At 39.7% G+C, this 72,089-nt stretch overlaps 1 protein-coding gene and 1 long non-coding RNA gene across 9 annotated transcripts in view; both read left to right on the top strand.

Moving 5' to 3' along the window:
• The window catches only part of rnpc3 (RNA-binding region (RNP1, RRM) containing 3), a 13,697-nt gene extending 6,454 nt beyond the window's left edge, over window positions 1-7,243 (top strand). For 4 of the 8 annotated variants that reach the window (XM_034212122.1, XM_034212121.1, XM_034212120.1 and 1 more), the window contains exons 11-16: window positions 1,766-1,951; window positions 3,383-3,477; window positions 3,688-3,746; window positions 4,459-4,591; window positions 6,692-6,769; window positions 6,913-7,243. In XM_034212122.1, coding sequence (XP_034068013.1) covers window positions 1,766-1,951; window positions 3,383-3,477; window positions 3,688-3,746; window positions 4,459-4,591; window positions 6,692-6,760 — 542 coding nt within the window. In that variant the 3' untranslated portion in view covers window positions 6,761-6,769; window positions 6,913-7,243. Of the gene's footprint in view, window positions 1-1,765; window positions 1,952-3,382; window positions 3,482-3,687; window positions 3,747-4,458; window positions 4,592-6,691 lie in introns of all 8 variants that reach the window. The other 4 variants (XR_004568585.1, XM_034212118.1, XR_004568584.1 and 1 more) reach the window with 4 other exon arrangements.
• A 23,239-nt stretch (window positions 7,244-30,482) lies between these two features.
• LOC117543590 lies at window positions 30,483-34,332 on the top strand. The gene is made up of 3 exons (XR_004568581.1): window positions 30,483-30,567; window positions 32,120-32,172; window positions 34,191-34,332. It is a non-coding gene; the product is annotated as an uncharacterized LOC117543590 (long non-coding RNA).
• The last annotated feature ends 37,757 nt before the right edge of the window (window positions 34,333-72,089 follow it).

The following is a 72,089-nucleotide window of genomic DNA, read 5'->3' as shown; positions in this document are numbered from 1 at the left end:
CCCTCTAGAAAGATCTCATGAACTTCCCCACTCAATCTATCAAGACCCGAGCAGTTCTATTAGATATAGATAAGAAACAGAGAGAGGGAGCAATGTTGAGTATACCAACGTTTTATGTTAGATATGTATAGTATGGGTCCTCCCCAGCACATAGAAACTGCCAGATGCTAACCTGCATATGATGGGCAACTTGCACAATTATCATACGTTGCCTTAATTGAAATGAATGGCATTATAGCCTATTTAAACAATACTTTAGGCGGTCATTGAGAATGCTGAATCCATTTCTAACGCATTTTCAGGATAAAAAAATGGTAGTTTTAACCAGAAAGTGGCCATATTTGTAATCCTGCCGGGCTGACTTCATGTCAACTGACTAATAACATAAAGTTTCAGTTTTCATTTTGAATGATATCCTCTGTTTCCTATCTTTTATTGATTATATGTGTCTTTGGGAAGACCTTAGCGAAGTGAATCTATAAACTCAATTCACTAATTATCAGTAAGTAACACAAAAAGGCCTATTTTACAACTGGCTAGTAAACATAAATCAGAGGAATACTATAGTCTGCACACACATTGGGGGAACAGTATAAAAAGAGCACTGCCTCTCGTCTTTTGAGCAGGAATGTGAGGATTTGATTATTGCTATACATCATGTTTATTATCACATTGTAGCACAGAAGGTGGTTTGATACTCCTATTGACATAAGCTAAAGCCCTTAACATGGATGAAGTCAGAGCCGAGTGTCACACAGCAGTATATCACAGCAGAGAAAGTCGCACAGAAAAGGTTTTACCTTTATCTGTATGAGGAAATGTCATTGGAGGCACAGCCTGTGTTACTTGTCAGCTGTGCAGTTCCTCGTCTGCCTTATCTCCCTTCTCTCTAGCTACAACTTCACTCCCTGGCAAGCCTCTGAGAAGTAAAATAGATCTCAAAGTCAAACACAAAAGATTTCCTAAAGGCAGGGAAAGATAAACTATGACAGGTGGCTTTTTGGATTAGTCTTGTTTTGGGGAAGGGGCTGTGTGTGATCCGATAAACAAGCTAATTAAATAGAAAGGGGAGGCGGGAGGTGGGGGACAGATAAGGAGGAGGATCATTTTGAAAGCACTGATCTAGTTCTCTGCCGAGAGTGTATCAGAAAAGCTCCCCAACGATTCTCGCTCCGGTGCACACACACATACATCTTCCTCGGATTTGTACAGCCTCACTGCTCTTAGTAATTCCATCTACTACGTGTGTGTGCTCCTCAAAAGTCTGCCAGCGTTATCCCTCCCACTGTCTTTCAAACTCATGTTTGCAAAACAGGAATGGATTTTGATTTGATTACAGTTCCTAATCTGACACACATTGAATGTGCTTATGCCTCTCTTCAAATATCATGCTAAAAGACGGCATTTCTCACATTAAAGCAGAAACTAAAATCTTTATTTTTGACTCGTTTAGTTTATAATGCCGGCACGGTTCAACATTATAAACATCAATATGGTGAATTAGGATTTGCTTCCACTCTCCCGTCCTGAGTTTGTTTGGTTTACTGGAGGATAAACACTGTGGAAGTGATTACTTCACCATCTGCTTTTGTCAGACACTTTGAAAACTTCCATGTGTAGTTGTGCTGGAGGGAGAGTGTCTGTTCTCTCTCATAAACACATACCGGTAAAATGAAATACGGCTCAGCTTCTGCCAACATTTCTTCCAAAAGTAATATAGTTACAACATGATCAAGTGTTTTGGAACTTGTGTGCCCCTTTTTAGAAGTGGATGAGTTGGAGCCCCCCCCCAGCAGTGGTCAGGAGGTGACAGAGTCGGAGGGTTTTGGGAAGCTTTACCCCAGCACTCAGGCGTCCCGACAGGAGGAGGAGCACAGTGACGACGAGGAGGATCTCCCCTCTGATGTCATCTCCAGGAAGGAGCTGGAGAAAGGACGGCTGTCAAGAGATGGTATGCCCCATATTTGCATGCTTTTTTGGGTTTATTCTGGGGGGTTTTATTTACTGCTACCCTAAAGACACGGATGTTGGAATCAGGAAAGGGATTTTATTGCCCTAAGGATAGGGATGCATATCGTTGACTTTTTTACGATACCAATACCGATACCACTGAACGATACCGATACTCCACCGATACATATCGTGATACTTTGAAAATGTATCATCCCACAATTACTCCCATGAAGCGCTTTACGATATAGTTAACATGTCAAATGAATATTAAATTCAATTGTGGGACTTCTTGGACCTTTTAGTTCTGAACAAACAATGAAAGATACATAACAAATATGAAGAAAACCGATTATGGAATATCTTTTATAACCCCCGCCATCAGGTGTGCCGCGTGAATAGCACATCTTGTCAATGCAAACAGACCGTTATAATTAATGTTAAACCTGAGATTCGACTAGAGAACAAATACATAATAGAATAAAGGTCATGAGATCTCGGCATTGCACAAACAAACAAATCTCATCTTTAAAATCAACATTTACCTTCATGGTGAGAGAAAACAAATCCCATCACAGTTCATTTGTGGGACTTTTACCTTTCTAGTATTGAACAAACAAAAATACATAAAATATGAAGAAAAACGATTATGCAATCGAATTTATAACACCCGCCATCACGGGCCACGGACTCACTTTTAAAAAAAAATTTTTTTAAAAGTATCGAAACCGGATCTGATTTCGGTACGGTATACCGTAGCCACCAGTAACCGGTATTTCGGTGATACCGGTATGCATCCCTACCTAAGGACCAACAAAACTAGTCTCAAAATGGGAAGTAGTGGCAGGAAAGTAGAAAAACGAGTTGATTGATAAAATGAAGGAATAAGTTATTCAGGTTATGGAATACTAACCCAAGAATGATTGTATTCATGCTGTTGATCCTGTACAACAGTGACCTTTTTAAACTTTTAAAATAAAAATCATTTTCCTTTAGAACCATTTTCTTGCCTCTCACAAATCCTGTTCTTTATAGAAATGATACAAGATGAATGTTTTGGTTCTTTAAAGTAATATCTAAAACTCAAGTCTTCACTACAATAAAACCACATTTGATGATTACTTTTTTTCTGTAATGTAAATATTGGAACAAGTACTGAGCTAGAAATGTATTTGTGGAAATGTAAAACATGTCTTAACGTCCATTAATACAGCAAACACCAGCTGAGTCTCATATCTGAAAATATCTGTAACCATGGCCAAATCACTTTGTATCTCGTTCTTCAGTTCAGTCTATCTTAAAACCCTTCAGGGATGTTATTGAGTTTAGACTATTTAGAATGTACCTTTGCTCAGGTGATGATCCCTTGTACCTGTTTTTGAGAGCCACCTTGCATCACGTTTCTTTTTCTTCTTCTCTCCTTTTGAAACAGAGATAAAAAGGATGTCTGTTTATAAGAATTACGACTCGGGTGAGCCAACCTGCAGACTGTACGTGAAGAATATCGCAAAGCAAGTGGAAGAGAAAGTAGGTACATTTATAGCGCTTGACCCACTTTGGGTTACTGGATATGAGGCTTATTCTGGAGTTTTCATTTATTGCTTAAGACTGTGCATGTCATCGTATGTCATTCGGTGTTAAAGTTACATTTTGCTGTGGGTTTTAAGATGACTTCTCCTTGAACAAAAGACATATATATTACATATTCTTTCCTGATATTCGTCATTTGTGTTACAGGACCTGAAGTATATCTATGGCAGATACGTCAACCCTTCATCAGAAGCCGAGAGAAACATGTATGTAAACAATGTCTTTATCTCTTATCAACGTCGCGTGCCCTGCCTTTCATGAGCTATTTTTATACGCTGGCAATTTGTCACTTTCCTCTGAGAGTTTTTAGTAATTCATGCTGACTGCGTGTTATGTTATTAATAAGTATCTAACCTGACATGGAGATCATGAGGGACATTTAATGTTTGTACATCAGCATTACTTGAAATGAATATTCCACCTGAGTCATCGAACCGAGCTTATGTTTCGTAGAGAGCCAAACTCTGAACGCAGATGTAAGTGATAAACGTGAAGATGCAACTCTGCCAGAAAAACAGTTTGCCCTTTGGTAACCCATCACTGTTTGAGGGTAACTTCAGTTTATAATGCAACTTTCTTATCATTAAACCCGTGTGCAAGCATGTCCTTTTGTCTGCTAAACTTAGACTTCTTATAGGTTGCATGAAATAAAGAATTGCGATTATTTTTAAATAACGCAATTAAGATATGATCTGTACCAAACAGATGTTTTTTGAAATAATGATGGGACCTTCTCTGCAGCACCAAAATAGTTGATTCACAATGAACAGGAACATTTGTATTAATTGTGCAGCCCTATTTTCTTATACAGAAGCAGATGGCCTTTGCACCTGTAACACTGGTTTTATCTACGGTATCATGTTGACTCGGCTTTAATCCTGGAGAGATAATGATGTGTCTGTGCTTTTTTCTCCTCAGGTTTGACATTGTGTTAATGAAGGAGGGGCGGATGAAAGGGCAGGCCTTCGTAGGACTCCCCAGCGAGCAGAGTGCCGAGAAAGCCCTGCGGGACACCAACGGCTACGTTCTCTATGACAAACCCCTCGTCGTCGTATCCTTTTACCTCTCACATGAACAAGAAACAAGGACAAGATTTTCTAAGGAGTCGAGGCCTGGGTAGGGTTTGGTTATTTGGGGCAGTTAGACACAGATTTGAAGTATATACAATTGTTATTTTTACTGCAACAATATTTGATCAATTATTTAGACACATTTGAGGAATGGTCTAGAATTGAGACGCCTGTTATTGAGGGAAAAAAGTCTGTGGTTCTACTAAGTTGCCCTAAAACACAAAACAAATATATTGGTGATGCACATAGCAAGTCGGGGCTCATTTGGTTGTGTAATATCAACTTCCTGTTCAATATCAGAAGGCCATTTTATTGAATTAATGAGGTATAAACTCTTTGCCTACACCGTTTTGTGCAGTATATTATATTACATGGAAAGTGTCTCACACAAGTGACCAATTAAGAGCTGGTATCTATACCAAGGAACAGGATCAGATGTCACTGAACATACACAAAGGAGCAGTTAGGAGGTGGTGTTTGGGTATAATAAGGTGGGCACCTCCATCACAGCAGCGGTGTTGGCTTTGGTCCTCCGTGCCTTCAGGAGGATGAGCGCTAATTTTCTGGCAGCCCCAACCCTCCACCTGCTGCTCCTCGCCTCCGCTCCCATAATTACACATCAACCTTTGAACTTGTCAAACGGAACACGGCTATTGATTTTGATGCCGTTTTAATTTGCATCCCATAACCAATTAGCTCGGCGACAGCATATTAGTCTTTGAGTTCAGAGAATGAACCGCCAAGTCTGCAGCGTGATTTATTAGTTTGAGATGTCCTGCATGTGGCTTTATTCAGTGGCAGGCTTCTTTGCTGGAGTAAGATGTTAGAGGAAACGGCCACCATAAATATTTTAGAAATGTTAACAGCTATCATACTTTACATTTTCATATTTTTTCATAATCAAAATAGAGCACAACATTGATTATAAGCATAGACTATATATACATTATTATTTATTATGTTGTTGGTTATAAGCTGCATTTGTAGTTTGTAGTTTCTTTCCATTTAGAGCAGTGCTTCTCAAAGTGTGGTCCGCGGACCACTGGTGGTCCGTGAGCGCCCCCTAGTGGTCCGTGAGTATATTGCTAACATTTCACATTTTAAATAAATAAATAAATGTAAGTTTTCCGCACTCTCGCGGAAATATCTCCGCAATGGAGCGAGCTGAAGTTTCAATTGCATTATATAGCCCAGCGCAACACCTTCATTACACATGTTTTCACTTGTTTGTACCATTTTCAGGCGATTTGTAATCTGTTCTAGAAAAACGATGTGTTTTTGGATATTTGTGGAGTTAGGTGGTCCGCGAGTGTTTTTTTATTGGTTACGTGGTCCTTGGTATGAAAAAGTTTGAGAAACACTGATTTAGAGCATCAAAAAGTCAGGTTCATGTTAGTACAGATGTCTTTTTAAGCAGTCAGACGACAGCCGGTCCCAGTTCAGATTCCCTGTAATTATTTTTTCAGTGCTAGCTAGAGACTGCAGTATGGCACTTGCCAGAGAATCCCCGAACAGCCTGCTACTGAAATGAGCGAGCCGGAAGAAAAACCTGCAAGGAACACTAGTTGTTTAAAGTGTAAGGTTTATTATGAGACAACACTCCAGTGGCTCCTCTCTCCCTTTATTGAACCTGCCACATCTGCAAAGCGTTTCAATCTATGTGAACAACATTAGCTGTCACTTAGTGAGTTCCAGAAAGCAGGACACCAAAACTCTCAAAAGGTCTGTTTTTGGTCAGTCGGCTTGTGGCATTTATGAACCAACAGCTTCAACCTTTCCTCAGATTGAATTCATGCTCCAAACCACATGAGAAAAAAACATGACCGTATATGAGCATGATACGAACTATGACTTTCCTTCTGTGAACCCTTGCCTACAGCTGAAAGTGTCTTTTCAGTGAGGTTGCCGTTTTGGTTTATACTTTCTGTGGTGCTATCGAGTTAGGGTTAACATTTGATCATTCTCAAAATAAAGAAGGAGATTATTTCTCCTTGAACTGTGAATTTAATCAATTCAGAATAAACCTTTGCCCATTTAATACAAATGCTTGCTTCCTACAGACCTTAACTTAAAATTCACAGCAATTTGCCAGATCTGCCAGACCAAAGGAAGACACCACAGTTACCAAGAGAGGACCAAAACAAAGGTGAACCCTACAGGTGAGTAATGTATTTGGTGACCTGCAAAAAACCACATTTCTCATTATGTCATAGTGTTTCTGTATATATACTGTAGAACAAGCCTTTTTATTTTTGTAATGGTGTTTCTTTTTACATCTGTGTTTACACTTTATATATTCAAGATGCCATGGCTTGATATTGTGGCCCAGCAGAACCATTTGTATCCTTATTGTGGCATATCCTTTGGAAGAAAAAGTAAAGGAAACGGGGGCAGTTTATGTGTAGTTATTGTGGCACAATTGGAACTTGAAAACAACTCCACCTGTTTTGTAGTCTAAATTTAAAAAAGACTGAGTGCCTTTCTTTGTTTCTGTAGCTACAGTATGTCACTTTGTTTAGTGGTATTTTGGAGCTCCTCTTTACACTTCCCCTGTTTGACTGAATTTCAGGTGATGGTCGTCGGATGTCATCTTCTTCTTTTATTACTGAATAAAACATATTTTATTAAGATAACTTTTGTCTTGTTTTCTTCCTGTCACAGCTTTGAACATATGTCAACGTTTGTGGGTACACTTCAGTCATACTACCATACATAATTATCTTTAGTCCCAAACTTGCAGCAGAGTAAACACAGACAGGAAGGTATAGCAGATCTAGATTGGCTCTGCGGCAGATGGTAGGCTGTCAACACGGTGGAAAAACCACAGTCCTGAGGAGACAGCAAACAAACCCAAACAGACTGCAGTCTGGGCAATTGCTAGGGCTTGGTTAGCTTACCTTTACGATCCCTGGCTGGCCCCATCTGTGTGATTATAGAGAGTAAACCTCGGAGGGTGAACTTCTCCCCTTGGTAGCTATCATAACTAAAGACTTCAAAATCAAATCTGGTTTTTTAACCTCCTTTGGTGTAAGCAATACTTGGAGTGTACTGGGTGCGTGTCAATCACAGCCAGATATAAAGTTTGTGCTGTCTGATATTTAGACATCACAAGAGTGAAAACATTACATTTCTTTAGTGAACGCCTGTTCAACTGCGTTCAGTATAACACTGCTTTGGTGGTTTGACCACGGACATAAAAGCAGCCGCATGTTTTTATTATGCATAAGGTACTTGGAGTTTGTACACTGTATCTTCCTTTATTTAAGCTTGGGCTGAAAAAAGATCTTGATTCTCGGTTTGCACAGAAATGTGAGCATAAGAGAGACTATGCTGGTGTGTATTTTCCTAAGAGGAGGATTTGAGCTTGCTAGTACACCTACAATAGTATCAGTTAATCACACTGTAACCAATGCAAGGACATTTCTACCTTTTGGACACTCAACATTTTTTAGAAAAACATGTTATAATAAATTATAAAAGTGTAGTTGTAACTAAATTGTTGCAAATTGTTTGCAAATGCTGTTATGATTTTGAAAGAAAATCACTTTTAACACTAGGATTTGAATGAATGTTTTGGTAATTTAGAATGGATTATTTGCAGTGATGGCTTAGTCTTTCTTGAACTGAGTAAGTCTTTGAGACAACAAACCCGCTCTTACTGAATGTGATGAATAATCATTTAATTTATCCCTCATAATGAATCAAACAGTCGTTACCTTCACAGGACCTCACATCCGTTTCTCCCACTTTGATCTAATTCCATTCAGTTATATTTATGTTGCAGCTCAGGAAGCTCAATAAACACAAGTCCATTTTGTATCCCTTTTTAGAATATGTGAAATATATTAAAGCCTAGGAATAATTCAGAAAGCAGCCATGATACCAGCAGCTATTTTAATTAACTGACTAACCAGAAGGCACGCAGCGCTTTGTGTTTAAGCAGGAACATCCTCACAGCTTTTGTCTTGGAGGCTTTGTTGTTACACATGTCCATGTTCAGATTTGACAGCAGGGGGGGGGGGGGGGGGGGGGGGGAGTATTTCAAAGAAAGTTGTCTCCTTTTGAAGAAGCACTTCTGAGTAACTCCATGTAATCCATTTAATATAATGTTTACTTATTTAAAATGGTCATAACATGCTTCCTCTCTCCTCTATAATGAAGATTATTTAGCATCACAGTGGCGAACCGTGGCTATCACAACTGGACCGTCTGTAGACACACCACCTCCTCCTCCTCCGCGGCATTATAATGTCCGTCTTTTCACTGAATTGTCGTCTTGAAAAGGGTACTCACAACAATTCCGCAACAACTTCATCTTCACCTGTTGCACTTGTCATTTCAACATTAAAAACAATAAAACTGCATGAATTGCTTCGTCGCATTCATGTAGATCCTCTGTCTCGAGCCAGTTAACTAGCGGGCCTTCTAGAATACTCTGGAACCGAGGGGAAACTCTGAAAGAATACGCCCATTGGCTACAAATCAATATCTGATTGGTTGATCAAACTGTCAGTCCAAACGTACGCTCTCATTCAGTCCAACGGCCAGGGCATCCTATCAAGGATGTAGAATACCTTGTTGAAGGATGTTCTACCCAGAGACCCAGAACAAGATCTGATTGGTTGCTTTCTTTTCTAACACAAAACCACTGAAATGCGTAGTGCATGGGTGGGGAACCTTTTTCCTCTCAAGTGCCATTTCAATGTTTTCAACATCCTCCGAGGGCCGTACAAATTATTGACCTAGCTTAAAAATACTAAAATCCCAGCCCACTCATTTCACCTTTCTTTCATGCTGTGCAAAGAAAAAGCAACCTCTTAATCCAGATATCTTGCCATGACTCACGCATGCACGTGCACGGTTGTGGCATGACCACCAAAACAGAAAGATATGGACACAAGATGCAGAGATGTTCACAAGTCTTTTTTTGCAAGTCCAAGTCAAGTCTCAAGTCTCTAAAAAATAAAAGTCTCATGTCTCTTCTGGTTGTAATAAGCCTTCTATTGCCTGCTGCTATCCAGTCTGTTAAGAATACTGCACAGCTATATCTAAGAAATTCAAAGCATGTACTGTATTATTATCACTCCTATATATATTAGCATACAGTATCAGTACTGATTAGTTGTTTGTTATATGATCACTTTAAACAGGCTATTGCAATATGAGGACAAACATCACAGTTTAGCTAAATGCAAACAACTTATAAGCAAAACACTTCAGAATCAGAATCACAAATACTTTATTAATCCCCCGCAGGGAAACTGTGCTAAAAGTACTTAAAAGTAAACATTTGTTCTGTGCCATTTGCAACTAAAAAACTATTGCTGCAATATTATCTGAAATATACTGAACTGGTGATATTAAAACATGACCTGTTCCAAAAGAGATATCTACCATTAACACCATTTACCAGCCAAATGCTGGTAAATCATGCAAGTGGCTGGTACTGTATGTTGCACGCACCAGCCAAAAATAACAATGGCAATCTATTGAGTGGCTGGTAACATTTCAACATTCACTAGGCTAGCCATTTGGCCAGTGGACAAAACTGTTAAAATTTGACCTCTGAAACCGTATTGTTTAATTACACTGGGTCTCTAATGACATCTTTTAAGTCTACTATAAATAAACATATTCCTCTATCCTCTCACTCAAACCCAGTGTAATGGTAACCTGATAAACCTGTAACATTAACGTTACGTGGTCAACAATAAACCTGTAACCTGCCTATAAACCGACAGATGTATTTATGTATGTAACTATGTATTTTTCTACGTTTAACGTTAGCCAGTAGATGGTGGCAGCGGAACGTAATGATTAACGTTACCGACCTTTTTTATGTCATGTCAAGAGTTGGATGTCAACGCCACTCAACGCAAACAAGTGTGACAAGCAAACATTCACTCATCTTTACAAATATTCAGTTACAAAGCTAGTAGCAAGCTAAGTTAACATTACATAGCTGATGCTGAGCTAAACATGTTTGCTTACCGTCCATATGCGTTAATGTGACTGACCTCTCCGGGTGAGTTTTCAAGTGCCTGATGAAATTTGACATTGTTGCACCAGCATCCTTGATTTTAATATTGCAGACTTTGCAGTGTGCGCTCCTTTTGTTGGTGCCGCCGGCGTTTTGTTCGAAGTTGTTATAGTTGAACCTAATTACAAGCGGTACAGCTGCAGGTGTGCCGCCGGTCGCCATGGTGTTACCATGATGTTAATGTTAAAGGTGGGGTAGGTAAGTTTGAGAAACCGGCTCGAGATACACTTTTTGTTATATTCCATGGAATGCTCTTAACATCCCGATAGCCGGCCCGGCTAAAGTAACTGGATGGCCTACCTGCCTGTCAGCCTTTCCATCGGGGCACAAACTTATCTCGTGCCCTCATTGGTCATGTGCGCGTTCGTGTGTGTTGGAGGAGGGGCTCTGTGAGGAAGTGGCAGATTTTCTCCGGTTGTGTATTTTCAAATTCTAGCGATCTCGAGCTGGTTTCAAACACTTACCTACCCCACCTTTAATACGCCAAAAATAGAAAACACAATGATTGTTCACGAGTCCCAAAACACGAGTCCAAGTCGAGTCTGAAGTCTTTTGAGCAGGAGTCCAAGTCAAGTCTGAAGTCTCTGTGTGTGCGACTTAAGTGCGACTCGAGTCCGAGTCACAGACTCGAGTCCCCATCTCTGACAAGATGAGTGCAAATGTATTTAGACTCCTATCCATGTGAACATGATTTAAGTGTGGGGGGGCCGGGGGGACCTAACCTCCTCTAGGGGGGTCCGGGGGGCATGCTCCCCCGGGAAGATTTGTTTTTTTAAATGTTGAAGTTAAAAGCATCAATCTGGTGCACTTTGAGAGCAACATTAGGAGCTCTATGGATACATCTCTCAACACCCAGATGAAACACAACTGTAAGCAGATTTTCTTTTTCTTTATGGGTATTTTACAAATCACTCTCCTTTCAAACTGTATTCTTGTTTATTAATAACAACTTTTTTTACTGTCATATAGTATTTTATACCTGTTTACTTTATTCTCTTATTTGTTTTATAACTATAATGATCATATAAAGATGTGCCTTTACCTCACTGGTTGTAGAAAAAGCTTCTTATATTCGTTAGCATAGCTAGCTAACCAGATGCTAATAACAACAAAGTTATTGACTGTATGCTCAGTATGACAGATGAACAGATCGCCACTGGGTTTACAACTAAGACACGCAAAAACTGCAGCATGTGTACGGCTCCTTATGGGTACTGCAATTTTTGGAAGTGCCGGAGCGGAGCGGCGTTCTGGTGCTCTCCGTCAGAACTGCACCCCTGTCGGACGAGACATATACCACGTGATGACACGTTAGGCTTGTGTTGTGTTCAAGGACCCTGACCTTGGCCAGGAAAAACTGGTACTCACTTGTTTAATTATTTTGCGGTCTAGATTTCTTTAATTTTTTTCTTTTTTGCGTGTGTTTATAAATTACCTCGAGGGCCACACCAAATGGTATTGCGGGCCGTATACTGCCCGGGGGCCGGAGGTTCCCCACCCCTGGCGTAGTGCATGGTCCGCGAAGGACAAACACATCAACGTCTCACTCACTGTCATATTACAGATCAACAACACAGATACGATTCTAATTTATTCATTTTATATACATTTTATTTATATAATTAAATCGATTGTTTTGTTTGTTTTATCTGAGTGTTCCAGGGTATTCTCTGAATAGCTTGAATGCCCTGACGGTTCGCCACTGGATTCACGTGAGAGCATAATTACAATGGCAGGTGTGTTTGTTATGTCTTCAGGAGGGATAATTGACATACATAAACAATTATATTTGCCTATACTTTAAATGCAATGTGAGATACAAAATTGTCTTGCAACAGACACAACTTTTGGAAAGCAACTTCCTCCATTGATCATGTGGAATTTTCAAATCCATTGCAGTCCCCTTGATTTTTTGAAGTTTTCTGTAAAATCTGCCGTAGTTCATTAAATTCCAGCACTGAGTTCAGCGTCTCGCCGTAGAGATCCAGGCGCGAGACGTGATCAATCACGCGTGCTGCTCTGGTTCGACCTGCAGCTCATACGTCAACGCCAGCGCGAGGGGAGGAGGTGGGGGTTCCCATCTGTGCCCTACTCCGCCCGAGATCTCAACGATGACAAATGTGCCACCCGCAGTGGAAATATTGAGAGTTACCAGGACATTTATCAGGTAACATTTGAGCAATATGAAAGATAACCTTTTGTAAGTGGACGCAGATAAAGATGTATGTTGTGCCTTTCCTCCACACAGGCTCCGTCTCTGTTTAATACTGCAGCTACCCACGAGTAATACCGCCATAATATGTTTCTTATTCAGAGAGCAACCAGGTGTGCAGTCTGTTGGCTGGTGTTGGACATTAAGCACGGGACCTGTTTTTCTGGAAATGTTAACTCACTTTTTCTTATTTAAAAAGAAAGAAAAGAAAATGCCAGGAAGACTGGAGGCAACACAAACACGCCGCAGGCAATAAGGTATCTCCACACATGCAATGATGACTTCAACTTCTGCAAGCTTCTGTTTCGACTGAATACTGATGCTCTCACAGGACAGTACATCATTCAATCCATCCCCACTGCAGACACATTTACTGTGAGCATGTTTACTGGGTAGCCCCAGGTTTAGCTGTGTTAGCAAAGTTTGTCACATCAGGGATGTAAGGCTCAATTGGAGATAACATCAGAAAACTGGTATTTTATAGCAATTGGTTTTATTGTTAGAATTGGCAAAAAAGTTCTGATTCTCTTTATTAGCTCTTCAAGTTAGTCCATCAATACAGAAGATGGACAGTATTACGTTTTTGTGACAAATATTGGAGCCAAAGCTGCTCATGTGAACATATTATTAGCATTTTATTCAATGTAGTACAACTACAATTGTGCCAACATATTAGAGTTTTGCTTTCTGAAATTAAAATGTTGATTTCATTTATTTATGAAGGTGATCACATTTTCCTGGAAATATGAATATTGCTTTTCAAATATGCTTTCTGTACAAATATGTGTTTGTAATGTTTCCCCACCGGATTTTAAGCAAAGTGATTTTCTGTTATTTGATATTGGAGCCAACAAACCAAACAAGCAACTAATGGATGTGATTTTATTTATATGTATTATTTATTTGAATTTAAAGAAGCCAATATCACAGGTTCTCTATCTTAATTATAAGGTGTAGTCAAGAGTGAGATTGAAACATTATGAGTCCAATAATGAAGAAGAAAACATAAAATAACAATAATTAAGGTAATAACCCAAGACAAAACCTAGTTTCATGAATTAAAGAAACTTTTGAGTTGAATATTTAAAAAAATAAAACAGTTGCGTTACATAATCTGCACTGACACTTTAATAGAAACCTGAAAGCATTTAGGACAAAAATAATACATACATTAATATATTCCCTGACTGTAAGCACATCGTTCCTGGAAACCTAATTGTTTTGATTACTAAAAAAACTGACAATGAACCTATGCATAACCGGGGGTTGCAGTCCTGAATGAATAAGTATTAGTGATTAATGCAGTGTGTGTGGAGGGACACAGCTTGACTTGTATTAATATGGTCGGCTGGCAGAGGAAGCGACGTCACACGGTGCAGCTACGTCACGCGGGGCAGGAAGTAAACAATGGAAACTGAGAAATCTCCAACGAGGCTTTTGGGGGAGGTATTTTCTGTGTTAGAGTTTACTCGCTACAGGGTGTACTTTGAGGGTTTTGACTTTGCAGACTGTTTACATGCATAAAAATCTTCATAACACACAAGGGGACGGGCAATAACCGGAAAAGCATGACATGGGACCTTTAATATCTTAACAAATAGATGAGCTTAAAGAGGCATGTCTCAGTTTTGTTTTATAGCAAACAATTGTTTTTTCTACCAATCAAATAATGAGAAGTGCAGTTATACTAAGTGTGGTTTACAAATTAATCTCACCCATACACCCTGTACTTTCCTTGTTCATTTAGGCCAGTGGTTCTCAAAGTGGGCATGCCAGGGGGGGGCGCGAGAGACCGGGAGGAAAAATGGTTGTAAAAAAAAAAAAAAAAAATCATAATTTGAAAAATTATTGATTTGAAAATAATATGATGCAGTACTATTACGTCTGGGTCTCTGTGTTTCATTAAAGCTTGGCTCTGTGTGTGTGCGGAACGAGCCATTTTGTGTGCGTGAGCGAGAGAGAGAAAGCGCACCGATACCGGAGATCGTTGTTGTTAGCTTCTGGTGCTAGCGAGCTACGCTAACGGATATAAGGAGTTTTTTCAACAACAAAGTGGAGGAGAGTCCTCTCCTGTCAGACTGAGAGACTCAGTGAGCTAAAGGACTCTCTCAGTGTTATCTCAGTGGGTCTCAAACATTTTGGTCACCATTAATGTAAACAATTATTTCCGAGGCACACGTTTATATGATCATTATAGTTATAAAAAAATAAGAGAATAAATGAAAAACGGCTATGAAATACTATATGACAGTAAAACAAGAATAAAGTTTAAAAGGTTGATTTGTAAAATATCCATAAAGAAAAAGTAAATCTGTTTACAGTTCTGTTTCAAATGGGTGTTGAGAGATGTATCCATAGATCTCTTCATTTTGCTCTCAAAGTGCACCAGATTGATGCATTGCCTCCGGACCCCCCTATGTGAGGTCCACACACCACCTGTAAAAATAGCACTTTACCCCTGCATATGCCGTAAGCTGATTATCGAGCCTTCATTGTAACAGTTGCTTGCGGGAACACTGTGTATATGCGTGGGGAGTGTTGCAGTAGAAAGTTCCACTGTAGCGCCCGGTACATTAATGGGAAACCCTAAATGTTTGAGTACCCTCTATGAAACGTCAAGCTACCCCACAGCAACCCCAAAAGAAATCTCTGGCGCCGCCACTGAGCCTTACTATTTGTGTTGGGGGGGGCCCGACTTTTTTTTTTCTCCAAAGGGTGGGCCTGACAGAAAAAGTTTGAGAACCACTGATTTAGGCTAATATTAAGCTCTTTTAAACTGAACAACTCACATTAAAACGCCTTACCATTTCTACTTCACACTATATTTACGGCTCCTCAAGATACCTCCTAAGTGTGTTTCCTTTTGCTTCAGCCTGGTGAAAATAGAATCTCCATACTACCTTGTTATAAAATCTGCTACAATTAAAAAAAAACACAAGGTAAAAGAACAGCAGGGATGCACATGATGAGCAGTTGGTGAATCTGTGCTGTAGCTGATGGTAAAGCACAGACTAAACTATCACCTACACTACAGCATGGAGTTACAAATTAAAGACGTACCATTTGCTATAGCTTTAAGCTTTCCGTCTCCTGGTTTGATGGGGCATGTGTCATCTTTTCTTTTATCACACGATGGGATAACTCCGCAAATCACCATCTGCTTCTTCCCCGACAGCTATCGCTGCTCTCTTCATGCACCCCCACTGCTGTGTACAGTGAATAAGTGAACAACTTCACAGTTTGGAAAATGTATCCCAGGTAATTTAGGTGATTTTTGCCACTTTTAGTTTGAACTAATTGTTAGGTAGTATCCAACATGATCATTGAGGTCCCATCATTTAATGACAGCATAGTTAAATGACGTGAGAATACAAATACAGCCTTAGGGAGTTAGATTATGCCACGCTCTGTACGCTGTGGGCTAAGAAGTAATCAAAGACCATTATATTGGAATGCTTTTAAACCCTCTTGACCCTGCGGCTCTTCCACCAACACGCTTCAATAAATAGAAATGTCTGTTCACCTTTAAATGAAGGAATGCTCATCCTGAAAGAGGAGGATTCTCTAATAGAGTTCACTCGAGGTCATACACACAGAATCGATAAAAGATCTAAACATTTACCAAAATATGATTAGAGCATAAATGCACCATGATGCTGCGTTCATGGCCTGTTAAGACATGTATTGGTGCTTTCTTTCGTCATTCATCTCATGTTTGTCTCAACGAGGTTAAATGAAATCAATGCAAGATGTCCGTAAAGACAAATTAGATCTTGGTACACACATGAGCTCTTTCTGAACAATCACTTTGTCCCTCTAGGTGACCTCCGCATGAACTGAAACCAGAATAAACAATGAATGCCCTTTATTGAATTCTCTTCTTTCCTGCACCAACTTAACTGTGAGCTTTTGCTGACTTTGAAGGAGCAAATAGTGGGAGAAAGACACGCAGTGCTTAGTCAACTCTATGTGTACGCCTGCTCGTCAGTCTTACAACTCTTTCCGAGAGCAAATGTGTCAATTCTAAGGTACGCTTATTCATTATGGACAGAGTGATGGCCTGTCCATGCATATTTTATGCTTTTAAACCCTGCAAGTTTCATGAAGTTGTCCGAATGAGTAGCATTTAAAGCTGAAGTGAAGTAATGTGCTTGCATAATTAATCCGTAATGTCTTCGATAAGAATTACCACCAAGGTCATCAGTTTTTTTGAAGACAGGATGTTTATTTATTCATTCTAATTACATGTTTAACTTGTTTAAGGTCGGCGCTTTATGGGTGGAATTGATTTGGTACATGTAGAGCGACAGAGAAATAGTTGTCCCAGGACTTGAGCTCTTAATGCAGTGGAAATTGAGAGAGATGTTTGTCATTGTTATGTAAAAGTAAACCCTGCTTTGCGATAAAGTGCTCTTCCCCAATGGAACTTTCTTTCTCCCTCTTTTGACATTACACCTCCTTCCTCATTGCTCTGCCCTGCGCTGTCGGCGTTGCCAACTAAATCTCCGCCGTAACCTTGTTTATTCCCAACAGTGGCATTAGCAAAGCTGTAAAAGTATTTATGGGGGTACAAATGCGGGACAGCCAATCTAAGGTAAATCTATAAATCCTGGCTGTTGATTTCTCAGGGCCAGGAGGTGCAGGCCGGTGATCAGTAGAGGTAGAAAGTATTCCCCAGGTGACTCTATGTGACTAACGTGCAGAGGCCCAACAGCATGGCAAGCAGCGCTATGGCGACACTGTTGTGCTTTGCAATATGGCCGAGCTGGCCTTCGCCTCTGAAGCCAAGCGCCGCCCGGCTATCCATCTACCGTGAGCTGGTATCATTAGCTAACCCACAGGGACCTGACTCAGCAATAGTGTGTGCATCGTATTTTGCAACCCCGTCCTTGGCTCGTTTGTAGTTAAAGAAAAAGCTAGAGGTTGGAATTATGAAAAACAGTGTAAAGGACACAAACATAATCCCATGTGTAAATGTTCAGTTGCTCTTCAGTAACTGGGATTTATTATTAGAGCTGCATTTATTAGCTTTTGACCACTAGAGGGCAGAAAAACACCCCAACAAGCTGACATAAACAGCCTCCACACTGAGAAGAATATTTTGGTCTTTAACTATATGCTCATAATCTTCGCCAGGTGTCTGTATTTCTTCAGGTAGTTACTGGAGACAGCTGCCTTGGGGTGTTGGAGTAGCTCAGGGTTTTATGTAAGCATGGTTGCCAAGTCTGTTGTTTTCCCATGAAATCGAGCTTCTGTTGAAGTGTTTTTCACCTTTTGTCTGCATGTTGGATATAACTATTTTACATGCTAGCTATCACCTAAGTAAAATCCACATTTTAAAATCATTCAGTGTCTTACTTTACTTTACATTCATAACTTTAGCACTAAATAAATACACAAATGCACCTTTGTTTATTCAGTTGCAAAGTATTTAGCCGGCCATTCAGCAAGCTAGCAGATCTATGTAGCTTAGCCTTAGGCCAACAGCCAAACAACAAACCAAGCACATTTTCTGTAGCTACATCGGCATTTGACTAAATGTTAGCTAAGATTTGTTGGTGCGTTGCTTCATGAGTACAAGTATTAAGTATTGAGGTGATAATGGTTTGCATTGATTCTAACTGCAAAAAAAGTATTTAAATCGCCAAAAGTTTTCTATAAATCTTTCTAAAGAGGATCCTTCGACTGGCAATTTGTCCACGGTGTTGACCCACCTTCCACAAAGTTACCCCCAAAAGTAAAGTAACAACTTAATGATGGGAAATAAATTGGTAAGGAAGTTAACATAGAACTGCTCGAAGTTATAAACATTACTCTGTCTGAGAGATATATCCATTTAACATCATCAATTTGTGGCTTAAGGCTACTGTTTAGAGTCAATAAAGGGTACCACTTTACAATAAGACTATACCTTATAAAGGGTTTACGAATAGTTTGTAATTCATTTATTAATTAGGTTGTGAATACTTTATAAATCCTTAATAAGCTTTTATAAGACATGAGATAAACAGGGCAACTGTGACCGGTTGCTTGCCAAATAGTGAGTTCACATGTATCTGTACTGCTAAGCCTTATTAGAAACGGTAGTAACTCATTAATACATGGGAATGTGTTTTACACTTTACAATAAGGCTCCCTTTTGGCAGTAATAAATGTTATTAACTCGTAAATAAATGGTCATAAAGAGATGCCAAGAAACATCAAGATGGAAGGGGGGGGGGGGAATCAACTCAGTGAACAACAGATACCAAGGATGCTGGCTGATGAAGAAGACGAAGTAAGCTAGGTAGCCAATATAAGACTTAGTCCTCTTGCCAAATAGTGAGCCTGTGTTGATGTATGAAAACTATATTAGAACTGGTTTATAAATGGTTCTTAAGGATTAATAAAGTGTTTACTACCTAATTATAAACCCTTTATGAATCCTATGAGTAATTGCTATTGTAAAGTGCTACCTAATAAAGTGATTAAAAACCATGCCAAATAGCACTTGATGGATAATGTACAAACGCCCGTTAACACTTTACAGTTAAGGTGATATTGTCACAATCTCTTTTATACCAGATAGTGAAAATTATCTGTTTAATCACTTAGAAATAAAACATTTCTTTAGTCTGTGTAACAGGCTCCCTCTTATGACAGGAGTAAGTTTAAGACTACACCTTTTCCACTTCAGTGGAACTCGTCTCTTCTTTTAACCTTGTGCTCTTCCTCAGTGCCGTGCGAGGAAGGAGCTTCCATCAGCTCCCATCTCTAATAAGATTTACAGAGCATAGCAAAGAGAGCAGGGTGATACGTCTTGGGAGCTCTCCCCTCAATATTGGCAAGGAAATCAATGTGGTGAGTAAACCTACCAGCACAGTTTGCAATCAGCTGCTACGCCAAAAGTAATCACTGAATTGAAATAATCCTGAAAGGTTTCCCCACTGTAGCAAAGTTAATAACAAAAGAGTCACTGTGGCCTGCGCCTTGAATTAGATATTAATCCTTGTATCAAGAATAATTACCAGGAAGGTTTCGGTAAAAGTGACCTTGCAGAGTGAGCCTCTGCGGGTGTCCGTCTTGACTCTCTTCAACATTCAACAGGCGCCTCACCTCCTGGATGTGTACTCAGGGACACAATTTGCAATGGAACGATATAGTGGGACGAACTGCTTAATTCTTTGCACTCCACTTTCAGGGAACGGTCCCACAGCAGCTGCAACCTAATCATCAACAATTTCTCACTTGTTTACATTCATCCAATCTAGATATCAGCTCATTCCCCATGGCAGCTCTTTGTAATTCTGCTCTTATGGTTTTGATCGACAGTCGGCCAACTCGCACTAATTAGCGGTGAATATTAGCAGCTCTCTTCTAATGCTCCTTAATGGGAGTCAGTTCATTTGTTAACACTACGAGGGCACATTGAAAGGCTTTACGTGTACACACTCCCATTGAGCTTTCACATAAATCCTGTTCTTTCTCTTGTTTTATTAATTAGGAGCTGTAGCCAGTAAAAAAAAATACACTATAGGGAGGACCAGTTGCATGTTACCTCTGGGATGCATTAAGACTGCTTTCTGTTGTTCTCGTGTCTCGTTTTCGGAATATAAACACTTGCTATTCCGCAAAGTGTGTCTGCCACTCGATTGTCAGACAGCTAGGTCAGGTCTTTGTCAAAGCCCCAATCACTTTGGCTTATGAGAGGTCAACGGGAGTTGTGTTAGGCTGAGTTGGAATCTCTCCGGTCTGCTTCCTCAAGTGAAGTCGCAATTTATTTTGATGTTCTGAAAACTTAAATGGCCATTTCTTTGAGGCAATATTTTATGAAAACCTTAAGGTTCTGTTTACCATGAACCACCAAGATACTAATATATTAGAATATATTTAAAAACAGATGCTTCCCGATGTATTTATCTGATGTATTTAAGTTAAAAAATGTAAATTATAATGTTGAGATTTTTCTTGCCCTTTGATCTCCATTGAAAATATTAATTAAGGGATAATTTACTTGTGAAGAAACAACAACCACATGGCACACATTTTTAATGCACACCTCCTAAGCTGATATCAATTTATCCATTGCTATATGATCATAAACATAATTATAAAAAGCAAGCAATAGTTGTCCACAGTTCACACATCAAATGTGCACCTTTTCCTCCTTAATCCAGTTTGCCATGGCCATTGCAGAAAGGAATAATAAGGCTCACCTGAAACAAAGCTCCTTCTGCACCAGTGGTGGAAGTGATGGTACATTTCCCTCAGTGTTTAAATCTGTCACAATGACCTTCAGATAGTCAGATTTATAAAAATGACTGAACATATTTGTTTAAAGTGACCTCCGGTGGGAATCAGTCCTTAGCCTCAACATTAGCAATGAAGGTTAAATAAATTTGACTCGCTATGTCATTTCATGCTTTAATATTGAAGGTTCCTAATAGTTAAAATGCAGGCTTTTGGTTTCTCCATCAAGCATTCTGCTCATTTCTTGCAGCGTGCACATGCGAGTGTGATGCCTCTGCTTGGCCCTGGGACTATAAAGCAGCAGTAATGATTATGGGGAAGCAGGGCAGCATATCTATTAGATCCACCACTGAACTACCGACACATCAGACGGGCGGGCATTTCTTACCCCCCGTTTGGCATGTTTGATAGGGTTTGTGTGTACATAGACACTGCTGTGCGGAGCCGTGGCTGCATGGAGCGGCTCGCTACATGCTGCTCCCTGCAGTAGGTCCCAGTGTGGTGTACAATAATGACCTGTCAGAAATGCAGGCCTTTGAAAACAGGCATAATCCACAGAGGCTATCTGACTAAATGAATTCTAACAGGAGCCAAGCCAACCCCTTGAGACCCATGAAAAGCATAATCTATTCCACTGGTCTCTTATCAAAACTGACACGAAAAAAAGAAGCACCAAAATAGCACATGCCTGGCTGGAGGAGGATGATTTCTGTTGTAGACACGATGCTGCCGTTTGGTACAGGATAATTATTCTTTTATATGTTATAATGATGCCCGTTTGTTTATCTGTTTTGCTTGGATAATTCTATAATCGGTTCACTTGGCTACATTGTTTTCAGCCTTTGAATATTTGAAGAATTTATTTTCTGTTGCAGAATATTTACATTTGAATTATTATTAACTGGGACAGCGCTTGCATTGTTTAGCCTAGGTTTCTAGAGAAGAACAAGCCTCACTAACCAGAGGAAAGTGAGTGTTTTACATGGTTTCATCTCGCTTGCATTGCATCAAGATGACAAGGAAGGAAATGCAATGTCACTGTGCTATTAGGTCCCACTTAGCTTGTTGGTAATAAATTGAATTTGAGGATGCTGTGACAGGACCATTTTATGGTTCCAAAGTGGCAGTACCTGTGGCAAGAGGCTGGTTTGAACAAATTGTATGGGCACACAAAAACAAGCAAGCACTCTAGCTGTTTTTCAAGGAGCAGCTTTAAAGAGGCTGTTAGTGATAACAAATAATGGATTCCAATTAGAGTAGCAAAAGGCAAAGATTTGAAGTCACATCATCATAAATCACAAAGTGGGGACAACCTGCATCCAAACTCTGACTGTAAACTACCTAAACTTGTATTAGCTAGACTGCAAGGGACTGCAAGGGACTGTAATTCAGTCACATTGTTCTGTAAAGTGAAAACTTCCAAATGGGAAAACATGTCGACATCGGCTTTTAGTCGTAATTACAAGTTGGATATATGGGATTTCGCTGGTGGGAGATATTGTATTGTGCAAGTATGAACCCGAATAGATTATACTCAAACAAACTCTACTGCTAGAAGAATAACATATGTAGATTGACTATCATTTTTCAATTCATATATACATACATATATTTGGCATATGGGCGTTCTAAATAAAAAAGAAAGTGTGTAGTAACAGCCGAAATCCAACTTGTAAGAGCAGCAACACTGGCAAACAATAAGTCTTTTTTGCAAAAGATGGATGAAAATATATAGATTTAACTTTAAAGAACATATCCAACCCAAAATATATTCATTTGAAGCACTAAGTTAGGCAGTTTTCTATGATATTGCATGATTTATGGGTGATTAAGTCATTTAAATGTCTTAAAACAGAAATAGTCATCAATCACTGCCACGTCGGGCTGCCAATAATGTGACGCAGTCCAAGGGAAATGGAGAAAGGATCCCTTGATCTCCTGCGAGGTGGTTATTGCCTTTTAAGATGTAGCTGTCAGCTGTGTCAAAGGTGCCTTCCCTGTCAGATATAAGTGACGTTGAATCTGAACCCTCAGCCAAAATGACTTTCTGATGGATTCTTCAGCCCATAATAATCCTTTTCAGTCAAATAATCAGTCTTAGAATGTGAGCGAACCTAAACTGTCAGCCTTCAATTAGGCACAGATTTTGATCTCCCCTCGGCACAGCTTGTCAAGATGAATAATAAAGCCGTCAGCCCCTGAAGGTGAACGGACGGATGGAGACCTATTGTCTGGAGGATTGACAAGGGTTGATGCAACAGGCTAAAGTGAGTTAAGGCCTTCACACACTGGCGTACACACACATACATCAACACTTCTCCTCACCGCTCGTCCTCCTTCGCCCCCAGAGAGAGTATTTTTCATGCTTTCAAACCACCCTGCAGTGACAAGCCTCTGACAACCTCTGCTTACTGTGACACCTTTGTGGGTCCAGAGGAGGTTTCCTCCACAATGCCTCCTTTGACGGGCGTTCTTGAGAGGAAACACACATTATTCTGCCATGAAGCAACACTTGATTGATTGGCACAGTCAAACTTTTCTGAGTGAGAGATGACACAGAAGGCTTCGACGCCGATTTATTTATTTTTTATGGAGCCCTAGATAAAAATGTACGGAGGTTGCAATAGAAATACTTTTTAAAAAACTTTTATTTCCTATTGTGCACAATTCAACCCCACCTTTTTAAACGTTATTTCTAGAAAAATGGTTGTGGATCCACCTTATATATACAGTCTATGGGATCCACCTGTAAAGTTACATTTAATTCCCTGGAATAACTTAAATAAAATCCAGGCCGCATATTACATTTATTTCGGAAAATACGAGAAGACAATCGTAATTACATAGACTTAGAGTTAAAATATCTGACTATTATGTTAAAAGCCTAATACACAAACAGAATTATCTGCATAAACCTTCCAACCTTGAATAATTAAAAAAAATTAAAAAGCCGATTTTGAGCTACATTACGTTATTATTATTATAGGGGTTGCAGCTCCTTCAGTGTGGTTTTATTTTTTAAATAACTCACCTGTTCTGAATGCAATTTCTATCATTTTTATATTACGTTAATTGCATTCAGGTGCTATTCTTTTGAAACGTATTATTTCCTCGAGCCTGACTTTTGTTGATTCTCTCTTCAATTTTCCTGGGCCCTTCATCCTCAGCCCTTTATCTAATGTCCTGTCCACAGAGAACCTGTAGCTGTACAGGAGTGCTGTTGTCCGTGTCAGAGGGCAGCGCCTCGCCTTCACACAGAGGCCCCGTCGGTTTCAGCTCACTGAAGCTGTGGCACTCGCCATGTGTAGCTGGGAGTCTGGATACCTGCTTCACAGCCTCTCTCTTACTGAACCCCCCCTCTCTCTAAACTCTGCATGGGGAAACTCACAAGGTCACTCAACCCGACACACACACACACACATGCACACGCACACACACACACACACACACACACACACACACACACACACACACACACACACACACAACACACACACACACACACACACACACACACACACACACACACACACACACACACACACACACACACACACACACTTCCACTGCTGACAACCCTTTCTGTGAAATCAGGAATTGCTATGGCCGTCGTTCACATGAGGTGAGACAAGGGTGAAATGCTAGCGTGACATCGCCAATTTGTTGTCATGGCAACTTGAAGACTTGAAAACAATAGCAGCAAAGAATCATTAAAGATCGTGTGTGTGGTGAGAAATGGAATATTGAAAACAAACTGCTTTAGGGGCGTCAAGTGGAACGGAGCATGTTTCCACACCACAGAATGTGAGGCAAGTACTTTGACATTTCCCCCAAACCAACATTTGATGACTTTTACCCCAAGCAGAGGACACTGCAGACATTCTGGGTGAGTTCTCCTCCTCACCCACGACCGAAGCTCCCCCACCCTGCCTCAACATATTGCACCTGTTCAATTATTTAGCCGCTGCTCTGTGGTTGGGTCCTGAGCTGCAGTGAAAGCTGTACCTGCCGATTAGAGCGGGCTCGTCACCGGAGCCGGACACATATCTCCGTCCTGTCGTCGTCTGAGAGGAAGAGACGCCTTCGGCCGCATTACGCAGGAGGAAATGTCATTACCTCACTGCTGCCTTGTCATCACCAGCCTTTGGTCTCCCAGAGGCAGGGAGGATTTGAATGTGTGTGAAGGTGTGTGTGTAACTCAGTCAGATGACACAAATGCACAGGGCCTACACGGAGGTGGGGAGAATCACTCTTGGGGGTTTGGATGGCAAAACTGTTGAGCAAACTTCATTTTAATATCAGAAGTCTGAGAACAAGATATAGGTCGGATTTATTCAAATAACAGGTTCACTATCATTTATTATGAGGATACAATTCTGCAAAATACCTTTTGAGAAAAAGAAAAAATGCTCAGACTGAGCAATATGTATGCTAGTTTGAAACTGTAGCAATTGTAAAGAAAATGACATTTCAACAGCTATTTGTAAATCAGCTTAAATAGTATAATATTAACTGACATTTAACTTGTTGATATTATCTGAAGAGTGTCATTATTTGATAGTTATTCAGGCACGAGGAGCACATATTTTCTGCCACTGGAGGGCACTGTTGAAGCAAATACAAGCCTCTAACATCTAATCTGCCATCACTGTCCAAGGGACGGTTTAACCAGAACCCTGCCTTGGTAAAAAAAAATGGGGGGTGGGGGTTGTATCTCCTTAAACTGCTGTTTGTAGCAGGAACAGCTGGAGTAAGGTCTCCATTTTCCCAGCCTTTTTGTGTTTGGCTGGGGCCAGGCGCTTAAGAAAAGGATTGGGGAAGGAGGGTTTGAAAGCACCCTGTAAGCGTTGTCTGTGAAAGTGTGTGTGTGTGTGTGTGTGTGTGTGTGTGTGTGCGCGTGGTCAATTGTGTGTGTGATTCAACCTAAGAATATGTATCCCTCTCCTTGGAGATCTCTCGTCCAACCGATATTTTGTTTCTCGCCGGACTGTATTTACTGTGTGAATGTCTGTCCTGAATTTCAGGCATAGATATGCAAATCACACTGGAGTTATTAATCAGTGTGTCACAGGGATTATGCAAATGAGTAAAAGAGCGGCGAGAGGAAAGAGAAGAGTCCGGATTTCAGCAAACTTGTGTTGGCATTTATCAAAAGGAGATAGTTTTGTTTGAAAGGGTCGAATGGAGGCTGTGATCCTCGTTCTCCTTGTTCTGACCTGACGCAGTGAAAAGGTCGTCTTTACGTCCAGAGTCGTTCCACGTGGATGATCTGGAGGCCTGTCAGAGTGATGATGAGCCTGCTGTTTCACAGGGGAAAGGCAGGCTACACGCTAATATTGATTTCCCTTTTGAATATCTCAGCCAACACTCTTGACGTGCAGCAGATGTCGAGTTGACAGCTTGCACCAATATGAGAAACCTGTGTAAACATAAATGCAAAACAACAGGAATGTATAATAAAGTGTAAAGAATTTTTGTTTTGTTAAAGTGCCATAGCATTTTTTGGCACCGCCGAGAAAGAATGCGTATAGGGCCCAACATTTTCCAAACGTAATCTTGATACAACATTTTCATTAAATTGGATTTAGGTGGTGACAGACATTTATTTTTGGTTTGTTATTGTAAATTATCAGTGATATACTGGGTCCTATGCTACGATGCTTACACGTTTTTAACACACATGCAACACCTATGTTGGCTTTCCAATTAACACCCGTTGTTCTTGTGTTTTATTGTGAAGCCTAAATTGTGTTCTACAAATAAACTGCACTATTTATTGCTGTAATCTTATGACATTGAAGAATATGCTGGTATAATTGATGCTTAACATGCTTAATACTTTATTCACTGCACATTTACAAGTTTTGATTATCCCTCACCTGTCTCATTCTGTTGTTTTCAGCTCGAAAAATAGAAGACATACTACATTTAAAAGCTAATGAGTTGAATATTGTTCTCAATTTTCTTCAGCAGTCATATTAACTGTAGGCTATATGGCCATAATATGTCAAATGTGTGTAGTTTTCAGCTTGTTCTGGAGTTCTGCCTTCAAGCGGCCATGTTTCTGACGAATGACAGAAAAGTTTTAGGAACAGGGTAAGTCAAAAATAATAACACTTTTACGGAACAGGTCATGGTGACAAAACAAGTTGCCATTTCAACTTAATTTCCTACCTGCTCTATGTCTAAATAAGCAACTGTTTGCTTTCTAAATTGCCATAACAAAACAAAGCAGTCTCGCAGGGAATACTTTCTCAAATCCAATGAAGGAATAGGTCATGAGGTTCAAAGACATTCTACTCCTTTCAAAAGTAGAAAGAAAGTAATATGTCTCTGAGTTTCTGAACAGTATACCGGATGTGTGTTTCCACAAGTGATCCCTGCTTTTGAAGACCACTGCTACCCCTTAAAGCCTGATTCTACTTGTTCCTAATCTACCTGTGGGACTTTTCAGATTGGAAATAGATCACACGAGGAAAGCTGGGCTACCTGCAGTGATTCTTTCCCGCCGCGGTGGATGATTATTGGCAGGTTTCGGGGCCCTACTGCGAAGGTTGAAGGAATGCATTTCTGCAGATGACTGTGAGGCAAGGAAAGATTGAATTCTCACTGCCTTCTGTGTGTGTGTGTGTGTGTGTGTGTGTGTGTGTGTGTGTGTGTGTGTGTGTGTGTGTGTGTGTGTGTGTGGGGGAAACAGGTGAGTCTCCTAGAAATAGGCAGTGATAGATGAGGTACATGGAGGAAGACAGCTACCCCTGCTCTCCAGCCTGGCTGAATCAGGAAACTGTCTGCCAACTAAATGCCTCTCCCTCCAATCCCCCCTCCCTCTCACGCTCTCATTATAATTTTCTCCCTTTCCTCTTTGACTCCTCTTTTCCTCTGCTTACGAATCAATCGTTTTGTTAGTGCTTACCAGACAACAGATCTTTAGTCATTATGAGATTGTGCTTTATATCACTGCTTAATGAGCACTACACCCACTGCAAGAATTCCAGACAGCAGCTAATGGTCACGAAAGCTACACATTCTTCCACTTGCTTTTTTCCTCTGAGTATGCATGACTACATCTGAGTTAATTAAAAATGTTTGCATACTGTCAATTATACAACTGGATGTAATTGTTTTCCCACAAAATATTTGTATCTAGTCGAAATATATACTGCTTACATAAAAGTGGATAAAAAGACGTTACTGAAAACACTGCAACGGATTTCCTCCTTTTTTTATTTATCTGTAAGTCACAAGTCTTTATTTATTTGTTGGGTGGATGGGAATCAGGAATAAGTATAAGATCATTGAGCCAGGCCAAAAGTCACCTAATGACAAGTGACAGCCATCTTTGACCGTTGACCTTTAAAAAGTCTCCTTTTTTTTAAACCCACTTCACCAAAGCAAATGTTGTTTTTCCGTCCTTTTCGGTTGTAGCTCTCAGGCCTCTTATTCCAGCCTGTGGGTGCTTCTTTATTCATTGCTCGGATAAATGTACATGACCCCTTAAAATAACAGGAGCCGGCCCAGAGGGCACACTTGAGCGATGTGACATTCCAGCTAACCTGAGATGACTTTTAAAGAATGGATAAGTGAAAGACAGTAAAAGGATGGAAGGAAAGAATGGAGAATGACGGGTATGGCAGAATGGACACAATCAAATCATTGTAAGCAGATAGGTTAAGCAGAAATGGTTAGAGACAACAAATTAGACAAAATAAATGAAATAACGTCAAATAACCTTTGAAGATTCCAGCTCATGATTTGACAGCTTATTTCTTTGTCTGGAAGAAGGGCTTGTGTGTGCACACACTTAACATTCCCCCTAAAATAGTTTGATCTTTTCACAGTAATTGAGACGTACACACTTGACGGCTCATCATTCTATAAAAACCTAAGTGCAGTGTTGGAATTTGCATGCAGCGACGGCAAGGTCTTCTGTCAAACACACAGGCGAGCACTCATCAAGGATTCTGTATTTAATCAGTGGAAGTTAATGCTTTACAAACAGTCTCTGGAAAATGTTAAGCAGAGTTCCTAATTAGCTGATCGTGAAGTCATAATCACTTCAGAAATAAATTATGCTGAAGGTATTTCAGTGGGCTAATGACCTGCATCGGTCCTCACAGTCTGCCTCTTCTACTAAGCTGTCATGGTCAAAGAGGAGCAATGAATGGCACTTGATCTGTCCTAACCTCTTTCTAGTGGCTCTGTGGGTAAGTACCTTCAACTAATATAATATATGCTCTATGTTCACGAATCAAATAAGCTCATAGCTCGTTGTCATTTGGATATTTTATGCTTGCTCTACTCAACGCTATTTACTAAATGTAAGTACATTTAGACGTTTGTTGTATTTGTCATTATTTGTACAATGCTTGGGCAATACTGTTTGTCATTATGGTAATGTGAATAAAGCTTTTTGAATTGTGGTGTGATGTGTTTGATTGATTTAGTATTGCCATATTTTTTGTATTTTGATCTAGCATTTAGCATATAGAATGCATTCCATATATTCATGAATTAGGTAATTGAGCACCTAATGATAAACGATAATATGATAATCACACAATTATTACACAGTGTGGTTTTCATGTGTTAACAAAAAGTAAACATGTTGCCTAATTAATAACAATAATCACCAGATTACATTATGTTCCAGGCTCCTATAGGTGCTCACTGGCCTAGCCTACTTGGATGTTCAGTAAGGTGCAAAAGTACTCGAGTAAATGTACTAAGTTCAACCACTGTCCACAGCTAATGATAGCATTAATGGCAGAGGTGGGAGAAGTCAGATCTTGTACTTGAGTAAAAGTATAAGTACTAGAGGGTAGGAATACTCTGTTACAAGTAAAAGTCCTGCAATCAAAATGTTACTCAAGTAAAAGTACAAGAGTATTAGTATCAAAGATGACTTAAAATACCAAAAGTAAAAGTAATCATTATGCAATTTTTTTTTATAATGGTTGATGTATTGATGTGTTTATCATAAAGGTGGAACTAATTTGAATTACTTAATTTATTGCTGGGTAGAATGTAAACTTATTCCAGGTGTAACTAAAGTCTAATTTAAGTGTTGATGATATTGTTTATCATTAATCTATATCTGCAAAGTAACTAAATGACATGATGTACCACATAAATATAGTGGAGTAAAAGTACAATATTTACCTCTGAATTGTGGAATTACAAAGTAACATAAAATGGTTACACACCCAAGTAAAGTAGGCCTACAAGTAGCCTACCTCAAAATTGTAGGCTACTTAAGTACAGTACTTGAGTAAATGTAGGCCTACTGAGTTACTTCCCACCTCTGATTAATTATACCGTAATTAATTGTATTACTTTTCACCTGTGGGTCTTCGGATAGCCCCGCTTTGATGACGTCAAAGTAAGTGCCGGACTTTTCGAACCTGAGTTGAGAAGAAACTACTTTCTGTCTGCGTTTTTTCTGGCTAGCTAAACAAGACGTTGTTCTCTATAGACAAGTAAGTAATTCATATGCATTTTAATTAGGCTGTCTTCTTGCCTTTAAAAAAGTATTGGCTATTTCCTTCTTAATAGGCGCTTATTCATCCTTAAGGCGAGACACGGCAGGCAAAAACATCGTTTTTCAAGTACTGGTCAATTTTGAGATTTTGTGCTATTTTGATTCCATAACATGTTTTCTTTCAGGCTTTTGGAAGGAAAACGTACAAAACACACATTTAAGTGTTTATTTTACTATAGTTTGTCTATTTGCGTCTGTAGATTTCTCCTAAATTCACTAAAAGTTAGCATTCTAACGTAACATAAAGTACCGCGACCGCTGTGTGCACCATGTCAACAGAGGTATCGCTGGAAAGCTCCGTCTCTCCTGCACAATCTCATCGGATCCAAATATGGTCATTTCCTTTGTATCAGCAACCAATCGTGAAAGCACAAAGGGGTCTTAAACCAAGAAACGAAATCTCATTGGCTGGTGTCAATTTCTGTCAACGTGATTCGTTCAGATGCGTCACGTGGTGTGCTAAAACACTTCCTGGTTAGCTTTCAGCTAGAAATTGAAATCTCAAAATGCCAAAAGAACGGCGAAAAAAACGTTCACAGAGAAGACGACAACAATTGTCACTTGCACGAAGCAAGGTTATAAAAAAAAAAATGACCCTGAACATGAAATACCTTCACGGAGTGCGTCGATGCGCAAGCTGTCATCCAAAGAACAGGAGGGTTTAGCTAGCGCCTCACTGCAATCTTTAAAGGTCGTTTTCTCAAAATGAGTTTTTTCTCCTACTCTGAGTTCGAAATTTCAACTTCAGTAGCACGTACATACACCAACCTTTCAGTTATATTCCTATCAATATTATGAAGGCTTTTACTGAAGGGTTTGTTCATATATAATTCATAGCCTGAATTATACAACATTGTATACCTAAAAACTTGGCGAAAATGGATATTTTAGAGCTGTTGACAGTATTTTCTGATTTATGGAATGATAAAAAGAGATATCCAATATCCCTTCTGTAAAAGCCTTAGATACTAATATGACTACAAAATGAAACAAGCATTTTGAATCTGGCTATATCCAAAATTCAGATTTCGATTCCTGAAATGTGTTAAAATATGTGCATATTTAATGAGATAATGGTTAATCTGCATATTTAAACATGCTATTTCAGAAAACTTGTAATACAAAAGACAATTGCCTTATTGTAAGTAATTAACTGGAGAAATTTCTAGCTGATATCTTTAAGTTAAAAAAATTACCCTATTCACCTGGGGTGTCTCGCCTTAATTAGGCTTAATATATACCAAAACATGGCGGCTCTTAGCGTTTTCTTTTGCTAAGTGTGTTGTGCAGTGTTAGCATTGGAACCAGGCTAACATTACTGTTTATTTATTTGTATGTTGAGTTTAGTTTAAAAGCTGGAAACTTGCTTTTTGTACAAGGCTATTAGCATTTGTTGCTACGGTTTTATATGTTAGTGGGCTAAAGAAGCTAAAGCTAGGCTGTTGCTGGTTGTTTGCTAATTGTTTACAGCTGTGGCTAATTGTTTACAGTGGCAGTCTGAAGGAAGATATCAGATAGAAGGAATGACACCAGCTGCTACCAGGTGACACATTTTTGTTGAACTAGCAACCATACATTGACATCAAAAACTTGTAATGTAATTTCCCTGTATACTTTTGAAGTTGGTAGTAGCCACGAACATGTATAGTAATATACAAGTAATATTTAGTAGGCCTAATAATATAATACAAAATAAAGCTGTGGTTTTGTAATTGTTTTTTTAGTTGTATAATGTTATTGAAAAATTGCAATATATTACTCCCCCCTTTTCTTGTTAAAATTGTGTTAATTACTGACAATGGGACCGTGTTGTTGATACAGCTAGATACATATTCAGTGTTTCAAAATATACATCTTAAGTTTTCAACCCGATACATAATTGTACCAAAGGTTGTGAAAACATGTTTGCACGCCAACATTAGAATTGACCAGGTACAATACAGTTTTAGAAGATTGGAAAAACACAATGCTGCATTAAAACTACCATATTCATTAAATAGGTGGGACAGTTACGTTTAGCACTGCAATTATCAATATGTCCATTATCAATCAATCTATTCTATGAATATAGTTCAACTTGTCCTAATAGGTAGTCGATAAATAAGAAAATATAAATTACCCTCCCAAAGTTCCCAGAGGCTGAGTTAAATGAATGCTGATTAACTCTGTCTACAGACTAACTGCTGAGTTGACTATTGGTTTCAGCACTACTTAATTTGTCAGGAAACGTTGAAAATAGTACAAACTGCACTGAAATATGGGTCATGTTTGGTTGTTTATGTAGTCTGAGTGTTATGCCTTTTGCAAATAATTAACATAACCTGCAAGAGTCACTAATGTTTAATGCTCAGGCTTCATACGTGATAAAGCAGCGTGAACTCTAATGACTAGTTGCAATCAATGCATCTCTCAAGTGTGATTCCAAATAAACGTGTAAAACGCCATCACTGCGCCAAAATCACTTTGGGAACCAATGTGTTGCAAACCTCTTAAATCGCACACTCGTGTCTATAGTGTTTCACAGAGGATTGTGTAAGTTAATGATGAATGTTAGCAGTCCTCATGTCCAGAAAGATTTCCAACAGAATATCAGAAATGCATCAAGCGACGGCTGCACTTCCTGGAAAGCTTTCTCACATGTTTCTCTTGCTGTTCTAACATACACAAAACACACACACATAAAACACACACAAACCAGTAGAGAAAGCTTTGATTGGTGTTACTGGCATCAACTTATAGAGTCTGGCCCGAAAGGAAAGAGCTCGTACACAGCCTTTACAAGTGAAATGAAGCAGCTTTGCATTTTCTGTAAGACGATGTGATGCTAATCATTTGAATGTGGTTGATGGTGGGATCACTCCACAATGTATTGATGTGGGCAGAAAATGCTCATATGTGCATCATTCATTCATTTGGAGCAGACTCCCCGGCTCAATATCAAGCAAAATAAGAATGATCCACATGCTGACTTACAATTTCGTTTTTAGAATGCAACACTTTCCCTTATTTGTTTGAAATTATTGAATGCATTGAATGTATTTCACAGTGAGAATAATAGTCAAATTACATAGAAAAATCATCTCAGTAGAAGGCCTGCAACACCAACTGGGGCATGAGATTTGAAATATGTGTTTATCAGGAAGTGAGGGATCTGATATTCAGTAGTATTCTGGAACCCAGGGTTCTTGTATCTTCAACCAAGAATCCATGGCCAAACATGTCTCACACTTGCAGTATGGCTGGGCAACACTTAATAATTGAAGTACACTATTTTTCAAAATGCTTGAGAAGAGATAGATCATATAGCTGTAACAATAGTGTTTCTGGCTGTATTCAATGTAACCTAGAATTAGTTTACAACACATTATGAATTGATCAATAAAAACAAGCAAAACAATTAACCATGTCACTTAAAATGGTTTAGTAAGTAATGTTTCGATTTCAGAAAGGAAATCCACATGCATGTGTTAACATCATCTGGAGCCACACTGTGACAATCTAACTTGACTCTCATACGGTACATTCTAACTAATCTCATGTAAATGTGTGTCTTTGTTTCAGCCTTGCAATGAAGACATCCAGAGTTTGTACACACCCATCTGTGCTGAGGCTTCCCCCTCCTTGTGACTGAAGCAAGAGGGATTTCTCACCAGAAGCAGCAGTGAAGGGTTACCCAAGTCTGAAGAGTTCTACTCTGACATGGTACATTCTTCACACTCACACACACCCTTTATTTCACACACTAGGTGAATGCAAATGGCATTTAATTTACACCAGGGATTTTTATCAGCACTTGCATCTGACCGACAGTGCCATTATAGTGCTGATGATAATCAATCTCAAATCAATTAGGGAGTAATTGCTGAGTCAATCGGGTAGGCTGGTTAAATATTGATAAGTGTCTAAAAGGCCCATCAGGCTCTATTGACAGCTCAGAGAGACAGACAGCACTGGTTTAGCTAAGGGTGGGGGGGCTGATGGAGAGATGGCTTAGGGGCTTGGGTCACATTCTCTACTCAAGCTGGCTACTCTGGTAATCGATGCAGACCTGCTCTCTCTCTCTGGCTCTGTTCTCTGCTCATAACTTCTATTACTGTTGGAAGTACCTGTGTTAGGAAATCAACATCTAGTGCTTAAGACAAAACATTTAGCATTACTTCATCTATGAACCTATTTTGTGCAGCTTTATCAGATCCTATATACTATATATAAACTATACATAAGTAATGCAAAAGCAAGCATGCTGCTTCTTTTGGAATGAAGACATCATTTCTTCTGCACATCTTCATACCTCAAAGATCCTGCGGTCCTGTGTCCTGGATCGCGAGCCCTGGATCTTGAGTCGTGGCTGTGGTCCTGGATCATAGGTCCTGGATGGATATCCTCGTAGATTCATCTTCCTATTATACACACATGCATTTCCAAACATTTGTAAATGTATTATCTTTTCAATTTACACACGGCATCTATTGCACGTCTGTCCGTCCTGGGAGAGGGATCCCTCCTCTGTTGCTCTCCCTGAGGTTTCTCCCATGTTCCCTTTAAACTGTGGGTTTTCTCCGGACGTTTTACCTTGTACGATGTGAGGGTCTAAGGACAGAGGGTGTCGTATTGTCATACTGATACTCTGTACAAACTGTGAAGACCACTGAGACAAATGTAACATTTGTGATATTGGGCTATATAAATAAACATTGATTGATTGATGCCCATCAGAGCATCCAGGCACTATGTCTGCAATCCTGTCAAATCGAGGCAAACTTGCCAAAAATAAATCTGGAATTTCATGTCTTTGTGCAACACTGCCCTGGTCATAGCGAATAACTTTAACTTTAGTCGAGTCTCTGTTTAACATGATCGATTGGACATGTGCAGGGTGTTTTTTAATTGATCAGGGCACATTGTGGTGTTTTGAACGACGTAGCTTATGTGTGATTATTGTGTGTGGATTTGGTGTCAGCTTGACCTTTCTCAACAATCGGCTCCTGCAGCACACCAACTGCAGTACTGCACTCTCTTTGGTACCATTTGTTCCTCTGCATTTTAACCGAGTAACCCTCTGTCTAGCAGCATGCAGTGAAGAGTTCACTGCCCTTCCCAACCACACTCCTTTGTGACGTTTTCTTCGGCCACATTTCAGAATATAAGGAATGTCGTTTTATGACCGATATATTGCCCTAAAAACCATGGGTCTGATCTGAGCATGAAATAAGATACTCTCTGAACGTTATTATGCTATTTTATTGACCTTGTTGTTTTCTTTCTTTGCTAGGTAAGGCCTGAAAAAACCTTAATATTGATAATGCAACAATATTGTTAGGTTGACTATCGGTGCTTTCACAAAATATATATTACAAATAAGAGTTTTATAAATAATCATCACTTATGTGGTTCTAATGATTAAATGGGTAACGGCTTATAATATAACAACTATGACAGTCATGTTAATCAGAAAAGTACTTTTTTTTTACTCTAAGGCAGGAAAAGACAATACTTCTGCCAGTACGTTAATACGATCTAGTTTAGTCAGGATATCAATACACATCTTGAGTAATAGTTCCGTAATGTAAGCAGTGTTTGAAAGATGCAGGATATTAATGTATTCACTACTGGCACAAACTTTAGTATTGTCAGTTTAAATATCTCTTTTAGTAAAAACTGAACTGAAAATATCAGAGTATACTGTCAGTGTTGGCATTTGAAACACATTTTAGAAGACCCTAGTCTTTGCCAATTGCAGTTTGAGTTACATTGAGACTGAAGCTTAAGAGAGGAGATGAGCAAGGACTTTGCTCTAATTATCATGCCGGCTAAACATGCTGTGTCGGGTAAATGGTGTTTGCAACAGGCGCAACCTCTGGCTGCATGCTTATAGCAGCTACTTCCTGACACTCCCAATCAGCTTGATTGATTGGATCCCAAGCCCCTCCCTAACTCTGATTGGCAGCTTAATGACAAGGGGGAGGAGAATAACTAAGGGAGATGGGGCATTCTATGGTACAATAGCTAATCCAAAGTACGTTTTTGTTCTCTAGATGTATGCAAATGGTTCAGTCGTCAGTCTGCGATAAAGGTACCATCAGACACATATTCATTCATAATAATCTGTTCTTCGGCCTTCCCAAAACTGTCACATCTATCAAGATTAGGTGAATGGTGAAGCCCAATTCTCCCACAGAATGAATCAATCTCACTGAATGCCTAGAACAACTGATGCCGACTGTCCAAGTGACTCGTGGTATAACCAGCACTGACAAATATTCAAGGCTCATACCGAACTGCTGATTAGACAGCTCAGTGATCCATCTTCTGAAGACAACACTGACAGTCATGTTAGCATCCATCTGTGTTTGTTTCTCACAGGCAGATAATACAATTAGAGACTTTTGAGAAGGGCATTTAGCCCATGATTTTCTATAAACCCTTTTACTTTTAAAATCATAAATCAAATCCGGGGTTCCTAGCTTGGCTTTCTTCTTTGATGCTGGCGCTTCCTTGGTGCCGTGTTTGTTTTGGCTCGACTAGGATGTTAGATGCCTCTTACTGTCATTTCTACAGTAGGTAGTTTTTTTACAGAAGAACATCAACAAAGCAGTTTCCTCTAACCTTTTTGTAGTGTGCTTAAAATCTATGACACATTGCGTGCTGTCATCTGATGGAACTTTGCTGCCTGCATTAAATGGTAACTCTGAAGTTCTTAATTCAATTCAATTCTTTGAGTCACAGTGCACTCAGCCTGCTCTCATCTCCAGCTTTCATTCTACTCAAATGTATTGTTTTCATATAATATCCTTTCAGTGATAAATAGGTGCTATATCATTTTTGATCTAGGTAACAGCCTCCCAATGGAGTAAATTGTTTGTAATCAGAGAATTAAAGGAGCATTTAATCTTAAAAGGCTTGTCGTGTGAAATAGCTTTGATGTGAGCTAATTCAATATGAACGTAACCGGAGGGCACTTAAGATGGAGATTGGGGTTGCGATAAGAGGTGCCTTTGGAATACTAGCATAGAGTTGGCACACCCAGTGAAGACTAATCGTGTAAAGGAAATCTTTTCTTTGAACCCTTCCCGAATAAGATGAATTAACAGCAGCTGATTGCATGCCACTATAGAACTTGTGCCAAAAATGGCTTGCGTGCTATATTACATTACATTACATTACATTTAGCTGACGCTTTTGTCCAAAGCGACTTACAATAAGTACATTCGACCAGGAAGACACAACCTTGAAGAAAACAGAATCATATAAGTACATCAGGTTTCATAGAGCCAAACATTTCAAGTGCTACTCAACTGGCTTTAGGTAAGCCAGTCCTTTATTAGTATAAAAGTGCTTCGTTAATAGTTCTAACGCTCGAAGTGGAGTCGAAAGAGATGAGTTTTCAGTTTGCGCCGGAAGATGTGCAAGCTATCTGCCGTCCTGATGTCAATGGGGAGCTCATTCCACCATCTTGGAGCCAGGACAGCAAACCCACGTGTTTTTGCCGATGGGAACTTTGTACATCAGTAATTGCCTGCCATAGAGTTGGTATTGGAATGTGGAACGACGGATCAGCTTTTTACTCTCGCAAGGATCCTGGAGGGGGCCTGGGAGTACGCTTATCCGGTCTACATGTGTTTTGTAGACTTGGAGAAGGCGTATGACCGAGTTCCCAGGGAGTTACTGTGGGAGGTGCTGCGGGAGTATGGGGTGAGGGGGTCTCTACTCAGGGCCATCCAATCTCTGTACTCCCAAAGCGAGAGCTGTGTCCGGGTCCTCGGCAGTAAGTCGGACCCATTTCCGGTGAGGGTTGGCCTCCGCCAGGGCTGCGCTTTATCACCAATCATGTTTGTAATATACATGGATCGGATTTCGAGGCGTAGTCATGGGGGAGGGGGTCTGCAGTTCGGTGGACTAAGGATTGCACCACTGCTTTTTGCAGATGATGTGGTTCTAATGGCTTCATCGGTCTGCGACCTTCAGCACTCACTGGATCGGTTCGCAACCGAGTGTGAAGCGGCTGGGATGAGGATCAGCACCTCCAAATCTGAGGCCATGGTTCTCAGCAGGAAACCGATGGACTGTCCACTCCAAGTAGGGAATGAGTCCTTACCCCAAGTGAAGGAGTTCAAGTATCTCGGGGTCTTGTTCTCGAGTGAGGGAACAATGGAGCGTGAGATGGGCCGGAGAATCGGAGCAGCGGGAGCGGTACTGCAGTCGCTTTACCGCACCGTTGTGACGAAAAGGGAGCTGAGCCAGAAGGCAAAGCTCTCTGTCTACCGGGCCATTTTGGTTCCTACCCTCACCTATGGTCATGAAGGATGGGTCATGACCGAAAGAACGAGATCGCGGATACAAGCGGCCGAGATGGGTTTTCTCCGCAGGGTGGCTGGTGTCTCCCTTAGGGATAAGGTGAGAAGTTCAGTCATCCGGGAGGGACTCAGAGTTGAACCGCTCCTCCTTCGCGTCAAAAGAAGCCAGTTGAGGTGGTTCGGGCACCTAGTTAGGATGCCACCTGGGCGCCTCCCTAGGGAGGTGTTCCAGGCACGTCCAGCTGGGAAGAGACCAAGGGGTAGACCTAGCACCAGGTGGAGGGATTATATCTCTTCGCTGGCCTGGGAGCGCCTTGGGATCCCCCAGTCAGAGCTGGTTGATGTCGCCAGGGAAAAGAAAGTTTGGGGCTCTCTGCTGGAACTGCTACCCCCGCGACCCGACCACGGATAAGCGGGAGAAGATGGATGGATGGATGGATGGATGGATGGATGGAGAGTTGGTATTACTTTTGTTTCGGAATTCGAGCGTTTTAGAAGGGTACATGTGTTTAACTATAAACTTGTGTGTATGTTTGTGTGTGTGTGATTCTGAATTAAATCTGCATGCTCAGCAAACCTCTTGAAGGTAAAGAGAAAAAAAATAGCTTAAGGGGGCAGTTAATGTGATTTTCCGTCCACAATTGAACACCGTGACCATACCATTTTGATAGGATTGTAGATCACAACAATGACTCAACAATTACCTGGCCAGAGATTTCAAAGTGGTCTGAATTTTGGCCAGATTTCTTGCTTTGCTGTAGATGACAAAATGTGCTTGAATTGAAATGTCAACATGGTCCCAATTACCCCCTTCTTCACAGTATTTTGAAATGCTTAATGATTGCACAATCAGGAGAGACTTCATTTTGTTTAAAGAACATTTATTGACACATGTCATATGATAAATGTTAAGTCTTTGGCGATTAGACCCCGATCCTGAAATCGTATATCTAAAGGGGGAAATGCAGCCGTGAGCATATAAGGAACCCCCCGGGGTCTAGACACTGGTGATGATGCTGAAGATCTGGATTTGATGAGGAGATGGGATGAAGAGGTGTGATGAGGTCTTTGGATTAGCTCTCCTGGCACTGGATGTGATGAAAGGAGGTGGATGGGGAGGAGGCGGGCGGCAGCATGAACACCTGAAATCACAGCTGACTGCAGGAGAGAGGAGAACCATTTTAAAGTTTGGCTGCAGCACGGTGATTGGCTGCTGGAGAATGAGGTGAATGTAATAGGTTATAGACAACGCCCGTGATGAGCTGATTATATGCAGCTGCGGAGTGAATGTATATACCCAGTCTTCCTGAAAGAACTTGCGCTGAGCTTCATTTGGTGATTTTGCTGTTGCTCTTGTTAATAATAAAGCAAGATGATATTGTTGTGAAAATAAAAATCCCAAGCGAATGAGTCAGAAGGGGGCTTGGCAGAGACTTGCATAGGAGGAGATCTATAGATGGTGTCTTACCTACTGCTATCTACAAAAATATGTTTATGTTCTGTCTATTGTGTATTGTCTATTGTATCATGTGGTTTGTCTTTGTCGTCGTTGATCACGCTTTTTAGTAGTGGCCAGTTAGTGTGTGAACAATGAGAACAAGGCTGAGTTTGACGGTAAGTCCCTCTGATACCAATTCCCCAGTGCTCAGTGACAAAATGAGGAGGAAGACCAGGGTGAACATTGGTTCTGCATTTACTTGTTGGAGTCAGCTGAATGATTTCCAAGGACAAACAATACCATGCAGGGGAGGTTACTTTTTCTCTTGACCTTATTGACAGGTCCATTGGGTACTGAAATAGACAATTTAGCAAATCACATTAAGACATTACAGCAATCACCAGAGGGGCACAGGAGGAAAGGTGACGTAATATAACCGGGAGCAGATTGACTTCCACAAGACTGGCCATTTGGTACAATTCTAATTAATCCACTAACTCTCCATGGGACTGCTGTTAGCACCACAGCCGTTCACACAAACTTACTTGGCCAAGGACAGCAGCTAAGAGGAATTTAATCAATGTGATGGATAACATTTGGCTATTCCCGTGTTAACCATTCCAGGCAACAGTACTTTTCCATCCAAATATGCTTGGCATTTTTATGCTATCAAGCAGTTGTAGAACCTTAAGGCACTGAGAAAAAAGTAGAATCATGGGGGCAATTGTAAACAACAAAAATGCACCTAGACATTTTAAAAGCTTTCTATTGAGTTTAACTGTGGTACACTTAGACACTGAGCAGTCTCTATGTGACATTAAGGACCAATAACATCTTTGAAATGTTATTTTGCTTTTTCAATTCTGTTTGTAGACATGAACTAATTGTGTCAAAAGCCACACAGTATTCAAAGACTTAAATTTGTAATTGTGTGTCTGAATAAACGGTCACCTATTACACACATTTTTGAAAGGTTAGTACTACCACTTTTCTATCAACTTCTCCCAGAGCTGACATCAAGGCCCTTTCTCAATACCTATTGATTCATGTCATCTCTATAAATCAGTATTAATTGATGATAAAGTGACCAGTCATTGAAATCACATTTATTAGTGTTTGGCGTTTTCCGAAAATTATCATTTTTCTAAAAGTAATTTCCTTTTTCAAAGTTGTGTTTCCTCTCAGTCAATTCTTACACAGAACACAGCCATTTGGCTTTCATGCTGCTGGAATGCAATAAATCCTGTGTGGATCATTGTAAATGCCTCTTGAGTAATAGTTAATCACTAACTGGCAAGAAATGCAGCCTTTTGAAGGGCTTGATTTTATTTATGAAATTGCAGATTTCCCACAGAAAATGAGTGTGAGATGAGGTGACCGTAATTACACCAGAATGACGGGGGAAGTGGACATTAATCGTTTACCGCACCGTCATCAAAGCCTGTGCGTGGCCCTTATGTTCACGATGGAGGGGGCAGATAATATAAGAGTAACAGGGGGTGTTGGGTGGAAGTTGGGGGCTGTTTCAATCAAACAGCCCCTGCAGCGGTATCCACCTGTGAGGAGACGAGGCTCCATGTTTGTCAACTGTTCTTTATTGTATCTTGCAGTTGAGCTGGCTCTTAACAGGGCTGCAGAGAAAGCATTACACAGGACAGGGGGCTGTGTAATTGCAGTACTCTGTAATCATGGGAGCTGACAGAGAGCATTTTTTTGCTGTCACAGGTAACTTCATGCCATGCTGTGTGCACTAGCAGGCATTACTGCAGAGATCGTGTGAATAACAGGCTTGGGTTCCTGTGCAACTATCCTCTCCACCCTTGCAATGGTGCCGACAAAAAATGTTGGCCCCATTGGTGCAGTAAAAATGAGCAACCTTGGATAAATTAAAATTGAATTGTAACAAGTCACTATCATAGAATAAGCTTGCAGTACAAAAGAGTCAAACTAAGTTATTCTTACATTCACATAAGACCCCGCAGTCAGTGCGGTAGAGAACAAACACAACATGAAAAAGACATTATAGGAAAAACATGGGCCTGTCATGAATATTAATATTTGCAATTGTTTTGAGTCTGGTGGTCTCATTCAATGGAGCAAAAGCGTGATTGACAGATGGATGGCATTGGTGCACCAATCAATCAACCACTTGAATGGGCGGTATTCCCAAAACCATATGCTGCCTTCGTGTAGGACACTGCACTGTGTCTTGGACGCACTGCCGTTCTGAATTTTTTATAATTTCATTTGAATGACTAACAAGAGCGACCAAGCGAGTGCTTGTAAAGAGGGCTGGATATTCAGTGAAAATGTTAATGCATCATTTTATGGAAATTAGGCACTGAGCCAAGAGGCAGCAGATTTATAAACACCTGTTTGTTTTTGATGTTTTGACTCAAACTCCCAGCCATTTCAATCCACCAAGTGAAGACTTTAACTTGAGGCACATGCCCAGATACTCAAAAAAACGTTTGTGTGTGACTTACATGATGTCTCTGTTGAGTAAACTAATCTATAGAAGGCACATTACAAGAATGATAAAGTAATTAACTAGACTATATTGGAACTTTTTCTTGAAGAATGAATGGAATTCTTCTTACTGTCCACCAGAGAAGTACAAGTCTGTCCCATGAAATATTCAGAAAGCTGTTTTTCTCTGGGATCGTAATTCATCATCTATATATAGCCTCCTTTTTATCACTCTTCCAGGATCATGGATGATTCCTGATTCCGGCAATGCATATTTTTTCAGACTTCGATGATGAAAAGGATGCTAGATGAATAAAATATTCAAATGCTTACTTGGTGGCAGTGTGTCTGAGTGAGGGGAGGGGGGGGGGGTCTTTCAAGACTATCTTGTAACTACCATAAATATCCAGTGAGCTATAGCTAACTATAGTTCAGACAGAGGTAAAGAAAGTCAAATGATGACTTCAGAGTAACTATAAGAGTGGAGGAATATAGAGAAACAGCAGTGCATGGAGTGATTAAGTGAAAAAGAGGCTGATGCAGTAATTAATTGACGAGGGCCTGACAAGAATAAATAACATACTAGCTACATGCTAAGGTAATCAACACCTCCACATGGGGCAGAATGTGTACACAATTATGCGATCTTAAATTCTCAACATTTGCTGTGAAGTAATCTCAGAAGGAAATCACCCACTTTTTATCAACTGAACTAGTTCTGATTATTCTACTTGTGTCTAACAGATATAGATACATTTGCAGATCTCTATTGATCTAAATACCTTAATTCCTACCTCCACCTAGTGTTCCGTGTTTCATAGCGGACAGAGGTTCTTCAAACTACTTATTTTTATCTTGTGTTGAGCGCTGTATCTTGCAGGGGATTGGGATGGACGGAACAAGTCTCCTTCAAAGTGCTTCGGAGGCTTTGATGAGTCCACTTCCTCACAGATCACCAGGGCAGTGGCCTTTACTTGCTCAAAGAAAGAAAAGTCCTTCCTTGGACTTGTAAGCAGCTCCTAGAGGAGAGCTTGAGCTAAGTGGACTGAAGAAATGAAATCACTACATGTGACGTGGTTTCCGTGGGTGACTTTTGATTCTTGGATTTCAAAGTACTGCAGAGGTATTATCTTGCATTAAAATGGATGCCTTTGCAATTTATTTTGATCCTTTATGAGCCGTCTGGAAATTGCAGGTCTTACGAAGTGATTGTGGGAAATGACTAATAGCATGAGATTAATCATTTAAAGCCAGCTATTTCACATGGGCAGTCGTTTTGGATAATTCTGTGAAAGGAAAAGGTGATTCAACAGACCAGGTTTTTGCGATTAATACAAGCATTATTAGAACATTTCAGAATGTATGATCTGTGTGTCGCACACAGATCATACATTCATTATTATTAGTTTAATAAGAGTGGTTTTCATGGAATGACTTGACAGAGGGAAGGGAAACTAAGTCAATCGTTGACATTTTGAGGGAAATCTAGAAGAAGAGGTCCTAAACATATGAACCGGTTATGGTGTCAAACCTTATCTGAAACGAGTTACTATGGCGATTTGGTCTTTTGATTTTACCTTTTGATTAAACATTTCTAGTGTGTACTTGGCCTCCTTGGCTTTAGCAATCTGAGAAAGCAGCTGGATAACCGCCATGCATGTTTCCCACCTGCTGCAGTCTGAACTTCTGTTGGCTTGTACTTTGTTTGCACATCTTATTATGCGGTTCCATCTGTTTCTCATTGTGCATGATTTTTTGACAAATCTTTATGAAGGGAGAATATTGAAAACATTTTAAAATGTCGTTATTCCCAAACAATGTATCGACTTGATATGCATGTAATGTATTGGAATCTATTATTTTATCAATTCAGTATCACTGTAATCATTTTTGACTGCCTGATTTCCACTAAAACTATTAGTGCAAATCGAATGGAAGGTGCAGTGCACATATAGCCCTCAGTGTCAGGTGACCGTCTATGTGGAAAAGATACATGTAGCTTACCTCAGTATTTCCCTGAAGACCCTCACTATCAGGTAACACTGTTCTCCCACTTAATTGCTCCCTTACAGTTAAGAGTCCTTTGCTCAGATGGAGGAATGGTGCTCCGGCCTTGATCTGCTGTTAACAACACCTCACACCTTCATATTTTCAGACAAGGCTATGTTAGACTTTAATTAATTCTGTGCCTAGCAATACACAAAGGTAATTGCAACGCAGATATGCAGCTCACAGCACAGGTCTGCATCGCTGTAATGAACAACATGGCAAGAGTTCAAAGGGTCTTTCTGGTGTGTGACTGCATGGGGCTTGATTTGAGGGAATTTGTAGAGGAACTGTCAACTTAGTGCCACGTTTGGCTGTAAAAACAGAGGTCTGCTGGAAGATATGTTTTCTGTTTCTCTTGACATTGAGCTTTGTTTCTTGATCTCAGCTGCCTGTGTGTTGTTGAAGTGGTGCACGAGGACTTCTATCGGAGGCAGTTAATATCTACTTGTGTGAAAGAGTATCACATGCTTGTTAGCATGTTTTATCGCACTCGCAACATGCCATGAATCTTACATCATAAATGGTACAATTAGAACATATCACGTCTAAATATGCATAATGGAAATAGTCATTGAGTGCATACAAACAATTTTAAACATCCGTGGTTCAAGTTCATCTTGCTGTCCATTGCAGATTAGAGGCATGCAATGGTTTGTTTTGTACTCTGTTGAATGTTTAGGCAACTGTTGGCCATATAAATACCAAGTGTATTCCATGAGGCTTTGAGATAATGAGGGTGAATAACTCCCATGATTGAAATGATATATAATATATTGCCTCTGAGAGGATTGTCCCGTTCCCAGTAATGGAGACACTAAGAATTCACTGTTGCCTAGATTACATGTTGCTGTTAAGTATGAACACTTCTCCCGGAAGAAATGATGAATCACAACTTCAGAGGGAGATCCAAAGTGTCTCCTAGGCAGCCGAGTCTGGGCTGAATACCATTTCATGTTTTGCCTCTTTGGTCACAGTTTAACAAGGATAGCAAATCTGAGTGTGTGATGTGCAGTTTATGTCTTCTTAAAGGATTACTGGCTTTTAAATAAATTAAGTAAATACATTCAAATCAAATGACAACTCTTTCCTTTTACTCCCATGTATGGCCATCAATATGCTAAATTCCAGCTTTAAATGCAGCAGCATGTGTTTAGTCTGATTGGTGCAGATAAGATGACATTGAGCCTGGTGGATTGAAACAGCTGAGCAGTAACACTTCTACCATGACTTGCTTTATTTTCCTTGACTATATACCTCCTAAAAACACCACTCTATGTGGGATATTTGTCGGTGCTTTCGTCAACCTGTCTAGTCAAAGTGTGATAGGTTAACTACTGAAGACTGATTTCACTGTTTTCTTGTGCATATTATCTGGAATATTGATGAACAATATCCCATAAAATACATTTGGATTGTATCAGGACTATTGATATTTGGAGTTATCGCTTTATTTAGAGTAATAGAAATGGGAGCCTTATTTTTGTTAGTGTAATAGTAGGAGTAGCAATATTTTAGTGAAAGTTGCACTAATAGACCTAAGTATTAATACATTATTCGTTATATGATTCATAATTCATTTGTCGAGCTGTAGAAGTCGTTTAGACAATACTAGCAGTGTTAGTACCTGCAATATTTTGTAGTATTACAATAATTCCCTTCGCAACATTAGCAAGCTTAGATTTGAAGACTTGAACTGTTTGGTACCCAGAGAGTTCAGGTTAACTTGTATATCAGAGACCTGCTCATGTGGAATTACCATGTCGCTGCACAGCTTCCTGCACCACCCAGAGAGAGAGCTGTTTGTTTATTTTCAGTATCACTCTACTCAGTGCAAACCCTGGCAAAGTTCTCTGGGTTCAACTTATCATATTCTCTGGCATTCTGTTAGGAATCTGATATTGGTAGATTTCTGATGATTGGTAACGCTGTTTTAATCAAATGTTCTTGTACAAGGATTTCAGCCAGCAGGGTGCCACCTCTGTACGGACTGAAGGTCAGGGGAAATGTATAAGATCAGCATTACTGGCAAGCTTAGGTAGGGCACAATGGTGTGTAATCAGAAGGGATTAAATTGAAACACATTTTGATTCACCTTCATCGTGGTAATATCCACTCATTTAAAAACTAGCTGACGACTCCAGCCGAGGGCACAAAGCGTCAGCTGCACACATTGTCCTCTCTTCTCCACAAATAAAACGCTCTATGACATACCAAACACAGACATCAAACGTACAATTATTGGCATGCATACATTCACACAAACACCGACTCACATGCATACAGAGTGTAACTCGCTGAGGTTCATTTCTCCTGTTACGAAGATAGTGTTATTGATGTGATGGGTCACATTGCAATTTAGAGGCAATTAAAAGGTAATGAATGTGCTCAAATGAAACCTGCGTCTGGAGGGCATTTGCAGTGTTTGGTAGGGATGATATATTTATCTCTTTGTGTGTGTCTCTCTTTGAGTGTGTTGGACACAGCCATGTATTTAGCTTTCAGCCAGTATAAAATATTACTCAAAGAAAAGTGCCTTTGAACATGACAGCTATTATAATATTTTAATAGTTATGGCAATATGTAAATCAGTAGTTTACAGTCAGGGCGCTTACAATAGCACAGTGTACCAAATGCTCCTGTGTACCTTACATAAAACACCTAATGGTCAGATTTATTCATCCCTATTAGACAGGTAGAATTGGCATGAAATTGGACGCCGTTGTGGCCTGACAGTTATCAACCCTTTTTTTTGTACCTTATCTTGACATGCACAGAGGACTAAACACTCTGGGACAAATTCATTTCTAACTAATTATCTGTTCAAGTGGAACCGTTTTTGGCCTGAATTATCAATTAAAGACTTGGAGACATTCTCTGGGCTCCTCACTGAGTTGAAGCCTGCATTCTGAGGCCAGTTCATTTCATTATAAGACATTTATACATGCATACTTATTTGGATGGTGGATGGAATAGTTGTAAAGGGAATGTTTGACAACTTGAAGATGTGACCAGTAGATGTACTTAAGTGTTATGCTTGAGTTATTGATTACACCGCTCTATTGAGTTGTATAGAAGAAGTAGAATATGCCATAATTACCATTTACAGTCCAAGCGAATGAAACACGTGTAATCTGAATTGAGCTTAAATATAGGAAAATTGTAACCATTAACTAGCAAATGATATGATTTATGGTGTTTTAAGTGACAGTACATTATCCTTGTAAGTGACTTTCCTTTGCCCAGATATTGTGTAAATATATTACTGAATGTACTTTAATATATATCAGTATTTATATATATATTATTTATATCTATCATGCCACAGGAATGATTCCATCATAAATTAAAGGTATCTAACAACCTAATAGGAGAAGGAAACATGTTTATTCATGCACATATGTTTCCCTATGCTGTAAATACAATGGCTGCCATTCTGAAAGAGGAACTTATAGCAGTTTTTCTCATTTTCTTGTTCATTAAATCTCCCTAGCCTTAAAACCTAACCAGGTATTACTTCCCAACTGCTCTCCTAGGTGTTTTTAATTAGTGCGGAATCCTCGTTATGTGAGGCAGATGGCACAATCCTCCGTCTTTTGTTAAAGTCACACTAATTAGGATTCTCGGAGAAGATGCGTCCAACCAGAATCCTTAATAAGGCAGCCCATTAAGCCAAGTAATAAGAAACCTGATGTTTTCACGACAGTGCTCACCTTAAAACTCCAAAATAGAGACCAGTCAATTCTTCAGCACAGACCTTTTGTCATTGCCTTTTGTGCTGGTGCTTGTGTGTGTCGGATGGAAATGTGATAATGCAGTTTATAGCGATTTTCCATTTAAAATCACTTTTAAAAAAAAGTCTTTAGCTGCTGATTATAAAGCCATTGCTAAATGATGCATTAAATGTTTCTGGTCGAAATGTGAAACTGATGAATGATCAGTGATTACATGGATATCAACTGTTAAATTAAACAACAGTTGAGTCAGAGAGAGAAAGCCACCCACAAGAGAAGGCTTGCTGGCTTTTGTATGAATGGAAACTGCTTGCACATCAAACCCCCCACATGTCAGTCCTCTCTGGGCCTTCCAGGACTTTGAAAGCAGGATTTTGAGGAAGAGTTGTAGATGCTCTCATCCGAGTCCAGGCACCCCCTTCTACACAAGCACAGATGGCAAATTAAGGCAAATATGGTCCAAAATAAATCAAAGTTGATTTTGGCTTCTTTCAATGAACAGGGTCTGACAGAAAATAATGATGGCTTGCGGTTTTAACATCCCGAAACATTATCATTCACAGTCCGTCTTGAAGAAATGATGTTACTTAGTTTTAATGTCAAGAGACAGTTGCTGGTTGCATGAACGCTTGCAATTTATTGTAAAGTTTGTCTTACAAGTTCATTTGCAAAAGCATTTAGGCAATATAGGTTCAATCTTAAACATTACATCTATGGGAAGCATATTTCATTTTTCTAAAAGCGCCATATCAGGAATTTTTCAGTCACACATTACAGAAACTAAAAGTAACAATGCTGTACCAATGACAATATGTAGCTGCAGACTGTGTAAATACATGTTCTCCAGTTATGTGATTCACTGAGACATAGCAACAAGGTTTGTAGAAGACTTTACATTTACACCAGAATTAGATATCTTGCATAAATGTGCTAAATGTGGAAGTATCTCGGAAACAGCTTGCAGTTTATTTCATTCCTGATTAAACATCAATTTGTTGAGTATTCTGAGTATATATTAGCAAGATCTCTTCTTTTCCTCCTTTTAATGGTGTATTGCTACAATTCTTCACGAGTCACCGCTACCAACTGTTTTAATGTCAGATCAAGGGACTTGATACAGCTGCTTGGACTACACATACTGCACGTAGGAGTGCTTTTGCACATGCTATAGAAACTGATCTACAAGATAAAAATGTGTCCTTTTCTTCGGCCCATTGCTGAAATGTGATGTTCAAAAGTAAGGAAAGGATAAACTGTCATAATTACAAAGACAAAAGTATAGAATTCAGCCATTCCGATTCGTATTGGTTGCTTACCTTGGAAAAGAACAATATATATAAATCACAAGACTTTCCTAGTGTGAAATCAATAATGGTTCAATATCTCCTCATCTCCCCTGTGTACTAATGGGCAGCGCTGGCTTTACAGAAACAAACGAGACTGTGCTGAGGAAGACAACTCTATACTCTGAGCTTCCTTTCTCTTTTATGTGGCATTACTCGAACAACAAAGAGTTATCAGTACAAAGCGGATTCATTTCCATTGGTTCGTGATGAAGTGCTTTGTGTTCCGCATCTCTTTTATCCGGCATCAGTCACTTTTTAAAAGACATGATAATTACAGAGAATAATGCACCACTTAATTCAATTGGCTTTTTAAGATGGAATTAATAATAGGAAGGGTGAATGGAATCTTCTACCTGAATCATTTTCATAAATCTTAATAATGAAGTTCACTCCCTTGTTGGCTCTAAATGTCATACCTTGAACTCAGAAACATGGTGCCTTTCTCTCAAACCAATTAATCTTTGGAATGAACTCTTTCCCTTTTCCAAGAACAAGCTCTCTATTATAGTCAGACAAGGCAGGGAAGCTGTCAGGCGGATGACTATGATATCATCTTAATCTTACAACATGACGCACTGTATGGTACCTTTGCCTTTATTTTATACAATGTAGCCCATCAAATGAAAGACGTGGGAATTCATAGTTATTTTCATTTTTATAGCTTATATAAACATGGTGTTTACAATTTAACACAACTTACGACAGATATAGATAAGTAGAGTAACTTTTTTTTGGGTTTTTAATATTGTAGTAAGCTCTGTCCAGCTTGTAAAACATACACGTAGTGTTTAACACATAGGCCCTTTTTATACTGCAGTGTTGAAACTAGGGCTGCACGATATTGATATATTTTTTTCCCCTGCGATATATATATTGCGTTTTTTTTAACTATATTTAACCGGATGAAGGATTTTAGTCACGGACGTCTGGATCTTAACTGGTTGACTCATCATACCTTAAGTCATGATCTAACATGTCATGATAATGCATGTTGCTTACCCTCAAATAAGGGGGTTCATCTGTGAATGAAGAAAAGAACCTTTTTGTATCCAAAATAGTTCCAGATGGCAGTTGTTGCTTTTCTTTTTGGAAGTAAATCTTCATTCTCGCCGGTATTGTCCTCCTGTGCCTCGCTCATTGTTTACCGGTGTTTTGATGGTCTGCAAACTAGCGGGGCGGGGCCTGCTGTGATCTGATCAAGAATGATTGTGATAGGTGGTTTGCTGTGCATGCAGAGCCTGCATGTCACTCACTCAAGTACCCCTGGGCCCTGACATGAGAGCCGTGCAAGTTTTCCTTTTGTAGCAAGCAGCAAAAATAATTGTAACATGACGTGTTTGAGTTAATAAGTGAATAAAATCGCACGTCCCTGCGATGTGAATATTGCGCATGCCCATATCGCGGTTATCGCCATGACACGATATATCGTTCAGCCCTAGTTGAAACCATGGTTGAAACACAGTTAATTCAAATAATAAACACATCTATTTGACCAACTCTGTATTGATGTGCCCTCATCCACACAAGCGTTTATTTTTGCACATCTTTGAAGCACCACAAAAGCTGAGATGAGCAATTGTTCAATTTCTCGTCATTCTGTCTTACAACACTGCGTGCGAGCCTTGAATTCAAATACTGCAGGTAATGAGAGCATTACGTGTGAGGAGGTCTCACCTTGAAGTACCACTCGCAATACCTTATGAGCCAATTTATTTAAAAGGTAATTAAGTCACGGGTTGGAATGAGTTGGCGACATTTACAGTCATACTGTATGGTCAGGGGAAGAATCGTCAGGATCTGCCTCGAGCGCTGTCTGAGCCATTGGTATTTTTTTCCCGTCTTGAGAACAAATCAAATGGAGCAACAAGAGGCCAATGCAAAAAGAGCTTGCATTGCCCTGAGTTCAGACACAATAAATAGCCTGGGCCCCCACCACATTTGTCATATTGATTTTTCTCTAATGATATGCACAAGAAAGTAATTTCCTTGTCTCTGCATTGTCAGCGGTGACTAATCAGATTTTCCTGAGACAACCAATTCCATACCTCAAGGAAATGCTTGGCTACAGATTCTGGTCATCCAAGTGACACAGACATCACCTAACAGCTTGTACTGGTGCAATCTCCCTCTGCATGCTGGGCCGGAATACTAAGCGTGTACTACCTACACGGTGTCCTTGGTTTTATAAAGCAACACATGCACCCTAGACGGGGCAATATGAACACATTTGATATAACCAGTACCCACCAATGCACATAAACCTTCTTTCTTTAGAAAAATACAATATTTATATTTCTACAAATGTATTCATTTCAAGATACTTACAGTATGTAACCAATACAAGGGTAATGTAGTCAGAAGGGAGCACTTAGCAGCAAGGTTGTTTGTGTTACCCACCTCAAGTACCAAATAGACACAGCGGCTCGCAAAGAGAACTGACCTAGGTTAATACCTGGACATTTCTTTTTACAAAGGTCCATGAGTAGGGAGGGCCGAGTTGTTTATAGCATGGTTTTCATTGACCAATGAACAGTATTAAAGGCAACACCTCTAATAGTTAATGCATTGTTTGTGGGATTTTCATACCCCTTTCTTCAATATTTAACCTTGGCCAAGTGAAATCTGAATATCTAATCAATCATGCCATATTAAAGTTGAATGCTAATCACCATCGGCTCATTACTATTTCACGAGGCGGCTCCATTTATGAAATGTCACTCAAAATAGTGTACCCACAAGCCAATCGATGTCAGCCGTCTTTCCGTCTGAATGTTTCATTTGCTGTAAATACATAAACACAGAGATATGGATTGGGGGCAGGCAGTTGGACGCCCACATGTGGTTTCAGTGCGGGGTGGGGGCACACTGAAAAGGCATTGATCAGCGGTGGGGCTCAGGATACAGTTTCCTGCAGAACTGGTGTAAAGCTGCGACTGAAGCCTACCGGGACCGAGACGTTTGGAGTCAACTCGTGACCTTTGAGGTTGCTCTGAGACCAGGCTATTGATAGAAAAGCAGATACGGTTACTTCTCAACTGTAATTTGTCATTTTTCAATAACTGGTATTAGACTGTGCGCTACATTGTGCAGGCAGAGAGAGGAGCCATAGCTTCACTGGAATATAGCATTTACTCAGAGGCTTATACTCTATGTTATAGGGGTTGATGTGTTGGACTTTTGTCGAAATTTCCTTGCAAATTAATAAAAAAATGATATGCTTCCCTTCCTTATAAACTTGCCTTTTAGCCTTTCACTGAATCTATTCTAAATTAATTGTCACATAAGTGACTCGCGATTGATCCTGCACTCTAAAAACGAATTCAGGCGACCTTTCACCTCCACTTAATTAAATGCATGGTTGCAAGATAAAAATGTGAGTTAATTGATTTAGATAAACATTTTAAGTTGCAAACATTAATTTATAAGTTGTGTTGACGTCATAATGTTGGTAATTACATCAACTTAATATTGTGTGTAATTTGAACTCTGATTTCTGTGTTAATTGACTTAAAACAAAATTCAAGTTGTAGTAAGTAATGCAATTGGCTTGATAACTTAATTGTTCTACACCTTGAGTTAAGGATTTCAAGTCCACTCCCACTTAACATGCCTGGACAAGTTCCCACAGTTAAGACAAATAGAAATATACAAAGGACATTTTAAGGTGAGTGTCATCTTTTGTCATTCAAATACAGTAGATAGCCTGTAGTTGCACTGTATAGGCACACTTAGCAGCCTTTGAACTGTGAATAGTTCTGTGAGAGGATACAAAGTATAGAGGCTACTGTGAGAGTAAAAATACTTTGGGTACTATTGTGATATCGCTTTTTATTAAAAATGAATCTCGGTGAAGCAGATCAAGGACATGCTTCTTGAGGTAGGATCGTTATTTAGAGTTGTCATTGAAATGCAAGTTGTTGGCAGTCACCCATTCAGAATATATTCATTTAGGGCATTTCTCTTTTTTTCCTTTTTCAAAAATAGCACAATACAATTGAAATACGCAGAGAACTATAGCCATCCGCTGCCTTGTCGTGTACCTTGGAGAAAAGGAAGAGGACCTTTTCAAGGAGTTTAGCGGCGTAATTAAAAAAATCTTGAAATAAAATCCATGGGCACAGTGCTCTCTGACAAAAGCACTGCTCTCTGTCAGCTACATTTTGAAGCATATTGCACTTTTGGCCACACCCCAATCAATAATATCTTAGCAACGTTCAGCATGGATAGGTGTTGACAGATGGCATGGGAAAAGTATTGTGTAACATTTGAAAAGTGGCTTCTGCTCTTCTTAACCAGTTCACATATTGTATGGAACCTGCAAAAAAGATGAGAAGGTACACTAAAGCTTGCACGATTGACAAAATCTGTTCACATGCATTTCAACACTAGGCAAAGTACTCAAAAGCACCTCTGTGTGTCTTCAGGACCACATTGCCATGACGACACACACATGCAGACTCAATAGGTGAAAACAATACCAGCGTTGCTTTAACAGCTAGTAATAATGGCTCTGAATTCGCTAAGAGTTTAAAAAGTATGCATTACCTAATTCATTATCTCGTATGCGCTAACCTATTATTTAATGTGCTTCAAAAGGACATGAATATCGCCTTCATCAGTGACCGGTCCACCCCAGGATCTGACCATACGATGGCAACCATCGTGGTCGAGGGAAACAAATGAGCAAGCATTCTGCGTTAAATGTGTTCATACTGTTTGAAATAATGACTGTCGGCAGTGCAAACATCTTTGTTACATCTTTTGTAAAATTGATGTGTGTGATCTGCAGACTGGTGGCCATTGAGAGTTTGTTTGATTTGACATATTTGGCACTGGTTTTAAATATGCAAAGGCCTCTAACTTTGTTGTGATGGCAGCATTTATTTGCTGTGTCCCCATTTCCCATGGTAATATGGCTAATGTGTTTATTTATTATTTGTGGGGCAATTTAAATTTGTGTTATTTATCTTTTTTTTCAAGATTGAAATGAAGCTCAGCGAAAGTTCTTTCAGGAAGACTGGGTGTACATTCACTCCACAGCTGCATATAATCAGCTCATCACAGGCGTTCTCTTTAACCTATTACATTTCACCTCATTCTCCAGCAGCCAATCAACGTGCTGCAGCCAAACTATAACATGGTTCTCCTCTCTCCTGCAGTCAGCTGTGATTTCAGGTGTTCATGCACCTTATCATATGGCATGTGTCAATACATGTTCAAACAAAATGAATTCTCTCCTGATTGAAACATCATGTGTTGAAATAAATAACAGCAGTTCATAATAAAAAGTGAATTGCCTAATATTTTTGTTGTGAAATCAATTAATTAATTTCTTTAAAGGCAAAAACATGAAAAAGCTAAGAAAAAAAATGATTGAATACAATATATTTGGAGCAACTTAATTTATAAATGGTTGTCAACTTAAAAACGTGTGTTCACAATGACGGTAATTAAGTACATACAACTTAAAATTCCTTTTAAATCATACGGTAAAACAAGTTGGAGCAACTTAATTTTTGGAGTAATCAACTTAAAAACGTGTGTCCCGAATGAGGGTAATTAAGTACATACAACTTAAAATTCCTTTTAAATCATGTGGTAAAACTAGTTGGAACAACTTAATCTTTTGAGTAATCAACTTCAAAACTTGTGTTTATAATACCAATTATTAAGTAAGTGGTAATTAAAAACACCTGATTGTAGAGGAAAAGCCTTCTCCCCTAACTCAAATAACTTTGTTGCTTTAAGACAATTTCATTAGAAGTTGTCTTAACTCAATAAACATCGATGCAAACTGTTGCGTTGATTTTCTTTGTTGAGCCAAGGCATTTGTTTTTAGAGTGTGCTGTCTCTAACAGCAGGGGACGTTAAACACGCCAGAATGGGTGATATTATGGAAACAAACATGAAATGAATCCCACACTGCGAAAAACAGTGTTTCTTTCTGTGCAAACAGCATATCACTTACTGTTTGGTCAGCAAAAATACTTTGAGCTGAAGAAGAAACGACTGACGCAGCGTCCACACGGCAGCGTGCGTTGAAGCTTGCCGGTGGGCGTGTCTGAAGCTCGACCAACAACCAATCACATCAATCTCCCGCTCCGGACACACAAGCATGCGATTTGATTGGCTAGAGCTTGTACTGGCATATGATTTGATTGACTGACGCTTCCGTCGAAGCTTTGTGGCTGTGAGGCTTCCTGTTTTATATAATATTAACCTCAGGTCTAAAATGATTGGCAAAGCACAAAGATCACTAGTACAGCTTGATGGTAAAAAAAAAATGCTTTTGATTTTAGATGGTCATGTGTATAAGACATGGTGGCCTGATGAATTAGGAATCAAGGATACACCATTCATCTGTAAATGAATGAAATAAGTGAAAAGATTGATTTGCTTTGGGATTTGTTTTCATTTCTATTAAATCTAAAGACAAAATATATTTTTAAATTTCAGAAGAGAAAATCTACTTTTGCATAATCTATAACCCAGAAATTAAAAGGAATTCCATAATGTGATACATCAACAAAAATAGAAAACGATATAATCTGTATGACCTTGCACAAATCCCTTTAACTCACATTCTACGTCTTTGTCAGCTGTGAGGATCTTAAACAAATTGTAATATAATCCCAAATGATAAATGGACTCGAAGATGAAACACCTTTACAGAGTAATGCATTGCTTTATGACACATCCAAAAACATCCTGATAACATTCTCTCCCTGAGTAAATACGTATTGAAGTGCAATCAGAACTGCTGACTTACACATTCTTAAAATGATGCCATAAAGAAAAAGTAAACAGCATCAGATATTGCAGCTTCAAAGGCATACAACATTTCAAAGGTGTTACAATTAAATAAAGCCGCAATATTCATAATTTCTCTGAAAGACCTATTAACTAGAGGAAGATTGTTTCATGCTTTGTATTACCTTTTGATTGGTAACCAATATTCTCTCTCATGGAAAAGACTAGCGGCATGTTGTGTTTCATATCACTGAGACTTCCATGTGTCTGTGCTATCTCCCCTCTGCCCATGCTTGATGTCTGTGCAGAGCGGCATGGGAGGAGGTAGCACAGTGTGTTTACTAAGCAGCCTGTATCATATGCGTCTCTAAACTTACCACCCACTTCTGCATGCTAGCTCGTACCCCTCCTGCTCTTTGTAGCCCTGGCTTTGGTGATTTCCTGAAATACACATATTCACCACTGCCAAGGGCATAAACAATTATCAATCAGCTCTGATCCACTGTTCTGCATAAGTAGCAGTTTGTGGAGCTCTGCTGTCACTTTTTTCATAACTTAGAAAATGTTACTTGGCAGAACATGATGCATGACAAGTAACTTACACTGGGGTCTCGAATGCATTGCAACGCATACACAAATAGTGTCAGTTGGCTGCAGTAGTTGAGGCCCATATCTATGTCTGTGTATATAACAAGTGTGTCCACCAGAATATTATTTCTGTCAGGGTGAGAAGGCCTCTGTTTCAGCATTTAGAATATAACGGATACATAACTCTCCTCTGAAACCCAGACTAATGGACTTTAGGATTAGCATCTGATTAAGGCTGGGTGACCCACCTGCTAGTGCTACCCAGTCCAGTGGCAGCATGCCTTTTGGATACAAGAAAGATTGATTTATGCTTTAGGTCAGGAATAACCACCCCGACATTCACTAGTTGATAATATACTGTAGATCAGCCGTTCCCAACCTGTGGGCATCGAAGGGATTGCAAGTGGGCCGCCAAATAATTTGCAAAACATTATGATTTGACAAAACTGCATCCCTCTCCTCTGTCATCATCCTGTTGGACCTGTCTGCTGCATTCGACACGGTGAATCATCAGATCCTCCTTCGCACTCTCCAAAAACTTGGAGTTTCTGGCTCTGCACTTTCCCTCCTCACCTCATACCTGAAAGACCGTACCTACAGGGTGACTTGGAGAGGGTCTGAGTCCGACCCTTGTCAATTAACTACGGGGGTCCCTCAGGGCTCTGTTCTTGGTCCCCTCCTCTTCTCCTTGTACACAAACTCGCTCGGATCAGTCATTAGCCCGCATGGTTTTTCTTACCACTGCTACGCTGACGACACCCAATTAATTCTGTCCTTTCCCCGCTCAGAGACCCAGGTCGTCGCACGCATCTCTGCTTGTCTAGCTGACATCTCTCAGTGGATGTCTGCTCACCACCTCAAGCTCAACCTTGACAAGACTGAGCTGCTCTTCCTCCCGGGAAAAGATTGTCCAACTCTTGACCTGACAATCAACATCGGCACCTCAGTTGTTTCCCCGACTCAGACTGCAAGGAATCTGGGTGTGACCCTAGATAACAACCTGTCCTTCACTGCAAACATCGCTGCTACAACCCGCTGCTGCAGATACACGCTTTACAACATCAGGAAGATACGTCCCCAGCTGACTCAGAAAGCGACTCAGGTTCTGGTCCAGGCTCTCGTCATCTCACGCCTAGACTACTGCAACTCCCTCCTGGCTGGTCTACCTGCATGTGCCATCCGACCTCTGCAGCTCACCCAGAATGCAGCGGCTCGTCTGGTTTTCAACCTTCCTAAATTCTCCCACACCACTCCGCTCCTCCGCTCCCTTCACTGGCTTCCGGTAACTGCTAGAATCCACTTCAAGACACTGGTACTTGCGTACCATGCTGCGAATGGATCTGGCCCTTCCTACATCCAGGACATGGTTAAACCGTACACCCCAGCGCGTGCACTACGCTCTGCATCAGCCAAACGACTCGTTGCGCCCTCGCTGCGAGGGGGACCCAAGTTCCCATCGGCGAAAACACGTGGGTTTGCTATCCTGGCTCCAAGATGGTGGAATGAGCTCCCCATTGACATCAGGACGGCAGATAGCTTGCACATCTTCCGGCGCAAACTGAAAACTCATCTCTTTCGACTCCACTTCGAGCGTTAGAACGATTAACGAAGCACTTTTATACTAATAAAGGACTGGATTACCTAAAGCCAGTTGAGTAGCACTTGAAATGTTTGGCTCTATGAAACCTGATATACTTATATGATTCTGTTTTCTTCAAGGTTGTGTCTTCCTGGTCGAATGTACTTATTGTAAGTCGCTTTGGACAAAAGCGTCAGCTAAATGCAATGTAATGTAATGTAATGTAATGATTTGTTTGGAAACATTTTCATTATTAAGATTTTTTTTAATTTGAACTTCCTTTCCTCGATCCTCCTTAGCAACGGTCATTACAGTCCTTGACAGCAGTCTGCACTACTGGATTAACAACGTGTCACATGTTCTAAATCGACCAATCAGAACTTTATTCAGCCTCCGTATTGTTTATGGTTGAATGTGGGCCGCAAACATTTTTCAGATTCTTAAGTGGGTCCTGAGTTGAAAAAGGTTGGGAAGCGCTGCTGCATCCTACATTTTGTCCAAGGATCAAGAGTTGTTTTTCTGCAGGGTGCTGACTAATTTCAATCCTGTTGACACTTATTACAGTCGTATAGTTTCAATCACACAACGGTAGTCAACATGCTAATAATAGTAGAGTTCCTATTTTCTGGCTAGTCATCCCCTTTTAACGTCCATGTGGTGGTTGTGAGTAGAGAGAGAAACAAGACAAGACAAATACAACTGCTTTCACTAGTCATGGTTTCTACCAAGAGATAATTGAGGACATTGTATTAAGATATATTTGCTTTATTGATATAGACATTATGTAGAGCATGTGCCATGTTGGATATGCCAAAATAAAGGGAGCAGAAACACAGTGGTAGACACAGTGTATAATTGCCTCCCTGTGCCCTCCTTCAGGCATGTTTCCAGTCACAAACTATGACACACCCAAAGGCAACTGCTTGTGTGGATAACTCTGAGGCGCTACAAGTAAAAAGTATTAGACTACATAGGCCTGTGTGTGCGAGCATCGTGCACTGGAGGGCATTTGTTTAGCATGCATATTGCTTGCTTTGTTTTTACCGTACGAGCTCATCAATAATGCAGGGTGACTTAACCAGCAATTACAATGATAAAGACATCAAAATGCAAAACAGAGGGCTCTATGCTCTCCTTTCCAATAAGAGTTTTCTGCAAAGTGAGGACTACAGACTGGACAGACTTTTAATTAGTGCGCTTTGTATCCCAGCCAGGAACAGCAGATTGGCTGCTTGCTCTTTCTTGTCATCATAGCCATAGAAACCAAGAACTTCAAGCATGACCATTTGAATTATGGGTAATTATTGTAGTTAGCAAAAGCTTGATGGTATAATCACTTCCAACCAACTTTACCAAAAGACAAATCTGACAAAACTATTGCTTGGTTAGATGTGATGTTTTTACCATTTTGTGCTGGTCAGTCCTTCCCTTATGCCAAATATATAAAATAATGCAAATGGCAAGGTTCCATGCAAATAAGAGGTAAAGAAAGAAATAACTTTGACCTAATATAGTCGTTCTGCATTTAATGCCTGTATGCCATAGTGAACGAAACAGTACAGCAGTGTTAAAAATATATTGCGTAGTTGTTTCTGGACACTGTCATATATACATCCAAATCAGATTTTTCACAAAATCAGATCTCTCTTCAATCGGATTTTAATATCTTACAGGACTGGCTATCACACAATAAACTACTGCTTAACAAAACAAAATCTTATACCATGGTCTTTGGTACCAGGCAGAAGCTCAAATCCAAACCTAATGTAGTAATAACATGTAAGGACGGCACTTCTCTGCATAAAGTTGATAGCTTTAAATATCTTGGTGTATGGCTAGACTCTGAACTTTCATTTAAACTACATATAAAGCATGTAATACAAAAAGTCAATTACGGAATCAGTGTTTTACACCGCTCTCGCAATTGTTTTACGCTCAGTGTCCAAAAGAGAATTGCTTCTCAACTTATTCTTTCGATTATGGACTATTGTGATGTTGTCTACCAAAATGCACATAAATCAGATCTTGCTCCACTCAACATAGCCTACAACAGACTATGCAGATTTGTTCTTGGTTGTCCTTTTCGTACACATCACTGCACAATGTATAACCAACTTAAATGGCCTTCTTTAAATGTAAGAAGACACACGCATTGGCTTCAGCTGATATTTAAATGCATGTATCTTAACTATCCCCCGTATTTAAAGCAGTATTTTGTACCTTACTCACCAAATCATCAAGTTAGACATTCTGTTCAGATTTATTTCTCTGTCCCCTCTGCAAAAAAATTGATTGGCAAAAGAGCGTTCATTTTCAAAGCCCCAACAGACTGGAATACTTTACCTGCTGCTATTAGATCTTTTGCATCATTGGTATGTTTAGACATGCATTATCATCTCACTTTCAACTGGTCTGCACTTGTTATTAATGAAACTGATATTGATGAAACTGATTTGCTCGACTGTCTCAAATTCTAATGATTGTATGCATTGCTTGAATTTCACTTAACAAGACTGTATGTGGTTTGTCTTGTGTGTCGTGTTTTGCATTTAGTCTTTTTGTTTATGTATGTCTGTAAGTTGTTGCTATTGTTGGGACCCCCTTGAAAACGAGATGGTGCATCTCAAGGGGTTTATCCCAATCAATAAAAAAAAAGAGTTCTATAAAATGCCATCACCTTCCCTGCAATACTAACAATCGTGGAGACCTTGCTTTTGCACTTTGCACTCAAGTTGCCAAACTCTGCTGTTGCAGTAAATGAGAACATCTTTTCAACCAGGTTTCTGTTTGCCACCTGAAGCACGTGTTGGTTAACGCTCCTCAGTATGCTGATTAAAAACAATCACTGATTGGCTCTCTGGTTTCTCATTCAAAGTTAGGGTCTAATTAATAATTATGCCCAAGTAGTTGAGCTTTATTTATTTGAAATGTTTTGCTTTGATAGTAATTCTTAAAAGACTATCTACATTTCAAACAGACACATCTCTTTTTGTTCCTTTTTCCCCAAGCACTTCACTCTGTCTATCATCACAACTTTAGAGCCCGGATTAAGCAAAGGATGATGTATTGATGTGTACAAAAGTGATGGTAGTAATGAAGAATAAGAGCAAAATAAGAAACACACATTTTTGTTTTTCTCTACACTATTATCTCCCCAAATGCAAATGACAGTTGGACAGCTGTAGACGGCACGCTTCAGACCCTCCAAGCATAGCCAACAGCTGCTTCAGAGAGCAGGACACTTATGTAGATATCTGGCCACTAAATGTAGGCTAATGTTGTGTAACATTTTGATGCTTCCCAGTACTTTTAACACATGACTGTCCTAGTGTGTGTATCACCTGTTCTCTCTGCTTTGAGTAGCTGAAGCATGGAAAACATCCTTCATTGTACCAACACAGCCCTCTTTGTTACCACTCAAGAACATACAATCCAAATATTTCGTTTTACGCCAATGTCATATTGTCATTCACATATAGAATAAAATCCATGATAAATCAATCTATCAATCAATCAATGTTTATTTATATAGCCCAATATCACAAATGTTACATTTGTCTCAGTGGACTTTACAGTTTGTTCAGAATATCAGTATGACAATACGACACCCTCTGTCCTTAGACCCTCACATCGTACAAGGAAAAACTTCCGAAGAAAACCCACAGTTTAAAGGGAAAAATGGGAGAAACCTCAGGGAGAGCAACAGAGGAGGGATCCCTCTCCCAGGACGGACAGACGTGCAATAGATGCCGTGTGTAAATTGAAAAGATAATACATTTGCAACATAGGTAGTCCAAATGTTTGGAAATGCATGTGTGTATAATAGGAAGATGAATCCACGAGGATATCCATCCAGGACCTATGATCCAGGACCACAGCCACGACTCGAGATCCAGGGCTCGCGATCCAGGACAGAGGAGCGCAGGATCATCCATGACTCCGGATCCCGGCGTATATAGACACCAAAAATAAAGACTTTTGGGGAAGCTGGGTTAATCGGAACATGAGAGTACACAGGTATAGACAGAGAGAAGGAAGAAGTAAGATGTCCCCCGACAAACTAAGCCTATATCAGCAAAACTAGGGGCTGAATCTAATCAGCCCTAACTATAAGCTTTATCAAAAAGGAAGGTCTTAAGCGCACTCTTAAAAACGGATAGGGTGTCTGCCGCCCAAACACAAACTGGAAGCTGATTCCACAAATGTGGAGCTTGATAAGAAAAGGCTCTGGCTCCCATTGTACTTTTAGAGACTCTAGGAACAACCAACAACCCTGCATTCTTGGAACGCAATGCCCTAGTAGGACAGTAGGGTATAATGAGTTCTTTAAGGTAAGATGGCGCCTGCCCATTAAGGGCTTTGTAGGCGAGAAGAAGAATTTTGAATTATATCCTGTGTTCTATAGGGAGCCAGTGTAAGGCAGCCAGAACAGGAGTAATGTGGTCCCTTTTCCTAACTCTGGTTAGTACACGAGCTGCAGCATTTTGAATCAGCTGAAGCGACTTGACTGACTTCTTGGTACACCCTGATAATAAAGAGTTACAATAATCCAGCCTTGAAGTAACAAATGCATGGACTAGTTTCTCTGCATCGTTTTGAGGCAAGATATGCCTGATTTTTGCAATGTTACGTAGATGGAAGTAGGCGGTCCTTGAAATTGATTTTATGTGGGCGTTAAAGGATAAATCCTGATCAAATATAACACCAAGATTCCTTACAGTCTCACTGGAGGCCAAATTAATGCCATCCATAGTTAGTATATCCTTAGATAAGTCGCTTTGGATAAAAGCGTCAGCTAAATGCAATGTAATGTAATGTAGATCATTTGTTTCGTAGATTCTTCGGGCCAAGTACAATAACTTCAGTTTTGGTCGTGTTTATCATCAAAAAGTTTAAGGTCATCCACGTTTTTAAGTCCTTAAGGCAGTCTTGAATTTTATTTAGATGATTAATTTCATCAGGCTTGATTGATAAATATAGTTGAGTATCATCCGCATAATGAAAATGTACAGAATGATTCCTTATAATATTGCCTAACGGAAGCATATATAATGTGAACAAAATAGGTCCGAGCACTGAGCCCTGTGGCACTCCATGGCTAACTTTGGTTTGCGTGGAAGATTCATCATTGACACGTACAAACAGAGCGTTCAGATAGATAGGACCTAAAGCAGTTCCCTGTATGCCAACTAAGTGCTCTAGTCTTTGCAATAAGATATCATGGTCGATAGTATCAAATGCAGCACTGAGATCGAGCAAAACAAGAATAGAGACACGTCCCTTGTCAGAGGCTATTAGAATGTCATTTGTGACTTTAACCAGAGCTGTCTCTGTGCTATGATGTGTTCTAAAGCCAGACTGAAAATCTTCAAATAAATCATTGTTTTTTAAGTAATCACACAACTGTTTTGCGACCGCTTTCTCAAGAATTTTTGAGAGGAACGGAAGATTAGAAATAGGTCTATAATTGGCTAAAACCTCTGGATCGAGGTTGTGCTTTTTAAGAAGCGGTTTTATCACTGCTACTTTGAATGATTGTGGAACATAGCCTGATAATAAACACATATTCATAATATTTAATAAAGAAGTGCTAATTAATGGAAAAACTTCCTTCAACAGCTTAGTTGGAATTGGGTCTAACATACACGTTGATGGTTTAGAAGAGAGAATCATTGAATTTAATTGTTCATGGTTAATGGCTGAAAAGCATTCTAGTTTACTATCTAGTGTAATATTAGAACTTACGTTTCCGGGAGCTGTTGATAACACTATATGTCATGTCTAGGAAACTAATAGTGAAAGTGTATTCTTTATGTTAGTTTTGTCATGTCCCTTTGCCCTGTGCTTTATGTTTATTCCCTTAAATAATCATCCCTCTCATTTCAGGCCTCCACGCTCCCCGCCCCCTTCTGTCTCCTGCGTCCTTGATTGTTTTCCCCGCCCTGATTGTTTCCACCTGTGTCCCCTTTACCTGTGTATATATTGTGGTAGCTTCCTCCTGTTCATTGTCAGTTCGTTGTCTTACTATGACCCACGTTCCTGATTACCTCACGGACTTCCCATGGATCTACCTCATTGATCACTTGCTAGTTTTCCTCGAAAGAGTATATTTGTTTTCCTTGTTTTGATTACTGTGCTAAATTCCAGTAAAGTCTTTATTTTTTGAGAACACTGTCTGTGTCGTGCATTTGAGTTCATGCCTCAGAGTCTCTCCTTGACACTATACTGGTCAAAGGCAAGAGGTCATTAATTTTGTTTCTAAGAGTAACAATTTTATCGTTAAAAAAGCACATAAAATCATTACTACTGAGTGCTATGGGAATAGAAGGCTCAATCGAGCTGTGGCTCTCTGTCAGCCTGGCTACAGTGCTGAAAATAAATCTTGCATTATTCTTATTCTCATCTATTAATGAAGAGTAGTAGGCTGCTCTCGCTTTACGCAGTGCTTTCTTATATTCATTGAGTGTAATATGCCAAATTAAACGAGATTCTTCAAGTTTAGTGGAACGCCATATCCTTTCAAGTTGTCTCGACTTTTGCTTTATTTTGCGGGTTTCGGCATTATGCCATGGAGCTAGTCTATGTTGTTTTATTTTCTTCTTTTTCAAAGGAGCAACAGAGTCTAATTTTATTCGCAGCGCATCTGTAGCACTATCAACAACATGATCAATTTGGGGTGGTGTACATTTTGTATACGTTTCCTCCCTTACATGCAGACATGCTATCGAGTTAAGTATTGGTGGAATCTCTTCCTTAAATTTGGCTATAGCACTAACAGATAGGTTTCTGCTGCATGAGCTTTTTTACTAATGCTTTGTAGTCTCGTAACAGTACTTCAAAAGTTACTAAGAATTGGTCGGATAAAGCAGGATTATGCGGTTCGACTAATAGTTGCTCAATTTCAATACCATAAGTCAGAACAAGGTCGAGTGTGATTATAGCAGTGGGTTGGTTTATTTACACTCTGACAAAAACCAACAGAATTTAATATAGAGTTAAATGCAACAGTAAGGCTATTTTTATCATCGTCAACATGAATATTAAAGTCACCTACGATAATTACTTTATCTGTTTTAAGTACCAAAGTTGATAAAAACTCAGAGAATTCAGATAAGAATTCTGAATAAGGACCTGGTGCACGGTACACTGTAACAAATAAGATTGGCTGCAAAGTTTTCCAGGTCGGATGCGTAAGACTAAAAACGAGACTTTCAAAGGAGGTATAATTTAATTTTGGTTTAGTATTGATAAGTAAACTTGATTCAAAGATTGCTGCAACTCCACCTCCTCGGCCCGTGCCTCGGGCAATATGAGTATTGATATGGCTGGGTGGAGTGGCCTCATTTATGCTGACATATTCTTCATGTCTCAACCAAGTTTCAGTGAGACAGCATATATCAATATTATAATCTGATATTAAATCATTTACCAATATTGCTTTAGATGCTAGAGATCTTATGTTTAAGAGACCACATTTAATATTCCTGTTTTGTTGCACTGTAGTAGTTGTTACATTTACTTTGATTAGGTTATTATGTATGACACCTCTATTAGGTTTTACCTTAACTTGTCCTTGGGCAGACACACACACCGCTAATATTGGGTATTTTATTGGGTTCGGGATTCCTATGGATGACTGCCTAGGAGAGAGCGCAGAGAAGCGTGTAAGACTGCGACTCCGCCTCCTGGTCTCAACTCCAGTTTGTCATGGATTAAGTCCACAAAGCCCTGAAATGTTTGTAACTGTTGTTTTTTGCCAATGTAGTTGCTTGCTGCCATAGTCAGGCACTCTAAGACTGACAGTTTTACCAAAACAGTCTCTCCGCCTGCGAGTCCTAACCCACATTGACCTGTGTCTCATTGAAAGTAGAGTGTCTTGTTTGACCTTTTACAGAGGACTTTGCTCTTGTAAGGAATGTCCCTGTCAATGCCGGTTATCATGGACCACTTACAGTATTTCAGCTTTTCTCAGTGATCTCTAAGGAATACTGGAATACAGCACAAAGAAGACAAAAAAAACAAAAGTCCAGATCTTTGACCAATAACCTTAGTTCTACAATTTATAAAAAATGTTAAAGACATACATTTTTCACATGTAACATCAATGTAATATCAGAGCAGCCTGTGAAGTTCAACTGTATTCCACACTTAATGGTTTTGTGCATTTGTAGTTAATATACATAGAAGTATTTGTAACCTTGTTATTTAGGCTTTAGGCAGGTGTTCATATTAATTTATTGACTGCTGCAACGTTCATATTTGAAAAGTTTGAAAGATTTCAGTGACACCTTTTGCAGCAGATCTATAATTGTTATCCCCTTAAGACTCAGGCACACAGTGTAAAAAACAAAAAAACCTGTCTGTGAATTATTGTAATTTAATGTGAATCTGTCACAGCTTTTTGTGCGTGTGGAATATGTTTTCTGCTAATGAGCACAGGTTCAGTGTGGAACACCTGACACGCAGGTTCTGTGTGATCACAGGCTCTAATTCCTCCTTTAATCAACACGGCTCGGTCCAAGGTATTCTGAGGGCATTTGTCTCACCTCGCCAGCGACACTCCCTGGCAGATGCTTTGCATATCAGGCCTGGCGGATCAATATGTTATTAGAGAACAACCTCTCGGAGGCATGTCAATTAATTCTGGCTGTCAGCTGCCCCCCCCCCCCCCCCCCCACGGTGTCCAGCGGGTCTGTGGGAGAGAAGTCGGTGTCTTTTTAACTTGGTGCGAGGATTTGCAACCTTAGCTGCTTCAAGTTTTTAACCACAAAACCTAAGCAGTGCATAGCAAGGAATGTTTGTTTACTGATCACATGGACTAACTTATATAAAATATATTTAAACTGCACTAGACTTCATTTTTATGTTGAAAAACTTTTTATCACACTTTTTGTGCTGACTATAGTGTGTTAGTCCCTCCAACGCCTCAACGAGATGTGTTGCAAGTTGTCCTTACAAAGCACAAGGAGCAAAACGCTTACCTTACACAAACTGAAGTTACATTTGTTCTTTGTGATATATATATATATATATATTTATATAATACAGCTGTACAGGGGAGACAGAGGGGAGGACATTGCCTGAAATGAAAAGTGAACAGTATGGTGAAATGCCTAAATGCTTTGTTTACATTGGGTTTAAACACTGACCATTGGAGATACTTGTTGTTGGTAACAGTCGAATGGAGAAACTGCTTCACTGTCAGTTCAGGTCCTGAAAACACAAGATTAGTATTTCTATTTTCCCTTGTCAAACTTTCTCCAAATATGACTTTTTGCTATGTTTTTTTACATTACATGTTACTTGTTAAACGCTTTTATCCAAAGCGACTTACATACTCAATATACAAATTACATTTTTACTTAAGTTTTTATTCTGGAATATTTAGTAGACTAGAATTGTAGAGGGATGATGTAAAGGCTGGAGTCTATTAAAAGTGTTACTGCTTGCATTACAGTTTTCCACCACTGTTTACCTAGAGGGGGCAGGGGCGGTTCTAGGGGGGGGGCAGGGGGGCCAGTGCCCCCCTAACACTGACCTCTGACCCCCTAACACTGACCTCTGACCCCCCTAACACTGACCTCTGACCCCCCTGTGGCCCCCCTAACAATGACAAGTTTTTTTTTTTTTTTTTTAAATGTATATTTTCTGGTACTCGGTTTGCCAAAAACTGCAGGATTTTGTTGCTGTAATGTGAGATTGTGCAGACACCCTTATGTAAAGTAGAGATGTAACTGTTCATTGCCTTTATTTTTATATAAATATGGTGTTAGTGCAAACATTGCACTATAACTTAAGCTGAAGCTAACAGTAATAACTATAAGATCTATCTGAAATAAATAAGTGTACTGAAACAAATACCAATAACTGGATTGCATTGTTTTCTTATGCGCAATTACTTCATACTGTCTAGTTCTCTTTTTCGTCCTGCATTTATTGTGCCCCCCTCAGAGAATAACTGGCCCCCCAGTGGCCCCCCCCAGTGAAATTGGTCTAGAACCGCCACTGAGAGGGGGTGAATACAAAACAGGTTAAATCCCCTGAGGGAGAAAGGATACTGATACAACATATTTTCGTTGTCAATTGAGATCCAGTTGGTGGCTGTGTGTGGGAATAGCTGGGAGTTCTTTGAAATGCACCATAAAGGAATTGGCTGTAGTGTGTGTGTACCTCAGTGTGCCCTCCACACACAGACAGACGTGTTTGCACACACAGAAAGCAAAGAGCTAACCTGGATGACTCATGGCACTTTTAAAAAAAAGGCTCTTCTCACATAGAAGTCTTCACACTTTTCAATCAATTCCTTCCATCCAGCCACCGCTCCATCAATATGTTGACGTTCTCTTTGTGCCGGCTCTTACAGTTTCCTAAGAAATTAACATCACACAGCAGGGAGATTCGGGGATCGCTTTATTGAAGTAAAACCTCCAAGACAGCCTGTCCGACCGTTTTAAAAAAAATGTACCCCAACATCCAGCCTCCTCTACAGATTCCTCTCCAGACATTTGAAGTAAAGTCGTTGCACCGGCGCCGGGTGACAAAGATGGAGAGACTATTGTTTAAAAATGTGACTGATGGTTTCCCTGCCTGCTCCGCCTTGAAGAGAGAGATGGTGTTGATAGATGAACCAATACACTCCTAACTCTTTCTTCTTTAGGTTTGCTGTGTGTTGTTTGATTCACTTTTCTCCTGCTGAGGTGATATTTCACCCGTTTGCTGTGCAGCAGTGCCGGTCTCCGGCTGTGGATGTCTTCATTAGGTTATATCTCTATATTTATTTATTTATTTTTCTTCACTGCTGAGCTAAAGGCTGTGTCCCAGCTCTTTGCTCTTTCTCGTTTTCAATGCCATAGAAAGCTTCAGCCCTATGACATCTGATGTGTGTTATCTGAACTATAAAATCAGCTCACAGTAGTGTTTGAGGTGCTGCATTAAATCATTGCAGAAAGCAAGGAAGCACAGTGATCAAACGGCAACTGTTGGTGAATCGATTTAAAGAAATGTCAAGGCACTTCATTAAAATGATGCATACTAGAGGAAGATAATATCTAAATGGAGAATGGCTGAAAATATCATTTTTATTCTTTCAACAGTGATTTGATACATTTCACATGAAAACATATACTTTGTTATGAACCTTTTGATGGTATGTAGTTGGTTTTTGAAATATATTTCCATATACACAACCCGTCTGTAATAAATGTATTTTTTGTTTACTTCAGACATTTTATTAAATTAGAAAATGGCAATGAGAAATCATTTAGTTTGTCAAGAGATTCACAATGTTGGTGATATTGTGAATTTGGTTTAAAAATCCTGCCTTTAATCCTGCCTATTAAGAGCGTTTACTAACTTGCTTCCTTCCCAACTACCCCCAAGCCCCCCCCCCAATGCATCTTAATCGCATCTTAATCACCTCTCCTCTCTGGCTGTCCTCGATCTTTTCCTTTTTTCCCTTTGTGTCTCCCCTCTCCTCTAATTCATTTCGCACCACCTCCCGTCGTCAGCTCCTCTTTACACCTTTTCGACCAGACTGCGAAACCTCTGGGGATGTTACTTCCTGTTGATATGCAGAGCGCCGCTCCTTCCAATCAGTACTTCTGAAAGGTTGTTACTAATGGTCCCCAAGGAGGAGAATCAACCTTGAATACGTACAAGGCCTCTGCCGGCCTCTTGCAGGTGCGCTGCACGGGGAGTGTCACATCTTGCTTTCCCCCTCGTCTCCGCCAAGGATCAATTGCAATATAATGTCTATGAAATGGAAATGCAGCCCATTCATCTGGCTTTTATTGTCTCTCAGGAACTTTTTGAATGATTATACACACGACAACTTTATTTACTAAAACCTTGTGCAGTGCCTTTTTAATCAGAAGGATCTGGTAAATGAACAATATTCTTTTAATTAAGAAGGAGCTCCAAAACTGACTGTTTAACAGACCATCAAAGTATTTTACTATCATTATCACCCACCCTGCTGTGTGTTGTAACAAGCTGAACATTACCCCATTTTTTGTATTCAAGACAATGAACAGACTGCACAATGTATGATGATGGGCAGCCACAGTCTTAAGATTTTGAGGATTGTTTTTCTGGGGGAGAGGCATCCATATGTTTTACTTAACAACCAATGAAGCTGCGAGTCAGAGACTGGGGGGCAGAAAGAGCTGACAGCGCTCGTCCACTCCCCAGCGTTCTCAGAACAGCCGAGGCAGGCAATAATCTAACTATAATTAACGGGTATAAACCATGTCATGCGGCCATTAGACCAAATAGCTCGCAACCAATCAGCTATGACATTAATGGTACAAACCAACCACAGTTTTATAATCCAGCAGCGTTGTAAGAAGGAATATTTGTTGTTTTTAAAGTATTCGAAAGTTGGCAGCATAACTCTTTTGGTATCAATTTACAGTTTATGTTATGTACATTTAAATAACACACCATTTGTGACAAAACAGCTTGTTTCTAAGGCATATTCGATTTTGGTTCAGTCTGTCCTTAAGAGAAGAATAATTAAACTTGCAAATAAAACAATGTTATTTCTGTATTTGTAAAAATACAGCAGAATTGTATATTAAGCAAAAAGCTACTGATTAAAACAAAAATACTCAAGATGCATAATTAAAACTGATGTATGCCATTTCAAACAGCCGCAGCTACACATCCTCCACAGCCAAGTATAAGCAGACTGCCCTCCACCCACATGGTCCTTTGCGTTATGTTAATTACCGTTTCCGGGTGTAGGATTAGTTTACATCCATTCTGTCTATTAGCTAGCTGAAAGGAAACAGTTTAATGAGCAGGAGACAAGATACAGCTGTGACTTCCATATAGTTGATACAACAAGTGAAGTAAACATAATGCTGAGAATACATTTAATCAGAACAAAGTTTTTGAAGCTTAAAACAGTGTGGCGAATTGCTAATTTATTACATTTGGCAACAGCAGCTTTGTCTGTGCCTTGTGTGTCTACATTCAGAATGATTATATAACAAGGCAAACATTATGTTGGAAAACAAGTGAAGGACATTTAATGTCTCAAAAAAGCTGAACAACATAACAGAAATGGCTGTATCCCCGGTTATGATAGTGAAGGTGACTTAAGCACTACTGCACACTTTTGTTTTTGCATACTTCTAGTTTTATAACCTGTTAAAATACTTTGACGTACCAAGATAACAGAAATGAACTTGCTTCCTTTGTCACTATAAATATT

The sequence above is a fragment of the Gymnodraco acuticeps genome, unplaced genomic scaffold, assembly GCF_902827175.1.
Source record: "Gymnodraco acuticeps unplaced genomic scaffold, fGymAcu1.1, whole genome shotgun sequence".
In the NCBI taxonomy this organism is placed as follows: Eukaryota; Metazoa; Chordata; class Actinopteri; order Perciformes; family Bathydraconidae; genus Gymnodraco; species Gymnodraco acuticeps.
Note: the sequence above shows the minus strand (reverse complement) of the source record. Positions and strands in the feature narration are given on the sequence as shown.